Source organism: Oncorhynchus kisutch, unplaced genomic scaffold (assembly GCF_002021735.2).
Source record: "Oncorhynchus kisutch isolate 150728-3 unplaced genomic scaffold, Okis_V2 Okis06b-Okis10b_hom, whole genome shotgun sequence".
Taxonomy (NCBI): Eukaryota; Metazoa; Chordata; class Actinopteri; order Salmoniformes; family Salmonidae; genus Oncorhynchus; species Oncorhynchus kisutch.
Window position 1 is genome coordinate 10799335 of NW_022261983.1, and position 72089 is coordinate 10871423.

Sequence of the window (72089 nt, forward strand, 5' to 3'; positions counted from 1 at the left end):
CAACTATAATTTACAGAAGTTCACATGTATTGAATTATCCTCCTTACTTAAAAAGTTCTCACAAATTAATTCCATTCTGTGAGCTTTATTGTCTTGATTCAGTATATCTGACATGGCCATGAACACAGAGCAAACATATTATTTATAACAACAAGTGAATCACAATTCCATATTATAAATACAAATCCTAATTCGAATCCTCTCTCTTTTAGGTGATTGAGTCGTCAAATCGTTGGTGGAAGTGCCGCAATAACTTTGACCAGATTGGGTTTGTTCCCTTCAACATTCTGGAGCCTCTGTCTGCCCTCAACAACAACCATAGGGATAGCCCAGTGGCACTCAGACAGTCCAAGGTAGTGGACGCACGCTAGCTCGAACACACACAGACACACACACACACACACACACACATGCACACACACACACACACACACACACACACGGTTGACACCGTTTCCACACTAATGGTGCCTCTTTACAATGATGTGATACAACTTTGATACAAAGTCCCCACTTGTTGTAGCAAACAAATATTATGAAATAAACACTTTGTGACTTGTCAGATAAATATCAGCAAGCTAGCTAGTGGTCTGCTTGGTTAGCTAGCTAGTGGTCTGCTTGGTTAGCTAGCTAGTGGTCTGCTTGGTTAGTTAGCTAGTGGTCTGCTTGGTTAGCTAGCTAGTGGTCTGCTTGGTTAGCTAGCTAGTGGTCTGCTTGGTTTGCTAGCTAGTGGTCTGCTTGGTTAGCTAGCTAGTGGTCTGCTTGGTTAGCTAGCTAGTGGTCTGCTTGGTTAGCTAGCTAGCTGCTTGGCTAAACACAGAAGGTCAGCGCACTGTTTTCTGATTGGCTAAACGGATCCGTTTCATCTTTAGCTAAGATTTGAGGTGTTGAATCTTGGAAACTACAGCAGACAACATGAGACGTTCTAAAACTACAACAGATCAAGCTAATTTAGTTCTAAAATGGCATAAAACCGTCTCGGCTGTTGTATCTGAACTGGGCTTAATAGACACATACTCACCGACTCATCTGAGTTACCCTGTGTGTTCGTGTCTCTGTTTGACAGAAGGTGCCCTTCGCCCCTGCAAGGCACTTCTCCTACACCCCCTCCAGCAGAGAAGGGGCCAACTTCCCCGCCGTGCCCCGCCGTCCTCACAGCATGTCCCCCTCCACCATGACAGGGGGCGACAGAGACAAAGGTAAGCCTGTGGTTTGGTGGTCTATAGTGGTCAGTGTCACCACCCACCTCCAGGTACACATTCCTCCCTCTGACCGTTGACACACTTTCCTCCATGTATTTAAATAGTTTAGCCAATGAGGTTTCTGCATTATGATGCATTTACATGACACTATATCATTCTATGACAGCCATGTTAACTTTTCATTTACATGACAATACAACATTCTATGACAGCCATGTTAAGTCTTCATTTACATGACTCTACAACATTCTATGACAGCCATGTTAAGTCTTCATTTACATGACTCTACAACATTCTATGACAGCCATGTTAACTCTTCATTTACATGACACTACATGACACTACAACATTCTATGACAGCCTTGTTAACTCTTCATTTACATGACACTACAACATTCTATGACAGCCATGTTAACTCTTCATTTACATGACACTACAACATTCTATGACAGCCATGTTAAAACCTGTTAAAGATAGGGCTGATTACTGCCCCCTTTGGAGGAATTGCGTGCCCATAGTAAACAGAAAAAAAATCTGTCAAAAATTGCTAATATATGCATATAGAAATTATTATTGAATAGAAAACACTCTAAAGCTTCTAAAACCGTTTAAATTATGTATGTATGTAAAGCAGAACTCTCAGGGCACTCATTCTCCCAAACTCTCTCTTGTCATCATAAAAGTTGGCCCAACTTTGACGTCATCGCCCCCACCCTTCCCAAGCACCTACAGTCCTGGGAACAGTTTCTATGTCTGCTTTCAATGGGGCTTCTCATTGTGAGAATTGTGCGCTCACGAGAGTTTTGGCAGCCGAAACCTTTCGGTCACGCGAAAAAACAGGTTACTCTCATGCTCGCTCTGCTCCGGTGATGTCTTTCTTCCAAGATTGATTAAACGATGCGTGTGTTTCTGTTCGTCCTCAGGATTGCTGTGAACCTATATAACATGCTAAAGCTTGGTTCTGAACATAGTTTGACAAGTTTAGTCGACATATAATATGTAATTTCGACGTTTTGGTGCGCATCCACTTGACTTTTTGGCTGCATTTCAACCGAAATATGTCGTGTTTGATAACCGAAAGACACAGACTTCAAAACTAAAGCTGTTTTTGGTAAGTATAAACCCTTCTAGGTCTTCTGATGGAAGAACAGCAAAGGTAAGGGAATATTTATGTGGTAAATTTGGGTTTCTGTGGACTCCAAGATAGAGGAGCCATAATGCTAATTTCTGAGCGCCGACTCATATTATAGCCTAGTGAACGAAATCTGTAACGTTAAAAATAAATGTAACACAGCGATTGCATTTAGAAGAAGTGTATCTTTCTATATATATGTAGAACATGCATATTTAGTCAAAGTTTATGATGTGTATTCCTTGTTAGCTGACGGCATCTGCCGGAGCTATCGTCATTTCTCCGGACATTTGAGTAGCATTTTTTGAACAATGCGTCATTGTAAACAGAGATTTATGGATATATATAGCATATTATTGAAAAAAACATAAATGTACTGTGTAACATGTTATATTACTGTCATCTGATGAAGATTTCAAAAGGTTAGTGAAATTATTTTTCTTTTAATCCTGCGTTTGGTGATTGCATATTTTGTTCAATTTGGCTATGGAAATTAGCTGTGTCTTCGGTGGTGGTTTGACATAAATATGTGCTATGTTTTCGCCGTAAAACATTTTAGAAATCTGACTTGCTGGGTAGATAAACAAGTTGTTTATCTTTCATTTTAGCTATTGGACTTGTTAATGTGTGGAGGTTAAATACTTTTAAGAATATTTTTTGCGTTCCATGCGCCACATTCCAGCTGACGGTGGGAGGGCAAGTTCCCAATTGGGAATGATGATCCTCAACATTAACTCTTCATTTACATGACACTACAACATTCTATGACAGCCATGTTAACTCTTCATTTACATGACACTACAACATTCTATGACAGCCGTGTTAGCTCTTCATAGCTCACCAACCCAACTCAACATGCTATACATGACTAATAAGCTGCTGCAGTAGTGAGGAGGCTACTAAAGAGACATAAAGTAACCACTATAATAAAGATATGTCTGTCTTATAGACATAAAGTAACTACTATAACTAAGATATGTCTGTCTTATAGACATAAAGTAACTACTATAACTAATATATGTCTGTCTTATAGACGTAAAGTAACTACTATAACTAATATATGTCTGTCTTATAGACGTAAAGTAACCACTATAATAAAGATATGTCTGTCTTATAGACATAAAGTAACTACTATAACTAATATATGTCTGTCTTATAGACGTAAAGTAACTACTATAACTAAGATATGTCTGTCTTATAGACATAAAGTAACTACTATAATAAAGATATGTCTGTCTTATAGACATAAAGTAACTACTATAACTAAGATATGTCTGTCTTATAGACATAAAGTAACTACTATAACTAATATATGTCTGTCTTATAGACATAAAGTAACTACTATAACTAATATATGTCTGTCTTATAGACGTAAAGTAACTACTATAACTAATATATGACTGTCTTATAGACATAAAGTAACCACTATAATAAAGATACAGTGGGGCAAAAACGTATTTAGTCAGCCACCAATTGTGCAAGTTCTCCCACTTAAAAAGATGAGAGAGGCCTGTAATTTTCATCATAGGTACACTTCAACTATGACAGACAAAAGACCTGTAACTTCTTATTTAAGAGGCTCCTCTGTCCTCCACTCATTACCTGTATTAATGGCACCTGTTTGAACTTGTTATCAGTATAAAAGACACCTGTCCACAACCTCAAACAGTCACACTCCAAACTCCACTATGGCCAAGACCAAAGAGCTGTCAAAGGACACAAGAAACAAAATTGTAGACCTGCACCAGGCTGGGAAGACTGAATCTGCAATAGGCAAGCAGCTTGGTTTGAAGAAATCAACTGTGGGAGCAATTATTAGGAAATGGAAGACATACAAGACCACTGATAATCTCCCTCGATCTGGGGCTCCATGCAAGATCTCACCCCTTGGGGTCAAAATGATCACAATAACGGTGAGCAAAAATCCCAGAACCACACGGGGGGACCTAGTGAATGACCTGCAGAGAGCTGGGACCAAAGTAACAAAGCCTACCATCAGTAACACACTACGCCGCCAGGGACTCAAATCCTGCAGTGCCAGACGTGTTCCCCTGCTTAAGCCATTACATGTCCAGGCCCGTCTGAAGTTTGCTAGAGAGCATTTGGATGATCCAGAAGAAGATTGGGAGAATGTCATATGGTCAGATGAAACCAAAATATAACTTTTTGATAAAAACTCAACTTGTCGTGTTTGGAGGAGAAAGAATGCTGAGTTGCATCCAAAGAACACCATACCTACTGTGAAGCATGGGGGTGGAAACATCATGCTTTGGGGCTGTTTTTCTGCAAAGGGACCAGGACGACTGATCCGTGTAAAGGAAAGAATGAATGGGGCCATGTATCGTGAGATTTTGAGTGAAAACCTCCTTCCGTCAGCAAGGGCATTGAAGATGAAACGTGGCTGGGTCTTTCAGCATGACAATGATCCCAAACACACCGCCCGGGCAACGAAGGAGTGGCGTCGTAAGAAGCATTTCAAGGTCCTGAAGTGGCCTAGCCAGTCTCCAGATTTCAACCCCATAGAAAATCTTTGGAGGGAGTTGAAAGTCCGTGTTGCCCAGCAACAGCCCCAAAACCTCAATGCTCTAGAGGAGATCTGCATGGAGGAATGGGCCAAAATACCAGCAACAGTGTGTGAAAACCTTGTGAAGACTTACAGAAAACGTTTGACCTCTGTCATTGCCAACAAAGGGTATATAACAAAGTATTGAGATAAACTTTTGTTATTGACCAAATACTTATTTTCCACCATAATTTTCAAATAAATTCATTAAAAATCCTACAATGTGATTTTCTGGATTTTTTTTCTCATTTTGTCTGTCATAGTTGAAGTGTACCTATGATGAAAATTACAGGCCTCTCTCATATTTTTAAGTGGGAGAACTTGCACAATTGGTGGCTGACTAAATACTTGTTTGCCCCACTGTATGTCTGTCTTATAGACATAATGTAAACACTATAACTGTTACAAAGATATGACTGTCTTATAGACATAAAGTAACTGAAATACTCATGACACATAAAAATGTATCTAGTTAGCCTGGCTAGCTGTAGTCTATACTAACTGGCTACTTAGCTAGCAATGATGATTATCTCATACACACTACAAAGGTACCACATGACTTTATCCCCTGACAGACAGCATGTCATAGACACCATGTACTGGTAATCCTCACTTGTTTCTGCAGCACAAATACAGATAAACATGGTGCAACTTGGAACTTGTCTTGATACTTCTGAGGACTCACAAACTATCTGTTCTCTGTCTTCACTTCACTATTTATGTGCAGTTTGAATAACGATGAGTTATTTTTGAACGAGCACTTTTACTGACTCGAGAGTCACGATTTTTCTTTTTTGTGACTCTTTTCTTTTAGTCGTCTGTTTGGCCTGCTAGTACTGGCCTCAATGAGTCCTACAGCAGGATTAATACACGCCCCTCCAGCTCAGCGGCTCCAGAGATGTACTCCGACCACCAACTGTCTGTCATCATGTCCTCGGGGAAATAAATCATGAGCATAGAGAAGAAAAATACATGTTTAGAACTGATCATTGATCGCATGGTGCAAGAATGAAGCCAACTCATTGATTATTGAATGGTATGATGGACCTACCTTAGTTTAACCAAAACATACACAGCCTCTGCTCAACAAACCCGAACTGGAGAATTAATTGTTTAGGGGCTGCATTTCACGAACCACATTGTGCTGATCACCCTCATGGCAGTCAAGTCGTTCTCAATCTAGTCCAAGAGTCGTTCACAATCTAGTCCAAGAGTCGTTCACAATCTAGTCCAAGAGTCGTTCACAATCTAGTCCAAGAGTCGTTCACAATCTAGTCCAAGAGTCGTTCACAATCTAGTCCAAGAGTCGTTCACAATCTAGTCCAGTTGCGGCCACAAGTAGACCTCGTTTCAAATATATCAAGAATGTTTTTATTTGTATGTTTAGCAATCAATAAACAGATGTTTTAAACCTTTGACATGTCTCAGTCACACAGCTCCAATAAGCCCCTTATGGTGAACAACATGTGAATGAGAGGCTTATAGAATCATAACTTTTTTAGTTTTCAGTTCATTGTTCGCCGGTAGGGGGTCCTGCACTCTCTGGGCATTACTGACTCAAATGAACCTAATGAGTCGAAACATTTGTTCTTTTGACTGAACGAGTCTGAAAGATCCGAGTCAGTAAAAAGAGCCAAACTTTCCATCACTGCAACTCACTGCCTGGAGGCGGGACTTACAACCAACAGGTGGGAGAGAATGCCTCTGATTGGGTAGAAAGTTAGGGGTGATTGACTGATGAGCTGTCAGACATTCTAAATACAGGGACAAACTAGTGGTGTATAGAGAATAACTAAATCTGAATGGGTGGCTGTTTTAACAATCCTATTCCCTATATAGTGCACTACTCTTTTTTTACAATTCAATACCAGAAATAGTACACTATATAGGGAATAGGGTGCCATTTGGGATTCAGAATAGCACTACTCTTATCAGACACTCTGTGTTTTCTGTTCATAGCACTGCAGACCGGCTGGCTACTTCTAAAGGTTTAGTGGTTGTGTTATACCTGCATGTTCTGTATCATGTTGCTAAGCCTCCTGACAATATCCACCCACTCTAGATCCCTCTGGTAAAATGGGTTAAATGACTACAATATAGTCAATGTAATGTCTAGCCCTAAAGCTGTGTAGTCAATGTAATGTCTAACCCTAAAGCTGTGTAGTCCAAGTCAATGTTGTCAATGTAATATCTAACCCTAAAGCTGTGTAGTCAATGTGTAGTCAATGTGTAGTCAATGTGTAGTCAATGTGTGTGTGTGTGTGTGTGTGTGTGTGTGTGTGTGTGTGTGTGTGTGTGTGTGTGTGTGTGTGTGTGTGTGTGTGTGTGTGTGTGCGCACGTGCGTGTGCATGTGCGCGTGCGTGTGTGTGTGTAGTTGTGTGTGTGTGATAGAATACATGTTTATAAGTGAGAACATACTTGTAACAGTGTGTGTACACAGTATGTGCACATTCTTAACTGACATTAAATGTGTGTGTGACCCCTGTACACAGGCTTTACGGTGAACGATGAGCTCCTCCAGCGGCTGGCCAACGGCAGGGCGGGCTCCATCCGTCCCCTAGTGATCCCCCGCACCACAGATACCTCGGCCCCCCTGGACTACCACTCCCCTCCTGCGGAGGTAGAGGGCTGGCTGAGAGGGAAGGGCTTCACTGAGCCGTGAGTGGGTGTAGTGGAGCTAGTTCAATCTACTACAGTATACTTGATATACACTATACTTCTGTCTCACGTCTATCCTTTCTAGCATGGCCATAATGAAGACAACCTTACCTTACTCTGCCCTATCTCTCTCTCCATTCAGGACAGTAACACTTCTGACCACATTACTCTGCCCTATCTCTCTCTCCATTCAGGACAGTAACACTTCTGACCACATTACTCTGCCCTATCTCTCTCTCCATTCAGGACAGTAACACTTCTGACCCCCTTACTGTCCCTTATCTCTCTCCATTCAGTACAGTAACACTTCTGACCACCTTACTGTCCCTTATCTCTCTCCATTCAGGACAGTAACACTTCTGACCCCCTTACTGTCCCTTATCTCTCTCCATTCAGTACAGTAACACTTCTGACCACATTACTCTGCCCTATCTCTCTCTCCATTCAGGACAGTAACACTTCTGACCACATTACTCTGCCCTATCTCTCTCTCCATTCAGGACAATAACACTTCTGACCCCCTTACTGTCCCATATCTCTCTCTCCATTCAGTACAGTAACACTTCTGACCACCTTACTGTCCCTTATCTCTCTCTCCATTCAGGACAGTAACACTTCTGACCACATTACTCTGCCCTATCTCTCTCTCCATTCAGGACAGTAACACTTCTGACCACCTTACTGTCCCATATCTCTCTCTCTCCATTCAGTACAGTAACACTTCTGACCACATTACTCTGCCCTATCTCTCTCTCCATTCAGGACAGTAACACTTCTGACCCCCTTACTGTCCCTTATCTCTCTCCATTCAGGACAGTAACACTTCTGACCACATTACTCTGCCCCATCTCTCTCTCCATTCAGGACAATAACACTTCTAACCACCTTACTGTCCCATATCTCTCTCCATTCAGGACAGTAACACTGCTGGGGAGACTCACTGGTGCTGAGCTCTTCGCCCTGAGTAAAGAGGACCTGCGTATGTTTTCACCAGAGGAGGGTGCCAGAGTGTACAGCCAGATGATGGTGCAGAAGGCTTTACTGGAGGTACAAGCACCCCTATTAACTCGCAACCCCATTGACTGGTAACCCTATTGACTGGCAACCCTATTGACTGGCAACCCTATTGACTGGCAACCCCATTCACTGACAACCTCATTGACTGGCAACCCTATTGACTGGCAGCCTCATACACTGGCAGCCTCATACACTGGCAACCCCATTGACTGGCAACTCCATTGACTGGCAACCTCATTCACTGACAACCCCATTGACTGGCAACCCCATTGACTGACAACCGCATTGACTGACAACCCCATTGACTGACAACCCCATTGACTGACAACCCCATTGACTGACAACCCCATTGACTGGCAACCCTATTGACTGACAACCCTATTGACTGGCAGCCTCATACACTGGCAGCCTCATACACTGGCAGCCTCATACACTGGCAGCCTCATACACTGGCAACCCCATTCTCATCACAACTCTTATAGTGTTGTATCAAAACACATCACTTCCTCAGTAATCCTCTTATTTCTCCTTTCCCTCTGTTTCCTTCTCTTCTGGGTGACACAACTCTCTCATTATAGATTGATCCTTGGTTCCCATGCTTTTTTCCCTCTTCTCTTCTCTTCTCTCCCTCCTTCTCTCCCGCTCTCTTTTCTCTTCCCTCCCTCCTTCTCTCCCTCTCTCTCCTCTTCCCTCCCTCCTTCTCCCCTCTCTCCTCTTCCCTCCCTCCTTCTCTCCTGCTCTTTCTCCTCTTCTCTCCCTCCTTCTCTTCTCCCATCTCTCTCCTCTTCCCTCCCTCCTTCTCCTCTCTCCTCTCTCCTCTTCCCTCCCTCCTTCTCTCCCGCTCTCTCTCCTCTTCTCTCCCTCCTTCTCTCCTCTCTCTCCTCTTCCCTCCCTCCTTCTCCTCTCTCTCCTCTTCCCTCCCTCCTCTCTCCTTTTCCTATCTCTCTTCTTCCCTCCCTCCTTCTCCTCTCTCTCCTCTTCCCTCCCTGCTTCTCCTCTCTCTCCTCTTCCCTCCCTGCTTCTCCTCTCTCTCCTCTTCCCTCCCTCCTTCTCCTCTCACTCCTCTTCCCTCCCTCCTTCTCCTCTCACTCCTCTTCCCTCCCTCCTTCTCCTCTCACTCCTCTTCCCTCCCTCCTTCTCCCCTATCTCCTCTCCCCTCCCTCCTTCTCCTCTCTCTCCTCTTCCCTCCCTCCTTCTCTCTCCTCTTTCCTATTCAGTGTGACTGGGAGTCTCTGGGAGTTTCTGGGTGTAGATTAATTAATACTTCTAATGACGGACTGGTGTTAGATGTGTAACACATGAATCTCATACAATATATTGTTGGATGGACAAGGTTGTTTAAAATGTCAAGTTATGTTAAACGGACTATACTTTCTGTTTTATTTAATGAAGGGAGTGAAGTGAGTCATTTTCCATTTTGGAATCTAACCAATATATTGTAGAACCTTAATCCAACACCTAGAGACTTCCTCAAGAGGTTCAGACCTATTGGTGTAATGGTTAGGGTGTTAGCTTGACAGTCACTGGACCAGGGTTAGAGTCCCGGTTTGGGCTACCCCTGAATTTGCTACACTGTGGCCAGGACTACATGTCAGAAGGGGGATGACTCAAGGAAAGCACCTCCATCGGAGAGGTGTGTACACATGAGGGACTTGGTAAAGCGTGGGGATACACTCTCCAGAAGGAAGGGGGTAATGACCGTTACGCCAAGAGGTCTGAACCTCTTGACGAGGTTGCTAGGTGTTGGCTGGACTTGGGTTGGAGTCCCAGTCTGGGCTTCCCCCTGAGTTCACTACAATATCACAGCACATACTGTCTCACTGGAAGTGAGAGTAGTTCACTCACATTTTATAATCTGACCAACCAGTAGTGACTTGACCTTTCATTACTGTGCTTTGCTACAGACTAGCTTCTTAACGTCAGCAAAGTAACTACTAGCTCCTTAACGTCAGCAAAGTAACTCTACTAGCTTCTTAACGTTAGCAAAGTAACTCTACTAGCTTCTTAACGTTAGCAAAGTAACTACTAGCTCCTTAATGTTAGCAAAGTAACTACTAGCTCCTTAATGTTAGCAAAGTAACTACTAGCTCCTTAATGTTAGCAAAGTAACTACTAGCTCCTTAATGTTAGCAAAGTAACTACTAGTTCCTAATGTTAGCAAAGTAACTACTAGTTCCTTAATGTTAGCAAAGTAACTACTAGCTCCTTAATGTTAGCAAAGTAACTACTAGCGCCTTAACAGACTGTATTTCTTCCTTTCTTTCTCGGTCTCTCTCTCCATTTCTATTAGGATGTCCGCAAATCTACAGAGCTGGAGACAATGATGGAGAAACAGAAACAAAAAGCAGACTTCCAACTGGAGAGCAGGAGGCTGTGACCAAGAACAAGCTATACACATGTATATCACTGAAACACAGATATCACTGGTTGATGGATGCCAACACAATAACATTACTGTCACTGTTTAAGAGGACACACAAACTCACTAACATTTTCTGTATGGAGACTCTGATACAGAGATTTCACTTTTAAAGGGTAGTTCACCCAAACTATAAAATTACTTGCTTTCTTAAGGCGTCCGCATGCTTCCCAGCCAAAACAGTTCGGAACAGTTTGTGCTTATATTATGATGACATTTTGTGACGTTGTTTGTTTTGGACATTGGTGAAGGTTTTTTAGGCTGTTCAGGCACAACATTTTTCTGGATGCAAGGAGAAGTTTTGAGCCGAAGTCTACGCCCCTTCGTCCGTGATTGGTCAACAGTAGGGATTTTTCAATAAAGTCTTTGTTGTCATTCAACGAGAGATGACTCATTTTCATGCAAGAGTTTTCATTGAGAAATACTGCACCAAACATCTTTAGATGGACAATTGCATGACTAAGATCTCCTCTGAAAAAATTTCGAAATTAATGACAGATTTCTTGAGTTACAGTATCTTAGAACAAATCTGACAATTTTGAGAAGGTGTATACTGGTTACGGCATCTCAAAATGGACAAACAGTACTGTTGCCGATTTTTTTGTTCAGTTCGGCTAGCCGAGTTCAGCAAGGCGCCAGCCAAACTGAAGCCTGCTGACGCCTTTACCCTGTAAGCAGTCTATCACATTTTAGGAGAATACCCAGAAGCATACAGTGTCGAAGTAACACAAGTTTATTACTAGAACAGGGGGCAGGCAAAACGACAGATCAAGGGCAGGCAGGGGTCAGTAATCCAGATTAGAGTCCCTAAGGTAAAGAACAGCAGGCAGTCCCGGGGTCAGGTAAGGCAGAGGTTAATAATCCAATGTGGTGTGACAAGGTACAGAATGGCAGGGTCAGGGTCAGGGCAGGCAGAAAGGTAAAAAAACGGGAAAACTAGAAAACAGGAACTAGAACCAGACAGGAGCAAGGTGAAAATGCTGGTTAATTTGACAAACAAAATGAACTGGCAACAGACAAACAGAGAAAACAGGTATAAATACACTGAGGATAATGGGGAAGATGGGTGACACCTGAGGGGGTGGAGACAAGCACAAAGACAGGTGGAACAGATCAGGGTGTGACACGTATAGGTTATATGTTTAATGTTGCACATTTCCCCTGCTGCTGTTTGACCTGGTTACGGTTAGACAGGATGACTTCTAGGTTATATGTTAATGTTGCCATTTCCCTTCCTGCTGTTTGACCTGGTTACGGTTAGACAGGATGACTTCTAGGTTATATGTTAATGTTGCATATTTCTCCAAATTAGGAGGGAATAAGTAGGACACCCGGGAATCCTCCAAGTAGGATTTATGGAAAACCTGGGAATTTGGGTAAAGTTACCAGAATTCTGCAACCCTATTCGGCAGCAGGTAGCCTTCGCTGTTAAGTGCATTGGGCCAGTAACCGAAATATTGCTGGTTCAAATCCCGAGCTGGCAAGGTGGAAAAATATGACATTCTGCCCTTGAGTAAGGCAGTTAACCCCCCAACAACTGCTTCCAGGGTACCGATGACATGGATGTCGAATAAGGCAGCCCCCCGCACCTCTCCAATTCAGTGGATGCGATACATGTGGTAGGCATGCTTCGGTTCAACGTGTTCAGTTTTACAACTGACTAGGTAGCCCCCTTTCCCTCATATAGTAACTTCCATCAGGATATCCTTCCTCCTCACACAGAGTCATAACAACATGGTGTTGTTTCTTAGGGTTAGACAGGATGAGTCCTAGGTTATATAGTAACTTCCATCAGGACATCCTTCCTCCTCACACAGAGTCATAACAACATGGTGGTGTTCATTAGAGTTAGACAGGCTGAGTCCTAGGTTATATAGATTCTAGATAGTGTAGGAACGATCACCCTGGGGCACTCAGATGGGCACAGAACGAATTTACCCTCCGTATCTAACTTAAATCAACATTTTTTTTTAGGGAGAGTAGGCCTATTATAACACTGTCCACCAAAAATATTATCCACTATATGAATACACACACCGATATCATCAACTATATGAATACACACACCGATATCATCAACTATATGAATACACACACCGATATCATCAACTATATGAATACACACACCGATATCATCAACTATATGAATAAACATAACAATATGATCAACTATATGAATACACATAACAATATCATCAACTATATGAATACACACAACAATATCATCAACTATATGAATACACATAACAATATCATCAACTCTGTAAATACACATAACAATCATCATCTTACCTTTTATATTTTTCTCAACACAAGCAGAGTCTGGAATGATCATTACTTTCCTTTGCTCTGCTCATTTACATATCATGTTCTGCCTGTTCTTTTTCACACTCCCTCTCTCTTTATAGCTCTTACAATGTGCATTAGCATACTTTCCACAAGAGTCTGGAAGTCTAGGGATGTGACATCATTCTTCCACAAGATAATCCATCATTTGGTGTTTTATTGATGGTGGTGTTCAATTGTGTTGAGACCTGGTACAGCATTCAAAACATGAAAACACCACTCTGCATAACACCATTAAATACAGTTGGAATGTAGTTAGAACTCTCAAACTGTTTCCATCAAACAGAAAAACAACACGAAAGCTGGATAAATACATTTAGGTTTTAAGATACGCCACTTTGCTTTTGCATTACCCATATAGCTTTTTAAGGTCATACAAAGGCAGAGTGCAGTATCAGCATTTTAGGGGTCATAGGTCAGGTCAGTGGTCATGGTTGATAGGCAAGAAAAACAAACAACTTCAAAACCATTTTTCTCTGATTCACTGTGTGGACTGCTCTTTGTCTTTGTAGGGCAATATCCTCTTGCTTTTTTGCACCCCAGTATCTCTACTTGCACATCATCATCTGCACATCTATCACTTCAGTGTTAATGCTAAATTGTAATTATTTCACCTTTATGGCCTATTTATTGCCGCAATTTTTCTATTGTATTATTGACTGTACGTTTGTTTATGTGTAACTCTGTGTTGTTTGTGTCTCACACTGCTTTGCTTTATCTTGGGCAGGTCGCAGTTGTAAATGAGAACTTGTTCTCAACTGGCCTACCTGGTTGGTTAAATAAACGTGAAAAAAAAATATATTTATATATATATTTCAGGCGGATGACCTTGCCCTTAGTCTGCTTCCTGTCCCTCCTACCGCCATGGGTACACCTTCCTAGAAACTAAACAACACTGACATAAAACAATCTCTGACAAAGACATGAGGGGAAACAGAGTGTTAAATACACAACAGGTAATGAATAGGATTGAAACCAGGTGTGTAGGAAGACAAGACAAAACCAATGGAAAATGAAAAATGGATCAATGATGGCTAGAAGACCGGTGACGTCGACCGCCGAGCACCGCCCGAACAAGGAGAGGCAACGACTGCGGTAGAAGTCGTGACAGTGTTCATGATTCTTTATTAATCAAAACATTCGAACAAAATAACAAATAGAAAAATGAACAATTCTGTAAGGCAAATAAACTATACAGAAAACAACTACCCACAAAACACAGGTGGGGAAAAAGGCTACCTAAGTATGATTCCCAATCAGAGACAACGATAGACAGCTGCCTCTGATTGGGAACCACACTTGTCCAAAAACAAAGAAATAGAAAACATAGAAATAAAGTAACTAGAATGCCCACCCTAGTCACACCCTGGCCTAACCAAAATAGAGAATAAAAGCCTCTCTATGGCCAGGGCGTTACAGACTCCATACTTTGCTTAAACCTGTTCTGCCAGTTCATGTCCTTAAAGACTAGAATGTTCCAATGTGGTTAGCCAAAACGATGACAGGATAGTTCACACATTCATCCTTCAGGGTTAGTGTCAAACATTTCCATTATCCATATAGTTGTTTAAGGGCATACAAAGACAGTATCGTTATTTTAGGGGTCATGGGTCAGATCAGTGGTCATATCGTACTATATGTTAAAATAATTTTATTGTAATTTTACCGATATCTTATTGGGCTCATTTCTGGAGGTGGAAATTGTATTTTAGATGTGGTCAGCATAATTTTTGGGGGCCGTTTTGTCACCAGAACTGAGCTTCTCAAAAAGTATGATTATATGTCTCTCTGAAATGAAACCATCAAGTAATAGATTTTAAACAAATAAATGTCTGTCATTGAACAACCCCATGCCATGATTAGCTACACCTGGAAGGTGACCATTTGGACAGTTCTGCATTATTTCTTCAGCAGCTGAGTTCATTACATCATTATTATACGTTCTCTGCAGTCCGGGGATGGCACATGTGGAATGGATGTGTCCTACCAAATGAAGGATTGGAACAGTCCCCCATCTGAACTGTCCAAATGGCGATCGTCGGGGATACCTTCCAGGGGTAGCTGGCTATCAACAGGCAACAACTCTGGAAGAAATAATAATGAATAACGTTCTCTAATGCAGCAGTGGAATCCTTTTCAAGAGGCAGATGATCACCGTAGGTTTGAGGGGACAAGACAGGATCAAGGTCTGCAGCAGCCAGGAGGAAAGATTGTGTCACTAACCCGGGCCCGAGGACAAAGACAAAGAGGCTGAGCATGCAGGACAAACTGGCCATGGAATTTCATGAGCACAAACTAATGCATTTAAAAGAATAGCATGATATGAAGATGTGAATCCTTCATGTTGAGTTGTCTATGAAGGAGGAGGAGAGGAACATGAAGCAGTAGCAGTACCAATGTTCTTCATGTTGAGTTGTCTATGAAGGAGGAGGAGAGGAACATGAAGGAGTAGCAGTACCAATGTTCTTCATGTTGAGTTGTCTATGAAGGAGGAGGAGAGGAACATGAAGCAGTAGCAGTACCAATGTTCTTCATGTTGAGTTGTCTATGAAGGAGGAGAGGAACATGAAGCAGTAGCAGTACCAATGTTATTCATGTTGAGTTGTCTATGAAGGAGGAGGAGAGGAACATGAAGCAGTAGCAGTACCAATGTTCTTCATGTTGAGTTGTCTATGAAGGAGGAGGAGAGGAACATGAAGCAGTAGCAGTACCAATGTTCTTCATGTTGAGTTGTCTATGAAGGAGGAGGAGAGGAACATGAAGCAGTAGCAGTACCAATGTTCTTCATGTTGAGTTGTCTATGAAGGAGGAGGAGAGGAACATGAAGCAGTAGCAGTACCAATGTTATTCATGTTGAGTTGTCTATGAAGGAGGAGGAGAGGAACATGAAGCAGTAGCAGTACCAATGTTATTCATGTTGAGTTGTCTATGAAGGAGGAGGAGAGGAACATGAAGCAGTAGCAGTACCAATGTTCTTCTCAAACCAGCACCAGTTTCGGGGTCCCAATATTTCCATTTGTGAATTAAAAAGCTTTTTGTTACCAATCCATGGCTATTGCTTTCTTCAATCATTTGAGATCTCTGTTGTGAGAAGTGTTGCATAGCAAAAGAATCTCTGCAGGCTAGTCCATTTCTGTCATTGTCTGCCTCAACCATGAGAACATGGGGGTCATCCTCATCTCTAATGTGAGGATCTGGGCAGCCATGCTGTTTGAGGTCATGGATCTGGGCAGCCATGCTGTTTCAGGTCATGGATCTGGGCAGCCATGCTGTCTGAGGTCATGGATCTGGGCAGCCATGCTGTTTGAGGTCATAGATCTGGGTAGCCATGCTGTTTGAGGTCATGGATCTGGGCAGCCATGCTGTTTGAGGTCATGGATCTGGATCAGCCATGCTGTTTGAGGTCATGGATCTGGGCAGCCATGCTGTTTGAGGTCATGGATCTGGGCAGCCATGCTGTTTGAGGTCATTGTGGATCAGCCATGCTGTTTGAGGTCATTGTGGATCAGCCACGCTGTTTGAGGTCATTGTGGATCAGCCATGCTGTTTGAGGTCATTGTGGATCAGCCATGCTGTTTGAGGTCATTGTGGATCAGCCATGCTGTTTGAGGTCATTGTGGATCAGCCATCCTGTTTGAGGTCATTGTGGATCAGCCATGCTGTTTGAGGTCATTGTGGATCAGCCATGCTGTTTGAGGTCATTGTGGATCAGCCATGCTGTTTGAGGTCATTGTGGATCAGCCATGCTGTTTGAGGTCATTGTGGATCAGCCGTCCTGTTTGAGGTCATTGTGGATCAGCCATGCTGTTTGAGGTCATTGTGGATCAGCCATGCTGTTTGAGGTCATTGTGAAGCACTGCTATTACAATTATGACAATGCAGCATCTTTTTGGTTGAAAGCACAATGTGTTTCTGAGAAACTGGAAACTATTCTTTCATACACCAAACATGCGCTCCACTACACCTCTGGTGTAGATATGAACTTGGTAGTACCGTTGTTGCTCAGGTCCAATTGCGTGAAGATATGGGGTGAACAAGAAGTTAGTCTGTGCATAGCCACTGTCACCAAGTATGATTCTACTATGTTGTCCTCCTTCAAGCTGCGCATACAAAGAGGAGTTTTGGAAAATCCTTGAGTCATGAGTTGCACCTTTCAAACGTGCAACAATGTTGGAGAACTGCAAATTGGAAGTGTACGTTTATTGAGAACCAGTTTTTATGATTTCTGTGCTCTGCTGTCGAGGGACACTTACTGGGAATATGACATCAATCTATATAGTCAATGACTCCAGGGCAGATCCCATATCCATAGAACTCTACCTGGTAGTTGTCTTGGGCAGCAGCATCAGGGAACTTGATGTGATTGTGTTTCAGTTCACATATATCATTACAGACTTGTGGCCTATACAGTCGGTTCACTTACACTACACATCTCCTGTTTCACGATAGAAAGTTCCAGATGCCAAAAACCTCAAGGTGATGAATATTTGTAGGAAAGGAGGGATGGGCCGTCCCCTAAGAGAGTCAGGAGAAAGCCTTGGCTCAAGCAAACAAATTATGTCAGCTGCATTTTCTTTGTACATACAGAAACGGTCACGAAAACTGAATGAATCAAACTCATTCAGTGGATGATTCTGTCTATAATCGCCCTTCTGTCTGGCATTGGAGGTGCTCTTTGATCATCATTGAAATAGTCCAGATAACCCATTTACCTCCATTGCCAAGGTCAACCTTGGGGCTAACATCCATTATTATTATTATGAAGTTAAAGCTACTTCTGACCAGGTTTAGTTTAAGACTTCACTTAGATCTGGACTAATCGTCCTTCTGGAAATCAGACTTTTCAATCTAGTCTGAGACTATTTTAAAACATGTCCGAGGAATGCTATTTCAGTTAGTCCAGTTAAATAGTAGATTATAGGTGAACAAGACATTGAAAATACATAGACCCTTAAATTATGTGTCCTCAATGTAATCTACAAATCTCACATTAGCTGGTAGAACTGACAAAATGAAATGAATCATAGAGGTCTTATAACATTTTCCATTCTACAAGTCCATTGTTTTGGCTCATGTCTCTTTATATTCATATACCCTGGGGGCTATGTCGCTTCTGATCTGTCATGTCTCTTTATATTCATATGCCCTGGGGGCTATGTCGCTTCTGATCTGTCATGTCTCTTTATATTCATATACCCTGGGGGCTATGTCGCTTCTGATCTGTCATGTCTCTTTATATTCATATACCCTGGGGGCTATGTCGCTTCTGATCTGTCATGTCTCTTTATATTCATATACCCTGGGGGCTATGTCGCTTCTGATCTGTCATGTTTCTTTATATTCATATACCCTGGGGGCTATGTCGCTTCTGATCTGTCATGTCTCTTTATATTCATATACCCTGGGGGCTATGTCGCTTCTGATCTGTCATGTCTCTTTATATTCATATACCCTGGGGGCTATGTCGCTTCTGATCTGTCATGTCTCTTTATATTCATATACCCTGGGGGCTATGTCGCTTCTGATCTGTCATGTCTCTTTATATTCATATACCCTGGGGGCTATGTCGCTTCTGATCTGTCATGTCTCTTTATATTCATATACCCTGGGGGCTATGTCGCTTCTGATCTGTCATGTCTCTTTATATTCATATACCCTGGGGGCCATGTCGCTTCTGATCTGTCATGTCTCTTTATATTCATATACCCTGGGGGCTATGTCGCTTCTGATCTGTCATGTTTGGAGTTGTGTTGCTCTGTTATGTGGACACTTACATTTTTATTTCCAGTTGTGTTACCCTGGTCGTGTCAGTATACAGTCACTTTAAAGAGCAACCATTTCCACTCAAAACCAACTTCTCATTTATAAAACAGCCTATGTGGCATCAGTATGAGTCAGAAACTTTTATGCTACCATCAAAATTGACTCGAAAGTGTAAATAGGATAACTTTGGTCATAAAGTCAGTCTCGTCAAAAAATTCAGTTTTGTGAGACTTTTGACTGCATCACAAATCAAATCAAATCAAATCAAATTTTATTTGTCACATACACATGGTTAGCAGATGTTAATGCGAGTGTAGCGAAATGCTTGTGCTTCTAGTTCCGACAATGCAGTAATAACCAACAAGTAATCTAACTAACAATTCCAAAACTACTGTCTTATAAACAGTGTAAGGGGATAAAGAATATGTACATAAGGATATATGAATGAGTGATGGTACAGAGCAGCATAGGCAAGATACAGTAGATGATATCGAGTACAGTATATACATATGAGATGAGCATGTAAACAAAGTGGCATAGTTAAAGTAACGTAATTGAAGGATGCACAAATGCCCACAGCTGGCAGCACACAATACATAATACATTCAGAATACAGCTGCACACGACCCGATAATAATAATGTAATGCTTGTGGTAAATTTGGGTTGACTTTGGATATCCCTATGGGGCTAGTTAGGTCAAATACACAATGTACATGGGACAATATGTTACAATTCCAATAGCTCCAAATTTTGATTACAAAACTAAAGAGAAACACCAGACAAGACACAGAGACAGCATCAGAAGAGGGCAGATAAGAGACAGCAACAGAAGAGGGCAGATAAGAGACAGCATCAGAAGAGGGCAGATAAGAGACAGCAACAGAAGAGGGCAGATAAGAGACAGCAACAGAAGAGGGCAGATAAGAGACAGCATCAGAAGAGGGCAGATAAGAGACAGCAACAGAAGAGGGCAGATAAGAGACAGCAACAGAAGAGGGCAGATAAGAGACAGCAACAGAAGAGGGCAGATAAGAGACAGCATCAGAAGAGGGCAGATAAGAGACAGCATCAGAAGAGGGCAGATAAGAGACAGCAACAGAAGAGGGCAGATAAGAGACAGCAACAGACGACACAGAGAAAGTGATGGAGAGGCAGATAGAGCAAACAGTAGACTGTATCACTTAAAGCTGGTCTATGGATTCAAATTACTGCTGTGTGTGTGTGTGTATGTGTGTGTGTGTGTGTGTGTGTGTGTGTGTGTGTGTGTGTGTGTGTGTGTGTGTGTGTGTGTGTGTGTGTGTGTGTGTGTGTGTGTGTGTGTGTGTGTGTGTGTGTGTGTGTGTGTGTGAGTGAGTGAGAGAGAGAGAGACGTGTTTGGGTACTGTTGGATTCTTTAATCAGTTTGGCTCATTGGATAGATCAGAGTCTATGTTTAAAGTTCTTGAGTGGTTTTTTGGCAATACATTGTAGATGTATGTGTTCCAGAGTAGAGAGTGTTGCAGAGTAGAGAGTGTTGCAGAGTAGACAGTGTTCCAGAGTAGAGAGTGTTGCAGAGTAGAGAGTGTTCCAGAGTAGAGAGTGTTCCAGAGTAGTGTGTTCCAGAGTAGAGAGTGTTCCAGAGTAGAGAGTGTTCCAGAGTAGAGAGTGTTCCAGAGTAGAGAGTGTTGCAGAGTAGAGAGTGTTCCAGAGTAGAGAGTGTTCCAGAGTAGAGAGTGTTCCAGAGTAGAGAGTGTTGCAGAGTAGAGAGTGTTGCAGAGTAGTGTGTTGCAGAGTAGAGAGTGTTCCAGAGTAGAGAGTGTTCCAGAGTAGTGTGTTCCAGAGTAGTGTGTTCCAGAGTAGAGAGTGTTGCAGAGTAGAGAGTGTTCCAGAGTAGAGAGTGTTGCAGAGTAGAGAGTGTTCCAGAGTAGAGAGTGTTCCAGAGTAGAGAGTGTTCCAGAGTAGAGAGTGTTGCAGAGTAGAGAGTGTTGCAGAGTAGTGTGTTCCAGAGTAGAGAGTGTTCCAGAGTAGAGAGTGTTCCAGAGTAGAGAGTGTTCCAGAGTAGTGTGTTGCAGAGTAGAGAGTGTTCCAGAGTAGAGAGTGTTCCAGAGTAGAGAGTGTTGCAGAGTAGAGAGTGTTGCAGAGTAGAGAGTGTTGCAGAGTAGAGAGTGTTGCAGAGTAGAGAGTGTTCCAGAGTAGAGAGTGTTTCAGAGTAGAGAGTGTTCCAGAGTAGAGAGTGTTCCAGAGTAGAGAGTGTTGCAGAGTAGAGAGTGTTCCAGAGTAGAGAGTGTTGCAGAGTAGAGAGATCCACAGTAGCAACTAGAATTGAGTACTGACAGGGTCTGCTGTGGCAGGTGGGAAGGGTGCAAGTTACATGAAAAATATCTCATCTCTCAATGTTCAAATGTTTTATATTGAACCATTATTTAACTAGGCAAGTCAGTTAAGAACAAATTCTTAACCTCTAAATGTTATTCTCAAAGTCCACCAAATTCATGCATCTAGCTGTTAAAATAGTTTTTTTTTCGGGGGGAGGGAATGCCCCAGACCCCCCTACTGGCTTCGGCCTAAGCCCACAATGTCTTCAAATCCTAGAAATGCCCGGGGACAGGCCACACTCCAGCCACCGCTACAACCATCGCCACCGACTACCACTACTGCTATTGCAACCGCTGGGGAGAGAGGAGCTGCTATCCCTGGAGAGAGAGGAGCTGCTACCTCTGGGGAGAGAGGAGCTGCTACCCCTGGGGAGAGAGGAGCTGCTATCCCTGGAGAGAGAGGAGTTGCTACCTCTGGGGAGAGAGGAGCTGCTACCCCTGAGGAGAGAGGAGCTGCTATCCCTAGAGAGAGAGGAGCTGCTACCTCTGGGGAGAGAGGAGTTGCTACCTCTGGGGAGAGAGGAGCTGCTACCTCTGGGGAGAGAGGAGTTGCTACCTCTGGGGAGAGAGGAGTTGCTACCTCTGGGGAGAGAGGAGCTACTACCCCCATGGGGAGAGAGGAGCTGCAACCCCTGGGGAGAGAGGAGCTGCTACACCTGGAGAGAGAGGAGCTGCTACCTCTGGGGAGAGAGGAGCTGCTATCCCTGGAGAGAGAGGAGCTGCTACCTCTGGGGAGAGAGGAGCTGCTACCCCCATGGTGAGAGAGGAGTTGCTACCCCTGGGGAGAGAGGAGCTGCTATCCCTGGAGAGAGAGGAGCTGCTACCTCTGGGAGAGAGGAGCTGCTACCCCCATGGGGAGAGAGGAGTTGCTACCCCCATGGGGAGAGTGGAGCTGCAACCCCTGGGGAGAGAGGAGCTGCTACCCCTGGAGAGAGAGGAGCTGCTACCCCTGGAGAGAGAGGAGCTGCTACCCCCATGGGGAGAGAGGAGTTGCTACCCCCATGGGGAGAGTGGAGCTGAAACCCCTGGGGAGAGTGGAGCTGCAACCCCTGGGGAGAGAGGAGTGGAAGAATGTCACATCCTTCGAATAGAGTTCTAGACACTTGTAGAATGTATGCCAAGGAGCACTATAAAGAGAGAGGGAGTTGGAGAGCATAGCCTTGCTATTGAGAAAGGCCGCCGTAGGCAGACTTGGCTCTCAAGAGAAGACAGGCTATGTGCTCACTGCCCACAAAATGAGGTGGAAACTGAGCTGCACTTCCTAACCTCCTGCCCAATGTATGACCATATTAGAGAGACATATTTCCCTCAGATTACACAGATCCACAAAGAATTCGAAAACAAATCCAATTTTGAAAAACTCCCATATCTACTGGGTGAAATTCCACAGTGTGCCATCACAGCAGCAAGATTTGTGACCTGTTGCCACGAGAAAAGGGCAACCAGTGAAGAACAAACACCATTGTAAATACAACCCATATTTATGCTTATTTATTTTATCTTGTGTCCTTTAGCCATTTGTACATTGTTAGAACACTGTATATATATATAATATGACATTTGTAATGTCTTTACTGTTTTGAAACTTCTGTATGTGTAATGTTTACTGTTCATTTTTGTTGTTTTTCACTTTATATATTCACTTTGTATGTTGTCTACCTCACTTGCTTTGGCAATGTTAACACATGTTTCCCATGCCAATAAAGCCCTTGAATTGAAAAATTGAATTGAGAGAGGAGCTGCTACCCCCATGGGGAGAGAGGGAGTGGGAGAGAGAACAGGCAGAACCTGATATGTAAATGAGTAAAGCAAATGAAAGGAACTTACGACGACCAAATGATCATCCAGACTCTGCTTCTGTTGAGAGAGATTAAAGGTAAGATGATGATTGTTGTGTGTATTCATGTTGTTGATGATATTGTTATGTGTATTCATGTTGTTGATGATATTGTTATGTGTATTCATGTTGTTGATGATATTGTTATGTATATTCATATAGTTGATGATATTGTTGTGTTTATTTATATAGTTGACTAACAACAACGTACACTTCCTCAAAACATGTGGTGTGTGTTCATTAGTGTCCACCATAGCAAAACATTTGGCAACGGAGACTGTTTAGGTCACGTTGTACAGCATTTGGAATAAACCGTTTATTAAACATTTTAAAACGCTTGGCTGTGGTGTAAACTAATGAATACGACCCAGGTAGTAGCCTACGACTCGGCTGTTGATGTCTGCCTGATAAGGAAACTATCATGCAAGCTAGATGTACTGGTTTTCTGAAGCTAGCCAGCTTCAGTTAGCTTCACAATCCAGCTCAGGCCACATCCATAAGAATATACAGAGTGCTAGTCATCAGGAAGGTGCTCTCTCAGCAGAATGGAACATATCTCAATCACTTGACAAATTAAGATCCTACATCTGTACTAAGAATATTACTTGGTAACATGGTGCTACTAGTGATAGACAACATTTAGAGACAGAATACAGACAGAGGAGTTTACACAAAGTTTAGGTACAACCTTATACACAACTAGGTAGAGTGAGCATAGAGCTATAAGAGAATGAGCAGTGGATATACACATATACAGCACAGTGAGTATACAGTTGATATACATTGGCTATACAAATATACAGTACAGTGGGTATAGAGTTGATATACAGTGGATGTACACATTTACAGTATCAGTATAAATATATCTAAGATAGATGAACAGAGTGCAAATGAAGTATAGTGCAGTTATCTAGTGTACAGATCAGAGATGGCTTGATGTGGGGTGTAGCTTAGAGTGTATAGTCCTTTAGTCTCTATGGGCCAGATGGCCTGTTGGTGAGGGCCAGATGGCCTGTTGGTGAGGGCCAGATGGCCTGTTGGTGAGGGCCAGATGGTCTGTTGGTAAGGGCCAGATGGCCTGTGGGTGAGGGCCAGATGGCCTGTTGGTGAGGGCCAGATGGCCTGTTGGTGAGGGCCAGATGGTCTGTTGGTGAGGGCCAGATGGCCTGTTGGTGAGGGCCAGATGGCCTGTTGGTGAGGGCCAGATGGCCTGTTGGTGAGGGCCAGAGCACTGGGAAGGAATACTTTTAATGTACATGGCTATATCAGGAGGACAGGATTCTCTTTTGACCCTTCTTGTTGAACCATTTGACATATTTTATGCACTGTTGTTCAGGCTGGTTTAATGAGTTCCATATAACAGGCTACTTCATCTGCAAGAAAACAGGTGGCAGCACCAGTGATCATCAGAAGTTATGTGATTTCATGATATGAAATTAAAAGTATGTTTGTAGCCGATGCAGTTACAATACGGTTGTTGAAACTGTGGCACACATTTATTTGCAATATTAGAAGTCGGATAAATGTATTACATTTGAAGGAAAGACGGGCATAGAACTGTTATATAACTATCATAGAACTGTCATAGAACTGTTATAGAACTATTATAGAACTATTATAGAACTATCATAGAACTGTTATATAACTATCATAGAACTATTATATAACTATCATAGAACTGTTATAGAACTATCATAGAACTGTTATAGAACTATCATAGAACTGTTATAGAACTATCATAGAACTGTTATATAACTATCATAGAACTGTTATAGAACTATCATAGAACTGTTATAGAACTATCATAGAACTATTATAGAACTATCATAGAACTGTTATATAACTATCATAGAACTGTTATATAACTATCATAGAACTGTTATAGAACTATCATAGAACTGTTATAGAACTATCATAGAACTGTTATATAACTATCATAGAACTATTATATAACTATCATAGAACTATTATATAACTATCATAGAACTATTATAGAACTATCATAGAACTGTTATATAACTATCATAGAACTGTTATAGAACTATCATAGAACTGTTATAGAACTATCATAGAATTATTATAGAACTATCATAGAACTGTTATAGAACTATCATAGAACTGTTATAGAACTATCATAGAACTATTATAGAACTATCATAGAACTGTTATAGAACTATCATAGAACTGTTATAGAACTATCATAGAACTATTATAGAACTATCATAGAACTGTTATAGAACTATCATAGAACTATTATAGAACTGTTATAGAACTGTTATAGAACTATCATAGAACTATTATAGAACTGTTATAGAACTATCATAGAACTATTATAGAACTGTTATAGAACTATCATAGACCTATTATATAACTATCATAGAACTGTTATATAACTATCATAGAACTATTATAGAACTGGTATATAACTATCATATAACTATCATAGAACTATTATAGAACTATCATAGAACTGTTATAGAACTATCATATAACTATTATAGAACTGGTATATAACTATCATATAACTATCATAGAACTGTTATATAACTATCATAGAACTGTTATATAACTATCATAGAACTATCATAGAACTATCATAGAACTATCATAGAACTGTTATATAACTATCATAGAACTGTTATATTTAATAGTCGAGTTAGTTTGATATAGTGCATTCGGAAAGTATTCAGACCTCTTAACTTTTTCCACATGTTGTTAAGTTATTCTAAAATTGATTAAATAGTTTTCCCCCTCATCAATATACACACAATACCGCATAATGACGCAGTAAAAATGGATTTCTATACATTTTTGCTTCACCATACGGATGGTGCAGGTTTCCTCCAGATGTGCGCTTTGCATTCAGCCCAATAGTTCAATCTTGGTTTCATCAGAGCAGATCATCTTGTTTCTCATGGTCTGAGAATCCTTTAGGTGCCTTTTGGCAAACTCCAAGCGGGCTGTCATGTGCCTTTTACTGAGGAGTGGCTTCCATCTGGCCACTCTACCATAAAGGCCTGATTGGGGGAGTGCTGCATCTCCACAGAAGTTGTCTGGACCTCATGGCCTGGTTTTTGCTCTGACTTGCACTGTCAACTGTGGTGTCAGGATTTGGCCAGGGTTGTTCCAGTCTTTGGTCACTAGATGCCCCCATTGTGCTTTTTGACCCTTTTGTTCTCCCTTGTTCCCTGTTATTATTTGCACCTGTGCCTCGTTTCCCCTGATTGTATTTAACCCTTAGTTTTCCTCAGTTCTTTGCTCTGTGTTTGTATGTTAGCACCCAGCCCTAGTATGCTGTGAACTTTTGTGGCTCCCGTTGGACTCTCTTGTGGAATTCTGTTTTTGTTCTTGTTCATACATTTTTGAGTATCCTTTGAGGTTTTTTCATTCTATACCTACCACCCTGTGGATTTACCTTTTTGTCTTGGAGGATTACCTTTGTTCTCGTGGAATTACTTTTGACGTTGTGGAGTTATATGTTTGCCTGAAGGACTTTCCTTTTTTACTTTATTAAATACTCCAATCAAGTATTGCTGTGTCTGCCTCATCTTCTGGGTTCTGCCGACTACTCGTGGTTCAGTTGGTTAAGTGACTGTTTCTCACTCCGGAGACCCGGGTTCGTTACCGGGTCCTGACATGTGGAACCTTATATAGACAGGTGTGTGGCTTTCCAAAGCATGTCCAGTAAATAGAATTTACCCCAGCTGGACTCCAATCAAGTTGTAGAAACATCTCAAGGATGATCAATGGAAACAGGATGTCAATTTCGAGTGTAATAGCAAACGGTCAAACGACCACCCCTCATCACTGTCAAACGCTCCCTAAAACACTTCAGCGAGCAGGCCTTTCTAATCGACCTGGCCCAGGTATCCTGGAAGGACATTGACCTCATCCCGTCAGTAGAGGTTGCCTGGTTATTCTTTAAAGTGATTTCCTCACAATCATAAATAAGCATGCCCCATTCAAAAAAATGTAGAACCAGGAACAGATATAGCCCGTGGTTCACTCCAGACCTGACTGCCCTTGACCAGCACAAAAACATACTGTGGCGTACTGAATTAGAATTGAATAGCCCCCGCAATATGCAACTTTTCAGGGAAGTTAGGGGACAATACACACAGGCAGTTAGGAAAGCAAAGGCTAGCTTTTTCAAACAGATATTTGCATCCTGCAGCACAAACTCCAAAAAGCTCTGGGACACTGTAAAGTCCATGGAGAATAAGAACACCTCCTCCCAGCTTCCCTCTGCACTGAGGCTAGGAAACACTGTCACCACTGATAAATTCATGACAATTGAGAATTTCAATAAGCATTTTTCTACGGCTGGCGATGCTTTACACCTGGCCACCCCTACCCCGGTCAACAGCCTTGCACACCCCACAGCAACTTGCCCAAGCCTTCACCATTTCTCCTTCACCTAAATCCAGACAGCTGATGTTCTGAAAGAGCTGCAAAATCTGGACCCCTACAACTCAGCAGGATGCGACAATCTGGATCCTCTCTTTCTAAAATGATCAGCCGAAATTGTTATAACCCCTATTACCTATTACTAGCCTGTTCAACCTCTCTTTTGTATCGTCGCGGTCATCCCCCTCTTCAAAGGGGGAGACACTAGACCCAAACTGCTGCAGACCTATATCTATCCTGCCCTGCCTATCTAAGGTATTCGAAAGCCAAGTTAACAAACAGATCACCGACCATTTAGAATCCCACCGTACCTTCTCCGCTATGCAATCTGGTTTCCGAGCTGGTCATGGGTGCACCTCAGCCACGCTCAAGGTCGTAAACGATATCATAACCTCCATTGATAAGAGACAATACTGTGCAGCCGTCTTCATCGACCTGGCCAAGGCTATGGACTCTGTCAATCACCACATTCTTATTGGCAGACTCAACAGCCTTGGTTTCTCAAATGACTGCCTCGCCTGGTTCACCACCTGCTTCTCAGACAGAGTTCAGTGTGTCAAATCGGAGGGCCTGTTGTCCGGACCTCTGGCAGTCTCTATGGGGGTGCCACTGGGTTCAATTCTCGGGTCGACTCTTTTCTCTGTATTAATCAAATATGTCGTTCTTGCTGCTGGTGATTCTCTGATCCACCTCTACGCAGACGATACCAATCTATATACTTCTGGCCTTTCTTTGGATACTGTGTTAATTAACCTCCAGACGAGCTTCAATGCCATACAACCCTCCTTCCGTGGCCTCCAACTGCTCTTAAATGCATGTAAAACTAAATGCATGCTCTTCAACCGATCGCTACCAGCACCTGCCCGCCCGTCCAACATCACTACTCTCGACGGTTCTGATTTAGAATATGTGGACATCTACAAATACCTAGGTGTCTGGTTAGATTTTAAACTCTCCTTCCAGACTCACATTATGCATCCAAAATGAAAATCTAGAATCGGCTTCCTATTTCGCAACAAAGTCCCCTTCACTCATGATGCCAAACATACCCTTGTAAAACCGACTATCCTACCGATCCCTGACTTCGGCGATGTCATTTACAAAATATCCTCCAATACTCTACTCAGCAAATTGGATGCAGTCTATCACAGTGCCATCCGTTTTGTCACCAAAGCCCAATATACTACCCACCACTGCGACCTGTATGCTCTCGTTTTTTATTCAGATTCGTTTAGAAAATAACAGATTGATAGATAATAGCCTACTTTTAATGAATAAAAATAAGTGAGACATGACCTTGTGTTGCTGCACTGTCTAGAACTACCTTAACAAACTGTGACTTATTATTATTATTATTGACAGTTACCATGGAGAAGTGATGTCACAACTACATGTGATTGCATTAAATCACCAGACTGTTTGGATATGTCTGATAGTAAATGTTTTATTTCCAAGATATAATGAATAGTAGAGATCATTTGACATACAATAATTAGTTGTCACTGTGTTCACCACAACCAACATGCTGGATCTCTGTTTAGGGGTCAGTGCTCTAAAATGAGTCTCTCATTGGAACATGACACCACAGCTAAGAGGTGAGATGACACACATTTTAAATCATTTATGAACATTTTATTTCCAAAACCCTATTTCCACAAAAAAGGTGATCATAAATGATTGCTGTTTGCTGTTTGTTATCTTACATGTTTTGATGAGTATGAAAATGCTAGTGTTTTTGTAAAATGCTATATATCCATTGTTTAGCTGTAATTGAATGTTTATATTCTGTATATTTGACTGTGATATGTGGTTGTCTCACTTAGCAATCTTAAAATGAATGCACAAATCGAAACATTTGACCCATTTTCTCACAGCAGGAAAATAATCCTACAGCATCAGGAAATGTAAATTATTATGGGTTTTATAATGAATGGACAGGGGTTGATACACTTTTTTCAATCAAGTCTGAAATTGAAATTGGAAATTACGAACTTTAAAAGACTTTTTAAACCTCGGAAAACACTACAAGTTTGCATTGCCTGTTGTGTAGGACAATTTGTGCAACAACAGGATTATCAAACTAAAATACGGCAACTGTACTGTATGAATGAAAGCAATTTTTCGTGTCAAATCGACAGTTGGCAAGCCATCCCTTATTGGAATAATTGACACATAAACTAATATAACAGTAATTCAGTGTGGTAATTCAGTGATAATTCTACTTCCCGTGCTCTCTGCATTGCACATAGCATAAAGAGGGAAAACATTACAGATACAAATCAATACATAATAAATATGGTTGTCGAAACAATAATTATATCGCTAGAGCAGTAAAAAGTATACATACATACATATACACAAACATAAATATATACACACTGCATATACACATACAAACATACATAACATATACAGATAAATAAATCCAGAAAAATTAAACAGAAGGAATTTGAACCCGGTCTGGCACAAGAGAAGATTCATATGGGAGACAAGCCTATACACAATCTATATACACACGTACCATTTACCACATAGAAGATTCATATGGGAGACAAGCCTATACACAATCTATATACACACGTACCATTTACCACATAGAAGATTCATATGGGAGACAAGCCTATACACAATCTATAAACACACGTACCATTTACCACATAGAAGATTCATATGGGAGACAAGCCTATACACAATCTATATACACACGTACCATTTACCACATAGAAACGAAATATCTTTATCATTTAATTATAGCTATCCCGTTTTCTTTTATTCCAGGATTTATCTAAATATTCCGAAAACGGAAATACACAACAGGGAGAAAAACCTTTCAGTCTCTCCTCATGGCTCAGCCACATAAGTCCAGTGTATATCTGGTGTGCTTTCTGGAATAAGAGCATACATATGTGGTGGTAGAAAGGGCAACAGAGGATGAAATGAGTATCATTCTCTATTTCTTCGAGGTCACAATAGTTACATAATCTTTCCTCATTCCAGTTTCACCACAATACCTACCTGTTTCAATACATGGAGGCAATATCCCTGATGTTACCTGTGCACATAAAGATCTCCTGCTTTTAGGTAGTTTATACTTAATGTCTCTCTCACACAAATTCACCCTTAATCAAACAAAACGTTTTCACTTTGGGTTCATGATTAATCTTCTTTTGCCAAATAATTTATAAACATAGCAAACAAAGTTGATGATAAGGCGTCTCCTTGTTCTCCTTGTTTTACACCCGAGGATGTGGGAAACCTATCTGTACGATATTCATTAACACCCACACAAGCAATTGGTACTTTGTAAAGAGACTGGATTGCGTGATACAATTTCCCATCAACGCCTGTATTTAACAAACTATAGGCTAAAATATCCTTAAACAATTTAAAGGAAATGCTACCAAATACTAATTGAGTGTATGAAACTTCTGACCTATTGGTAATGTGATGAAAGAAATAAAAGCTGAAATAAATCATTCTCTCTACTATTATTCTGACATTTAACATTCTTAAAATAAAGTGGTGATCCTAACTGACGTAAGACAGGGAATTTTTACGAGGATTAAATGTCAGGAATTGTGAAAAAATGTGTTTAAATGTATTTGGCTGAAGGTGGATGTAAACTTCCGGCTTCAACTGTATAAGAATGTTCTACAACTGTATTGTCCAGTTTAGTTCTCAGGGAACATATATCTTTATAAAGTTATTCTTCAAAATATGCCGCATTTTTGTTACCTGAGAACAAACTAGCAAACCCCTTCTCCCACTCCTTAAGAACCTGTGTAATATCAGAGTTCAGCCCCCCTGCTCTTCCCTGACTTCCATTGGAATTTTCTTACTTCGTTTTGGTCCTAACTTGTTTATTTCGCTTCAAAACTGTTGAGGATTTCTTGTCTGTATCTCCTTAAAGTGTAGTAACTGCTCTCTCTGATATCTCCATTTGAATAGGCGCAGTCTTTTATCAAACATATGCTGTTGTTTCTTAAATTCATTCCTAAAATGTTCTCTTATATTCCTATCTTTACACTGTAATAAGTACTCAGCCTTGCGCAATACTGACCATAGACCCCTAACTCATCATTCCAGTAAGGCGTGTTCAGCTTGTAAACTTTCCTGGACTTCGGGGTGTATTCTTTATTCGCATCGTTGTTCCCCATTTCAGAATATATGATATCACAAAATGTTTCATATCACACATATACATTTAGAGGCGGCAGGTAGCCTAACTGTTAGAGCGTTGGGCCAGTAACCGAAAGGTTGCTGTTTCGAATACCCGAGACGACAATGTGAAAAAACCTGTTGAGGTGTCCTTGAGCAAGGCACTTAACCATCAATTTCTCCAGGGGCGCCGTACTACTATGTCTGACCTGTAGGTAGGCTGTCAATGTAAATAAGAATTTGTTCTTATCTGACTTGCCTCTGTAAATAAAAGTTAAAAAAAATCAAATGTATCTTTGCAGAGTTTCGATGTGTTCCACCAGAGCTCTACATGCCATTTCAGAACATAGAAAGTAATTTGGCATATTTATGTTCTTACATGTAGTTTTTTCTCCAATTAAGTCAAAACATCGGCATTCTTCAACCATCTGGTTAGGGGGTAACACCTTACATTCCAAAAAAGTTTCTATACAGTCGTGGAGGGTAACTATATAGTCCACTACAGCTTTTCCTTTGCCAAATATGGATGTAAAGTTATCGCTTAAGGGGCATATCCTTCCATTAATAATAGACATTTTAGAATCGCTGAAAGAATTCTAACAGGGTTTCCCCATGATGATTAACACAGTCATCCAAAGCAACACGCGATGGAATATCATCAATGTCTATCATTTTTATAGTCATCTAACCTCCCAATTCCACTGTTAAGATCCCCACATATGTAAATAGCACCTGATTCTGTATATAGGTATACTTGACTATGACTATAGAAGACTATATGACTATAGAAGGGGGATGCATCTCTACCCCATGTGGACTGTTCAGGTGGCAAAAAGAATGAAAACACAACAAAACAATAATCTGACACCCTATGTTCAAAGCGCAAAACCATAATTCCTTCTATGGCTGTTTTGATCATTTAAATGTAATACGTAACATGCGGTTCCTACGTACACGTGCACCACGCAGAGAGAACGGTCGCTATGTATGTCCTTCGGAGTATGTGTTGATAGGATCGAAAGAAAGGGATCGCTGCTCTCAGCTTTCTACATTCAAATCTTTCCTTAACATTATGATTATTTCACAAAACTGACAACGGATCAGCTCCTAGAGAGATATTACCACCTACGGCTGCAAACATTGAGGCGGCATATTCTATCTAATGCGACCTCATAAAAATGCATTAAATCACGGATTTGGCACGTCATTGTGCACGTGTTAGGCTACACATCATGAAATATATTGAGACAAATTAGAGACCGTAGTCAACAAGTAGCAAAATAGAACTCAATTGATAGAACATGCAATGTATTTCAATATGATTGAAATAGGCCTAGCCTACTGTCTATATTTTAATACATTAATGCAGTCATCTCTGTTTAAATTTGAATAACATTTTTCTACGTCACTTGTTTATATCAATTGCAAAGACATTGGCAACTTTGTATTTGTAGTCAACTTTGTTCTAAAGTTATAGGTGGTCACAGATAGACAGATAAACAATGTGATTTTATGTTTAGCAGAAATCTTCTGCGTTTACATTGGCACAGGAGGGCAAAACAAGTATCTAACGACTCACTTAGCTCTTCTGATTGGTCTGAGGCAAGCGTTAGATTATAAACGTGTTCAAGTGCAACGTTAATATTGATGGTTTGGGGAATTAACTTTGAGAATCTTTGCGAAACTGGGCCCTGGTTAAGAACATCTGCTAAATGACTCAAATGTAAATTGTAAATATTTACATACAGATCTCATATTTCTTTATTTAATTGTATATATTAAATATATATATATATATTGATGTCACTAATTAATAATTTGTACAGTTCTTTATTAAACATTCAGTTATTTGTTACATTTGACTGTGTTAAACATAGCAGTACCACTTATTTCTCTGAGAGTGAGGCAGATATTTAGCAAAAAAATGATTGTTTTTATAATTTCTTTAAACAATGACAGCTAATTTACCAACATTTCTGAAATTGGATATATAGCATTTTGGAATTAAACTTTTCTTATGTTTCACCATCTGAGCTCAGAGAGATGTAATGTTTGTCTCTGTTGTGTTGAAGCCCAATCAAGCAGGAGGGACCAGCCTCCCCTGTACCCAGCTGTGTGTCTATGAAGAGTGACCGGTCTATGGAACCTCCTATATATTTTAGACAGGGAGACTTTTCTACTGAACAAAGGTAAGAATAACTAATGGGTCAGTGAGTTAAACAACACTGTCTCTAGTCATTTCTCCTCTCAAATGTTCCAATTACATTTGTTGTTTTCATTACATTCAGGCTAATCTTTTTTTCCATTTCTTAGTCCTAAAACTATGTTAAACAAACACAACATTCCCTCAGTGTGTGTGTGTGAGTGTGTGAGTGTGTTTGTGTGTGTGTGTGCGCTCCCTGGAAAATCTCATGTTTTGTCCACAGAAACCAACAGGAGAGATCAGAGTCAGAGATTCTCAGTGGTCAGTCTTCCCAGAGTCAGCAAACAGACCTGACCTCCATATTCAGTGTATGTGGTCCTGTTATGTACATTTACTTTTGTTTACATCAAGTAAAGTTGATCTGTCAATCATTCATTAATGAGTGTTAATGAGAAAGCATTTCTTCTCTTGCTTAACTTATGAACTTAATTTATTTCAGTTGCTTGAAGAGAATATTATGACATTTGTGAAGAATGAGCTGAAGATGTTCAAGAGGATTCTTAATCCAGAACTCCCAGAAGGCTTTGAGAGTCAGAAGCACGATGAGGAAGTGGTGGATGCTGAAGATGAGAAGCAGGAGAGCAGTGCCAGAGAGGGGGCTCTGAAGATCGCACTGCACGTCCTGAGGAAAATGAACCAGAAGGAGCTTGCTGACACACTGGAGAAAAGTAAGACCTGTCTGCCTCATGTTGAATGTTGTTTTATAACAAACATATAAAAACTGTAGATAAAGTACAGCTAAAGTAGCTGTGTAACTCAATGATATTGTAGCAGCCTTAACACAACACCTAGTGGCCTCATCAAGTTGCAATGGAATGTGTTGTGTTGATGTATTTAGACAGAGAGAGGAGAGACAGAGAGGAGAGAGAGAGACAAAATATTAATGACATCATCAATAATAATAATAATAAGTCACACCAGTGTGTAATTCATTATAAAAAAACATTTACACATTTATACAGGCAGTTAAGAAAATAAATTATTATAAGGTACAACTTTATAACACATTCCTACAAAACTGTAAGCATTAAAACAGACGTAATATTAATATCCTCTGTGTTCTTTCTTCATTCAGATGAGCTTGCTATGATTTGCCAATGTGAACTCAAATCTCATCTAAAGAAGAAGTTTCAATGTGTATTTGAGGGGATCGCTAAACAAGGAAACCCAACACTTCTCAATAAGATCTACACAGAGCTCTACATCACAGAGGGTGGAACAGGAAAGGTCAATAATGAACATGAGCTGAGACAGATTGAGACAACAACCAGGAAACAAGCAAGACCAGAGACTGCAATCAAATGTAACGACATCTTCAAACCCTTAACTGGACAAGACAAACCTATCAGAACTGTGCTGACAAAGGGAGTCGCTGGCATTGGAAAAACAGTCTCTGTGCAGAAGTTCATTCTGGACTGGGCTGAAGGAAAAGCAAATCAGGATGTTCAATTTGTATTTTCATTCCCTTTTCGGGAGCTGAATTTAATGAAAGGGGAAAACCACACTTTAATTGAACTTCTCAATCACTTCTCAATGGAAACCAAAGAATCAAGAATCTCCAACTACAACAAGTACAACGTTCTGTTCATCTTTGATGGTCTGGATGAGTGCCGACTGCCCCTAGACTTCAAGAAGAACAAAATATGTTGTGACATCACAATGTCAACTTCAGTGGATGTTCTGCTGACAAATCTCATCAAGGGAAATCTGCTTCCCTCTGCTCTCCTCTGGATAACCTCCCGACCTACAGCAGCCAATAAGATCCCTTCAGGGTGTGTTGACCAGGTGACAGAGGTACGAGGGTTCAATGACCCACAGAAGGAGGAGTACTTCAGGAAGAGATTCAGTGATGATGACCTGGCCAGCAGAATCATCTCACACATAAAGACATCAAGGAGCCTCCACATCATGTGCCACATTCCAGTGTTCTGTTGGATTTCTGCAATAGTCCTTGAAGACATGCTGAAACATAAGAGAGAAGAGATGCCCAAGACTCTGACTGAGATGTACACACACCTTGTGGTGTTTTATACCAGACAGAAGAATGAAAAGTATCTTGGGAAAGAAGAGACAGGTCCAGATTTGAATAAAGAGAGCATTCTGTCACTGGGAAAACTGGCTTTTCAACAGCTTGTGAATGGCAATCTGATTTTCTATGAAGAAGACCTGAAAGAGGCTGGCATCGATATCAATGAAGCCTCAGTGTACTCAGGATTGTGCACACAGCTCTTTAAAGAGGAATGTGGGCTGTACCAGGACAAGGTGTACTGCTTCGTGCATCTGAGCATTCAGGAGTTTCTGGCTGCTGTATATGTGCTCCTCTCATTCATCAACAACAATGAGAATCTAATGGTCAAACTGCATTCAACGAGTAGTAACTTTTCTTCGCTATTCAGAGACCAGCTTGAAGTTGCTTTCTACAAGAGTGCTGTGGATAAAGCCTTACAAAGTGAGAGGGGAAACCTGGACCTTTTCCTCCGCTTCCTTCTGGGCCTCTCTATGGAGTCCAATCAGAAGCACTTACGAGGTCTACCAACAGAGACAAGAAGCAGCTCACAGAGCCATGAAGAAACAGTCAAGTATATCAAGGAGAAGATCAGGGAGAATCCCTCTCCAGAGATGTGCATCAATCTGTTCCACTGTCTGAATGAACTGAATGACCATTCTCTAGTGGAGGAGATTCAAAGCTACCTGAGCTCAGGAAGTCTCTCTAGAGCCAACCTGTCACATGCACAGTGGTCAGCTCTGGTCTTTGTGTTGCTGACTTCAGAGAAGGAGGTGGAAGTGTTTGACCTGAAGAAATACTCCAGATCAGAGGAAGGTCTTCTGAGGCTGCTGCCAGTGGTCAAATCCTCCATAGCTGCTCTGTGAGTCCATAGAATGACATTTAAGTACTAATTATCAGGAAGATTATTCCGTTTAGAGAACAATCTGTATTATTGAACATCCTATTGAATCAATACATCGATGTTCACATTAGTATAACAATATGAACATACAATTATAGGAGATGGATGATTAATCTATATCTTGTTTTAAAGAATAAACCAAAAGAATCCACCGTTGTCCTTCTACACTACTGGTGTTAAATTAACACTGTGTTTGTGAAATCACTTTGTTAGGCTGTCAGGCTGTGGAGTCAAAGAGAAAGGTTGTGCTTCTCTGGTCTCAGCTCTGAAGTCAAACCCCTCACACCTGAGAGAGCTGGATCTGAGTAACAATGACCTGAAGGATTCAGGAGTGAAGCTGCTCTCTGCTGGACTGGGGAATCCACACTGTAAACTGGAGACTCTGAGGTCAGTATTCCTGTAGTTGGTCAACAAGTGGTAACTGTTCACCAGATCCACATGTGTTTACCAGGCACACATAGTCCACACCATATGTGTTTGGACAGTGAAGCTTACAGTTTTAAATGTTGCGGTATCGTCCAGCATTTTGGATTTGATATAGAATGTTTTAGGTGACAGTACAGTGTGTTACCTTTTATTTCAGGGTAAAGGGTAAAGGTGAAAGGTGAAAGGTTAGCATGTTTTGCTGTAGTCTCTGTAAAGCTCTCACTCATTATTATTCATGATTCATACATGATTTTCTTAATCATGGCATCATCAAATTATTTTAGTATTGTTTAGAAACATGTTATCTACTCACTTAGACAGATGATTAATCCAGTCATCATCCACCATTCAGCTACTATTGGGCAAAACACAACCCAAAACCCAACCACAACAAACTGCAAATGCAAACCACGAGTTTGGGACCAAATACTAAACTTGCGACAGTGGAGAATGTCACCTTTTTTCAGTGTTCATACATACCTGTTATACTGTTTAGAAATTTAAGCACTTTATGTATCTAGTTCTGCCATTTGAATAATTCCTAATGATTCACTTATATTATATTAAAGTTGTCATAAGTTAAGTTTTTGGTCTCATATTCCTTGCCTGCTGTGATTACATCAAGCATGTGACTCCACACTTATTGGATGCATTTGCCGTTTGATTTGGATGGGTTTTAGAATGTGTTTTTCCCAATAGAAACGGAATAATAAATACTGTCCTGTCATTTTGGAGTCACTTCACTTGTATTGTCAGTAAGAACAGAAGATGTTTCTGAACACTTCTACATTAATGTGGATACAACTGTGATTAGGAATAATCATTGATGACTCATGAATGATGATGAATGACAAAGTTATAGAGGTGCAAAGCTCAGAAAAAAATGCTATCCTCCCCTGTTATTGGTAGCGCTTAGAGCTTAGCATGTTTTGTTGTAGCCTCTGTAACTTCCTCAATTAAAATGATTATTCATGAATCATTCCTGCTTTCCCTTAATCATGGCCCCATCAGGATTAGTTTGGTAGTTTTTAGAAACATGTTATATACCCACTTAGGAATGAAAATGACTCCAGTCATCATCACAACCAAAACAAACTGCAAATGTAACCAATGAGTTTGAGTCACAAGCTTGATTTAGTCATTGCATGCAAGAAATATGGGACCAAATACTACGTTTTTAACCACTTTAATACACTGTGAGTGAATTTGTCTAAATACTTAAGACTTCTTCAAATGGGGGGGACTAGATACACAAAGTGCTTTAATTTCTAAGCTGTGAAACATACCCTTTAATAAAAGGTGACATTATATACTGTCACCTCATATGAAACAATTGATCTCAAATCCCAAATGCTGGAGTATAGAGCCCAATTTAAAAATGTTATCTTCACTGTCAAAATAGATATGGTGTGGACTGTATACTTAATACAATCTAAATCTGATACCTCACTGTCAAAATAGATATGGTGTGGACTGTATACTTAATACAATCTAAATCTGATACCTCACTGTCAAAATAGATATGGTGTGGACTGTATACTTAATACAATCTAAATCTGATACCTCACTGTCAAAATAGATATGGTGTGGACTGTATACTTAATACAATCTAAATCTGACACCTCACTGTCAATATATATATGGTCCAAACACACCAAGAAAGTTGTGAAGAGGGCACGACAACACCTATTCCCCATCAGGAGACTGAAAAGATTTGGCATGGGTCCTCAGATCCTCAAAAAGTTCTACAGCTGCACCATCAAGAGCATCATGACTGGTTGCATCAACCACTGGTATGGCAACTGCTCATCCTCCAACCGCAAGGCGCTACAGAGGGCAGTACGAACGGCCCAGTACATCACTGGGGCCAAGCGTCCTGCCATCCAGGGCCTCTATAACAGGCGATGTCAGAAGATGGCCCTTAAAATTCATAGACTGTTGTCTTTGCTACTGCATGGCAAGCGGTACTGGAGCGCCAAGTCTTCTTAAGGCTTCTTAACAGCTTCTACCCCCGAGCCATAGGACCACTGAACAGCTAATCAAATGGCCGCCCGGACTATTTGCATTTTTTTTAAATTACGCTGCTGCTACTCGCTGTTTATTATCTATGCATAGTCACTTAACCCCTACCTACATTTACATATTACCTCAAATACCTCAACTAACCTGTAGCCCTGCACATTGACTATTTAGTAAATATTTTCTTAACTCTTAATTTTCTTAAAACTGCATTTTTGGATAAGGGCTTGAAAGTAAGTATTTCACGGTAAGCTCTACACCTGTTGTATTCAGCACATGTGACACATACAATTTGATTCGATCTTCAACACCAAAGAATAGCAGAGTGATTTTAAAATTATTTTACTCTTTGCAGGCTGTCAGGCTGTGGAGTCACAGAGGAAGGCTGTGCTTCCCTGGTTTCAGCTCTGAAATCAAACCCCTCACACCTGAGAGAGCTGGATCTGAGTAACAATGACCTGAAGGATTCAGGAGTGGATCTGCTCTCTGCTGGACTGGGGAATCCCCACTGTAAACTGGAGACTCTGAGGTCAGTATTCCTGTAGTTGGTCAACAAGTGATAACTGTTCACCAGATCCACATGTGTTTACTAGGCACACATAGTGAACACTATATGTGTTTGGACAGTGAAGCTTACAGTTTTAAATTTGCCCCTATGCTTCAACATTTTGGAATTCAGATAGAATGTTTCACATTAGGTGAGACTAAAGAATGTCACCTTTTATTTGATGGTATTCATGCATATCTGTTTTTACCGTTTAGAAATTAAATCACTTTATGTATCTAGTTCTCCCATTTAAAGGGGGATTTTATTTGGACAAATTCACTTATAGTGTATTAAAGTTGTCAAAAGTGTAGTATTTAGTTCTGTAGGGCAGCCCCGCGAAGTGAGTCTTCCTATCAACTGTATGTGTCATGTTGTCTTAAGAATTCAGCATTCTCTGTGTTGGTCTTGCCAACCACTATTGTGACACTTCTGAGAAGCAGAGGTTACATCATGTAGGTCTGATATCTTATTGGAGGTTAACTGTACAGTAATATGATTGGTCAACAACTCAGGTTTTGAATCCAAACTACTCAGGCATAAAGGGGTCTAAGAGTCATTCTCTTATTCGTTCATGACCTGCTGTGGTGAGATACTCTTTCTCTATCTCTCTCTCTCTACCCCATGCACTTTTGAGGCATGGCCTTTCAGGCTAGAGGTTTCTTTATCTCTCTCTCCACCCCATAGACTTTTGCGGTATTTCAGGCTAGAGGTTTCTCTCTCTCTCTCTGACCATGCTTAGAATAATGACTTGTATAATGCTTGTTAATGCCTTGTAACTTAATTTTATGTCTTGTATTTGAATCCATTCATTTTACGAAGTGATTAAATACACTTTTCTTTAGAATCCATTCTCATACATTTATTCATTGTCTATTAGTGTAACTCAACCGTAGCATCTTGCATATTGCTAATTATTTTTATGGAGTCAGATAAACATTTTAATGGGCTAATTGCTTAGTCTTTTCACGAGTCACATGAGATATTTACAGTTCATTGGGAAAGTATTTAGATCCCTTCTTCCACATTTTGTTACGTTACAGCCTTATTCTAAAAAAAATATGTCATCCTCATCGATCTACACACAACACCCCATAAGGACATCACAACACCCCATAATGACATCACAACACCCCATAATGACATCACAACACCCCATAAGGACAAAGTGAAAACAGATTTTTTTGAACATTTTGCTATTTATTGGACATGATTTGGAAAGGCACACACCTGTCTAAATAAGGTCCCACAGTTGACAGTGCATGTCAGAGCAAAAACCAAGCAATGAGGTCGAAGGAATTGTCCGTTCAGTTCCATGACAGGATTGTGTGGAGGCACAGATCTGGGGAAGGCTACCAAAACATTTCTGCAGCATTGAAGGTCTCCCAAAAAGACAGTGGCCTCAATTATTCTTAAATGGAACAAGTTTGGAACCACCAACACTCTTCCTAGAGCTGACCACCCGGCAAAACTGAGCATTCAGGGGAGAAGGGACTTGGTCAGGGAGGTGACCAAGAACCTGGTGGTCACGCTGGAAGAGCTCTGGAGTTCCTATGTGGAGATGGGAGAACTTTCCAGAAGGGCAACCATCTCTGCAGCACTCCACCAATTTACATATTTTTTTTTCACCTTTATTTAACCAGGTAGGCCAGTTGAGAACAAGTTCTCAATTATAACTACGACCTGACCAAGATAAAGCAAAGCAGTGCGACACAAACAACACTGAGTTACACATGGGATAAACAAACATACAGTCAATAACACAATAGAAAAGTCTACATACAGTGTATGCAAATGTAGTAAGATTAGGGAGGTAAGGCAATAAATAGGCCATGGTGGCGAATAATTCAAATTTAGCAATTAAACACTGGAGTGATAGATGTGTGGAAGATGAATGCGCAAGTAAAGATACTGGGGTGCAAAGGAGCAAAGAATAAATAACAATATGGGGATGAGGTAGTTGGATGGGCTATTTACAGTTTGGCTGTGTACAGGTGCAATGATCGGTAAGCTGCTCTGACAGCTGATGCTTAAAGTTAGTGAGGGAAATATAAGACTACAGCTTCAGTGATTTTTGCAATTCATTCAAGTCATTGGCAGCAGAGAACTGGAATGAAAGGCGGCCAAAGGAGAAGTTAGCTTTGGGGATGACCAGTGAAATATACCTGCTGGAGTGCATGCTACGGGTGTTTGCTGCTATGGTGACCAGTGAGCTGAGATATGGTGGGGCTTTACCTAGCAGAGACTTGTAGATGACCTGGAGCCAGAGCATACAGGTCGCAGTGTTGGGTAGTATATGGGGCTTTGGTGACAAAACGGATGGCACTGTGATAGACTGTATCCATTTTTCTGAGTAGAGTGTTGGAGGATATTTTGTAAATGACATCGCCGAAGTCAAGGATTGGTAGGATAGTCAGTTTTACGAGGGTATGTTTGGCAGCATATGTGAAGGATGCTTTGTTGCAAAATAGGAAGCCGATTCTAGATGTAATTTTGGATTGGAGATGCTTAATGTAAGTCTGGAAGGAGAGTTTAAAGTCTAACCAGACACCTAGGTATTTGTAGTTGTCCACATATTCTAAGTCAGAACCGTCCAGAGTAGTGATGCTAGACGGGCGGGAGGGTGCGGGCAGCGATCGGTTGAAGAGTATGCATTTAGTTTTACTTGCATTTAAGAGCAGTTGGAGGCCATGGAAGGAGTGGTGTATGGCATTGAAGCTCATCTGGAGGTTTGTTAACACAGTGTCCAAAGAAGGGCCAGAAGTATACAGAATGGTGTCGTCTGCATAGAGGTGGATCAGAGACTCACCAGCAGCAAGAGCGACATCCTTGATGTGTACAGAGAAAAGAGTCGGCCCGAGAATTGAACCCTGTGGCACCCCCATAGAGACTGCCAGAGGTCCAGACAACAGGCCCTCTGATTTGATACACTGAACTCTGTCTGAGAAGTAGTTGGTGAACCAGGTGAGGCAGTCATTTGAGAAACCAAGGCTGTTGAGTCTGCCAATAAGAATGCGATGATTGACAGAGTCGAAAGTCTTGGCCAGGTCGATGAAGACGGCTGCACAGTATTGTCTTTTATTGATGGCGGTTATAATATTGTTTAGGACCTTGAGCGTGGCTGAGGTGAACCCATGACCAACTCGGAAACCAGATTGCATAGCGGAGAAGGTACGTTGGGATTCGAAATGGTCGGTGATCTGTTTGTTAACTTGGCTTTTAAAGACTTAAGAAAGGCAGGGAAGGATAGATATAGGTCTGTAACATTTTGGGTCTAGAGTGTCTCCCCCTCTGAAGAGGGGGATGACCGCGGCAGCTTTCCAATCTTTGGGGATCTCAGGTGATACGAAAGAGAGATTGAACAGGTTCGTAATAGGGGTTGCAACAATTGCGGCGGATAATTTAAAAAAGAGATGGTCCAGATTGTCTAGCCCAGCTGATTTGTAGGGGTCCAGAATTTGCTCTTTCAGAACATCAGCTATCTGGATTTGGGTAAAGGAGAAATGGGGGATTATGTTGAAAAAATACACTGCCACTATTTTCAACAACAAATAATAGCAGTTTGGTTTTAATATGATTTTACTCTTTGCAGGCTGTCACGCTGTCTAGTCACAGAGAAAAGCTGTGCTTCTCTGGTCTCTGCTCTGAAGTCAAACCCCTCACACCTGAGTGAGCTGGATCTGAGTAACAATGACCTGAAAGATTCAGGAGTGATGCTCCTCTCTGCTGGACTGGGGAATGCCCACTGTAAACTGGAGACTCTGAGGTCAGTATTCCTGTAATTGGTCAACAAGTGATAACTGTTCACCAGATCCACATGTGTTTACCAGGCACACATAGTCGACACCATATGTGTTTGGACAGTGAAGCTTACAGTTTTTAATTTGGTGCTATGCTCAGCATTTTGGATTTGAGATAGAATGTTTCATATTAGGTGACAGTACAGTGTGTTACCTTTTATATGAGTTTATCCATACATACAGTGCCTTGTGAAAGTATTCGGCCCCCTTGAACTTTGCGACCTTTTGCCACATTTCAGGCTTCAAACATAAAGATATAAAACTGTATTTTTTTGTGAAGAATCAACAACAAGTGGGACACAATCATGAAGTGGAACGACATTTATTGGATATTTCAAACTGAAAAATTGGGCGTGCAAAATTATTCAGCCCCTTTACTTTCAGTGCAGCAAACTCTCTCCAGAAGTTCAGTGAGGATCTCTGAATGATCCAATGTTGACCTAAATGACTAATGATGATAAATACAATCCACCTGTGTGTAATCAAGTCTCCGTATAAATGCACCTGCACTGTGATAGTCTCAGAGGTCCGTTAAAAGCGCAGAGAGCATCATGAAGAACAAGGAACACACCAGGCAGGTCCAAGATACTGTTGTGAAGAAGTTTAAAGCCGGATTTGGATACAAAAAGATTTCCCAAGCTTTAAACATCCCAAGGAGCACTGTGCAAGCGATAATATTGAAATGGAAGGAGTATCAGACCACTGCAAATCTACCAAGACCTGGCCGTCCCTCTAAACTTTCAGCTCATACAAGGAGAAGACTGATCAGAGATGCAGCCAAGAGGCCCATGATCACTCTGGATGAACTGCAGAGATCTACAGCTGAGGTGGGAGACTCTGTCCATAGGACAACAATCAGTCGTATATTGCACAAATCTGGCCTTTATGGAAGAGTGGCAAGAAGAAAGCCATTTCTTAAGGATATCCATAAAAATATTCGTTTAAAGTTTGCCACAAGCCACCTGGGAGACACACCAAAGATGTGGAAGAAGGTGCTCTGGTCAGATGAAACCAAAATTGGCAACAATGCAAAACGTTATGTTTGGCTTAAAAGCAACACAGCTCATCACCCTGAACACACCATCCCCACTGTCAAACATGGTGGTGGCAGCATCATGGTTTGGGCCTGATTTTATTCAGCAGGGACAGGGAAGATGGTTAAAATTGATGGGAAGATGGATGGAGCCAAATACAGGACCATTCTGGAAGAAAACCTGATGGAGTCTGCAAAAGACCTGAGACTGGGACGGAGATTTGTCTACCAACAAGACAATGATCCAAAACATAAAGCAAAATCTACAATTGAATGGTTCAAAAATAAACATATCCAGGTGTTAGAATGGCCAAGTCAAAGTCCAGACCTGAATCCAATCGAGAATCTGTGGAAAGAACTGAAAACTGCTGTTCACAAATGCTCTCCATCCAACCTCACTGAGCTCGAGCTGTTTTGCAAGGAGGAATGGGAAAAAATGTCAGTCTCTCGATGTGCAAAACTGATAGAGACATACCCCAAGCGACTTACAGCTGTAATCGCAGCAAAAGGTGGCGCTACAAAGTATTAACTTAAGGGGGCTGAATAATTTTGCACGCCCAATTTTTCAGTTTTTGATTTGTTAAAAAAGTTTGAACTATCCAATAAATGTCGTTCCACTTCATGATTGTGTCCCACTTGTTGTTGATTCTTCACAAAAAAATACAGTTTTATATCTTTATGTTTGAAGCCTGAAATGTGGCAAAAGGTCGCAAAGTTCAAGGGGGCCGAATACTTTCGCAAGGCACTGTATCTGTTTTCCCCTTTAGAAATGAAAGCACTTTATGTATCTAGTTCTTCTCTTTGAAGAAGTCGTAATTATTTGGACAAATTCACTTATGTTGTATTAATGTAGTCATAACTGTCGTATTTGGTCACACATTCCTTGCCTGCAGTGATTACATCAAGCGTATGACTACAAACTTGTTGAATGCATTTGCTGTTTGTTTTGGATGTGTTTTGGATTATGTTTTTCTCAATAGAAACTGAATGGTTAATAATGTCCTCTGTCATTTTGGGGTCACTTCCCTTCTGTTGTAAGTAAGAATAGAATATCATGAATAATCATTAATGAATTGTGAATGATGATTAATGAGAAAGTTACAGAGGCACAAAGATCATGCCTCCTCTGTTATTGGTAATGGTGAGAGGTTCGCTGTTTTGTTGTAGGCTCTGTAACTTTATCACTCATCAATATTCATGATTGGCATCCTCAGGATTAATTTAGTAGTGTTTGTAAACATGTTATCTACTCACTTAGACAAAAGATTAATCACATCTTCATCCACCATTCAGTTACTATTGGGCAAAACATAACCCAAAACATAACCAAATCCAACCGGTCCTGGTTAGTCCCTGGATGGCAAACCAAATGCTTCTGGAAGTGGTGTTGGAGGGCCAGTAGGAGGCACTCTTTCCTCTGGTCTAAAAAATATCCCAATGCCCCAGGGCTGTGATTGGGGACACTGCCCTGTGTAGGGTGCCGTCTTTCGGATGGGACATCCCATGGCACTTATCTTAAGAGTAGGGGTGTTAACCCCGGTGTCCTGGCTAAATTCCAAAGCTGTCCCTCATACCATCATGGTCACCTAATCATCCCCAGCTTACAATTGGCTCATTCATCCCCCTCCTCTCCCCTGTAACTATTCCCCAGGTCGTTGCTGTAAATGAGAACCTGTTCTCAGTCAACTTACCTGGTAATATAATGGTAAAATAAATAAATAAAAAATGCAAATGCAGCCAACAGGTGTGGGACCAAATACTAAACTTTTGACTACTTTAATACACTATAAGTGAATTGATCAGAATACTTATGACTTCTTCAAATGAGGGGACTAGAAACATAACGTGCTTTTATTTCTAAACTATGAAACAGATATATATGAAAATACCCTAAAATAAAAGGTGACATTATGTGCTGTCACCTCATATGAAACATTTGATCTCAAATCCAAAATGCTGAAGTCCCAAATTGAAGATGTTAGCTTTACTGTCAAAATAAATATAATGTGGACAGTATATTCAATTTCTTGCTCTTACAAGAAAATGTTCAGAGTATGTAACAGCTAGCACTCTGAATCAGGTGATTCAACCCTTGGTCCCATCACACTTAGAGTACTGTCTGGTTGTATGGCCAATCCCTGGTCCTATCACACTTAGAGTACTGTCCAGTTATATGGTCAATCCCTGGTCCTATCACACTTAGAGTACTGTCTGGTTATATGGTCAATCCTTGGTCCTATCACACTTAGAGTACTGTCTGGTTATATGGTCAATCCCTGGTCCTATCACACTTAGAGTACTGTCCAGTTATATGGTCAATCGTTGGTCCTATCACACTTAGAGTACTGTCTGATTATATTTTCAATCCCTGGTCCTATCACACCTAGAGAACTGTCCATTTATATGGTCAATCCCTGGTCTTATCACACCTAGAGAACTGTCCATTTATATGGTCAATCCCTGGTCCTATCACACTTAGAGTACTGTCCAGTTATATGGTCAATCCCTGGTCCTATCACACTTAGAGTACTGTCTGGTTATATGGTCAATCCTTGGTCCTATCACACTTATAGTACTGTCTGGTTATATGGTCAATCCCTGGTCCTATCACACTTAGAGTACTGTCCAGTTATATGGTCAATCGTTGGTCCTATCACACTTAGAGTACTGTCTGATTATATTTTCAATCCCTGGTCCTATCACACCTAGAGAACTGTCCATTTATATGGTCAATCCCTGGTCTTATCACACCTAGAGAACTGTCCATTTATATGGTCAATCCCTGGTCCTATCACACTTAGAGTACTGTCCAGTTATATGGTCAATCCCTGGTCCTATCACACTTAGAGTACTGTCCAGTTATATGGTCAATCCCTGGTCCTATCACACTTAGAGTACTGTCCGGTTATATGGTCAATCCTTGGTCCTATCACACTTAGAGTACTGTCTGGTCATATGGTCAATCCCTGGTCCTATCACACTTAGAGTACTGTCCAGTTGTATGGTCAATCCCTGGTCCTATCATACTTAGAGTACTGTCTGGTTATATGGTCAATCCCTGGTCCTATCACACTTAGAGTACTGTCCAGTTGTATGGTCAATCCCTGGTCCTATCACACTTAGAGTACTGTCTGGTTATATGGTCAATCCCTGGTCCTATCACACTTAGAGTACTGTCCGGTTATATGGTCAATCCCTGGTCCTATCACACTTAGAGTACTGTCTGGTTATATGGTCAATCCCTGGTCCTATCACACTTAGAGTACTGTCCAGTTGTATGGTAAATCCCTGGTCCTATCACACTTAGAGTACTGTCTGGTTATATGGTCAATCCTTGGTCCTATCACACTTAGAGTACTGTCCGGTTATATGGTCAATCCCTGGTTCTATCACACTTAGAGTACTGTCCAGTTATATGGTCAATCCCTGGTCCTATCACACTTAGAGTACTGTCTGGTTATATGGTCAATCCCTGGTCCTATCACACTTAGAGTACTGTCCGGTTATATGGTCAATCCCTGGTCCTATCACACTTAGAGTACTGTCTGGTCATATGGTCAATCCCTGGTCCTATCACACTTAGAGTACTGTCCAGTTATATGGTCAATCCCTGGTCCTATCACACTTAGAGTACTGTCCAGTTGTATGGTCAATCCCTGGTCCTATCACACTTAGAGTACTGTCCAGTTGTATGGTCAATCCCTGGTCCTATCACACTTAGAGTACTGTCCAGTTATATGGTCAATCCCTGGTCCTATCACACTTAGAGTACTGTCCAGTTATATGGTCAATCCCTGGTCCTATCACACTTAGAGTACTGTCCAGTTGTATGGTCAATCCCTGGTCCTATCACACTTAGAGTACTGTCCAGTTATATGGTCAATCCCTGGTCCTATCACACTTAGAGTACTGTCCAGTTGTATGGTCAATCCCTGGTCCTATCACACTTAGAGTACTGTCTGGTTATATGGTCAATCCCTGGTCCTATCACACTTAGAGTACTGTCTGGTCATATGGTCAATCCATGGTCCTATCACACTTAGAGTACTGTCTGGTCATATGGTCAATCCATGGTCCTATCACACTTAGAGTACTGTCTGGTCATATGGTCAATCCCTGGTCCTATCACACTTAGAGTACTGTCTGGTTATATGGTCAATCCCTGGTCCTATCACACTTAGAGTACTGTCCAGTTATATGGTCAATCCCTGGTCCTATCACACTTAGAGTACTGTCCAGTTATATGGTCAATCCCTGGTCCTATCACACTTAGAGTACTGTCTGGTTATATGGTCAATCCCTGGTCCTATCACACTTAGAGTACTGTCCGGTTATATGGTCAATCCCTGGTCCTATCACACTTAGAGTACTGTCCAGTTGTATGGTCAATCCCTGGTCCTATCACACTTAGAGTACTGTCCAGTTATATGGTCAATCCCTGGTCCTATCACACTTAGAGTACTGTCCAGTTATATGGTCAATCCCTGGTCCTATCACACTTAGAGTACTGTCCAGTTATATGGTCAATCCCTGGTCCTATCACACTTAGAGTACTGTCCAGTTATATGGTCAATCCCTGGTCCTATCACACTTAGAGTACTGTCCAGTTATATGGTCAATCCCTGGTCCTATCACACTTAGAGTACTGTCCAGTTATATGGTCAATCCCTGGTCCTATCACACTTAGAGTACTGTCTGGTTATATGGTCAATCCCTGGTCCTATCACACTTAGAGTACTGTCCAGTTATATGGTCAATCCCTGGTCCTATCACACTTAGAGTACTGTCCAGTTGTATGGTCAATCCCTGGTCCTATCACACTTAGAGTACTGTCCAGTTATATGGTCAATCCCTGGTCCTATCACACTTAGAGTACTGTCCAGTTGTATGGTCAATCCCTGGTCCTATCACACTTAGAGTACTGTCTGGTTATATGGTCAATCCCTGGTCCTATCACACTTAGAGTACTGTCTGGTCATATGGTCAATCCATGGTCCTATCACACTTAGAGTACTGTCTGGTTATATGGTCAATCCCTGGTCCTATCACACTTAGAGTACTGTCTGGTCATATGGTCAATCCATGGTCCTATCACACTTAGAGTACTGTCTGGTCATATGGTCAATCCCTGGTCCTATCACACTTAGAGTACTGTCTGGTTATATGGTCAATCCCTGGTCCTATCACACTTAGAGTACTGTCCAGTTATATGGTCAATCCCTGGTCCTATCACACTTAGAGTACTGTCCAGTTATATGGTCAATCCCTGGTCCTATCACACTTAGAGTACTGTCTGGTTATATGGTCAATCCCTGGTCCTATCACACTTAGAGTACTGTCCGGTTATATGGTCAATCCCTGGTCCTATCACACTTAGAGTACTGTCCAGTTGTATGGTCAATCCCTGGTCCTATCACACTTAGAGTACTGTCCAGTTATATGGTCAATCCCTGGTCCTATCACACTTAGAGTACTGTCCAGTTATATGGTCAATCCCTGGTCCTATCACACTTAGAGTACTGTCCAGTTATATGGTCAATCCCTGGTCCTATCACACTTAGAGTACTGTCCAGTTATATGGTCAATCCCTGGTCCTATCACACTTAGAGTACTGTCCAGTTATATGGTCAATCCCTGGTCCTATCACACTTAGAGTACTGTCCAGTTATATGGTCAATCCCTGGTCCTATCACACTTAGAGTACTGTCCAGTTATATGGTCAATCCCTGGTCCTATCACACTTAGAGTACTGTCCAGTTGTATGGTCAATCCCTGGTCCTATCACACTTAGAGTACTGTCTGGTTATATGGTCAATCCCTGGTCCTATCACACTTAGAGTACTGTCCAGTTATATGGTCAATCCCTGGTCCTATCACACTTAGAGTACTGTCCAGTTATATGGTCAATCCCTGGTCCTATCACACTTAGAGTACTGTCTGGTTATATTGTCAATCCCTGGTCCTATCACACTTAGAGTACTGTCTGGTTATATGGTCAATCCCTGGTCCTATCACACTTAGAGTACTGTCCAGTTATATGGTCAATCCCTGGTCCTATCACACTTAGAGTACTGTCTGGTTATATTGTCAATCCCTGGTCCTATCACACTTAGAGTACTGTCCAGTTATATGGTCAATCCCTGGTCCTATCACACTTAGAGTACTGTCCAGTTATATGGTCAATCCCTGGTCCTATCACACTTAGAGTACTGTCCAGTTATATGGTCAATCCCTGGTCCTATCACACTTAGAGTACTGTCTGGTTATATGGTCAATCCCTGGTCCTATCACACTTAGAGTACTGTCCAGTTATATGGTCAATCCGTGGTCCTATCACACTTAGAGTACTGTCCAGTTATATGGTCAATCCCTGGTCCTATCACACTTAGAGTACTGTCCAGTTATATGGTCAATCCCTGGTCCTATCACACTTAGAGTACTGTCCAGTTATATGGTCAATCCCTGGTCCTATCACACTTAGAGTACTGTCTGGTTATATGGTCAATCCCTGGTCCTATCACACTTAGAGTACTGTCCAGTTATATGGTCAATCCCTGGTCCTATCACACTTAGAGTACTGTCCAGTTATATGGTCAATCCCTGGTCCTATCACACTTAGAGTACTGTCTGGTTATATTGTCAATCCCTGGTCCTATCACACTTAGAGTACTGTCTGGTTATATGGTCAATCCCTGGTCCTATCACACTTAGAGTACTGTCCAGTTTTATGGTCAATCCCTGGTCCTATCACACTTAGAGTACTGTCTGGTTATATTGTCAATCCCTGGTCCTATCACACTTAGAGTACTGTCCAGTTATATGGTCAATCCCTGGTCCTATCACACTTAGAGTACTGTCCAGTTATATGGTCAATCCCTGGTCCTATCACACTTAGAGTACTGTCCAGTTATATGGTCAATCCCTGGTCCTATCATACTTAGAGTACTGTCTGGTTATATGGTCAATCCCTGGTCCTATCACACTTAGAGTACTGTCCAGTTATATGGTCAATCCCTGGTCCTATCACACTTAGAGTACTGTCCAGTTATATGGTCAATCCCTGGTCCTATCACACTTAGAGTACTGTCCAGTTATATGGTCAATCCCTGGTCCTATCACACTTAGAGTACTGTCCAGTTATATGGTCAATCCCTGGTCCTATCACACTTAGAGTACTGTCTGGTTATATGGTCAATCCCTGGTCCTATCACACTTAGAGTACTGTCCAGTTATATGGTCAATCCCTGGTCCTATCACACTTAGAGTACTGTCCAGTTATATGGTCATCTGCAGCAAAGAAAGATATAAAAAAGCTTCAAATGGCTCAAAACAGGGCTGCCAGATTAGCTCTTCATTGCTCTAAACAGGGCTGCCAGATTAGCTCTTCATTGCTCTAAACAGGGCTGCCAGATTAGCTCTTCATTGCTCTAAACAGGGCTGCCAGATTAGCTCTTCATTGCTCTAAACAGGGCTGCCAGATTAGCTCTTCATTGCTCTAAACAGGGCTGCCAGATTAGCTCTTCATTGCTCATTCCGTAGTAATATTATGCAAATGCTTCAGAATCTCTCATGGCTTCAGGGTTGAAAACAAATTACTATCCCGTCTTTAGATTTTCTTTAGGAATGTTAAATATTAAAAAACACAGTATTTTTAAGACGAGTTAGTACATACTAGCAACACGCATTATCACCAACCAAACAGGTAAATTCAGAGCATCTAAGACAACACAAGCCAAGGACAAATCGCCTTAAATCTACATGTTTTATATAGAGCCATAGCTGAATTGAACTCTTTACCAATCCATATTTCTCAGGCAAAAAGTAAATCCACCTTCAAGAAATAAATAAAATAACATCTAATGCGATAGACCATATGACTGGACAGGAAATAGAAAGCATCAACTGATTGTTAAATGTGTACCTGTCACGTATTTTAATTGTCTGTGTTGTCTACTTGTTAAATGTTTGTAAAGTCTTAATTTGTAATTGTTTGTAATGTCTTATTAATTTGTGTTGGACCCCAGGAAGATTAGCTAACTTTACTGCTTTACAGCTAATGGGGATGCTAATAAAATTCACAATCTAAATCTGATACCTCACTGTCTGTCTTTTGACTGGTACTGCTTTTTAAACTAGTCTGGTCAGTCTACTCAAATATTTGTACTATACATGTTTCTATCGACAAGCAGTACTTCGATCATTTGCCATTTCTAATAATGATACATCCCTTTATGAATATACTCTACCATTCAAAAGTTTGGGGTCACTTAGAAATGTCCTTGTTTTTGAAAGAAAAGCAAATTTGTTGTCCATTAAAATAACATCAAATTGATCAGAAATACAGTGTAGACATTGTTAATGTTGTAAATGACTATTGTAGTTGGAAACGGCAGATTTTTAATGTAATATCTACATAGGCGTACAGAGGCCCTTTCTGCCTAGAAGGCCGACATCCTGGAGTCGCCTCTTCACTGTTGACGTTGAGACTAGTGTTTTGGAGGGGACTTTTTAATGAAGCTGCCAGTTGAGGACTTGTGAGGCGTCTGTTTCTCAAACTAGACTCTCTAATGTACTTGTCCTCTTGCTCAGTTGTGCACCGGGGCCTCCCACTCCTCTATCTATTCTGGTTAGTGCCAGTTTGCACTGTTCTTTACAACAATACAGTGTTGTACGAGATCTTCAGTTTCTTGGCAATTCCTCACATGGAATAGCCTTCATTTTCTCAGAACAAAATAGACTGACGAGATACAGAAGAAAGTACTTTGTTTCTGGACATTTTGAGCCTGTAATCAAACCCACAAATGCTGATGCTCCAGATACTCATCTAGTCTAAAGAAGGCCAGTTTTATTGCTTCTTTAATCAGAACAACCGTTTTCAGCTGTACTAGCATAATTGCAAAAGGGTTTTTTCATGATCAATTTGCCTTTTAAAAATATAAACTTGGATTAACTAAAAACTGTGGTTTCCAGCTACAATAGTCATTTACAACATTAACAAAAACAAGGACATTTCTAAGTGACCCCAAACTTTTGAACGGTAGTGTATTTGGCAGGTTTCAGGACACTGATGTATCTGAAAATGTTGAAAAATTATATTTTCAACACCAAAGAAAAGCAGAGTGATTTTAAAATGATTTTAATCTTTGCAGGCTGTCAGGCTGTCTAGTCACAGAGGAAGGCTGTTCTTCCCTGGTCTCAGCTCTGAGGTCAAACCGGTCACAACTGAGAGAACTGGACCTGAGCTATAATCACCCAGGAGACTCAGGAGTCAGACTGCTCTCTGCTGGACTGGAGGATCCACACTGCAGACTGGAGAAACTCAAGTATGTAGAGGGTCAATGTCAATGTTCATATCCGACATGTTTGAGTTATTAGGCTCTTTAAAACAAACATTCTTAACATCACTTGAACAAAGTTATATGCTGTTTGTGTGTGTTTGTTTGTGTGTGTGTGTTTGTTTGTGTGTGTGTTTGTTTGTGTGTGTGTGTTTGTTTGTGTGTGTGTGTGCGGGTATTTGTGTGAATATGTGAGGTCACGTGTATCACTCAATGACCGTCTGTTCTTCTGCTTACCGCTACAGTGTGGAACATGGTGGAGAGAACACAATGAAACCTGGGCTTAGAAAATGTGAGTGTTGAATGCTGTGAAGAATATGACTAAGAATAAGTCTTAAATCAAGTTAAGTCAAAGTCAAAGACCACCATCATTACTTACTTGGTCATGTTAAATATCAGCTGTAGTTCTACAGAAGCAGAAATCAGGGACACTAAAGTTTAGAAAGAGTTGCTTTGACAATGTGTGTGTCTGTGTTTGTGTGTGGTGCATTCGTGTTACATAAGAAATGTGTGTGTGTGTATGTAATTAATCAGAATAAGTGTGTTTTATGTTGCCCTACAGTATAACATATGATCATTCAACAAGTCTCAAATTACCATAACTTCTCATTTTGATACCTAGAAACATCTACATTAAATGAATTAGTGAAAAGTGAGTTAACATTCTAATGTGAATGATGATGACTCCTAATATTGTGTCCGGTTTCATCCATCAGATGCCTGTGACTTCACGCTGGACCCAAACACAGTAAACAAACTCCTCTCTCTGTCCAAGGAGAACAGAAAGGTGACATGGAGGACAGAGGAGCAGCCGTATCCTGATCACCCAGAGAGATTTGAGGACTGGCAGCAGGTGTTGTGTAGAGAGGGTCTGACTGGGCGCTGTTACTGGGAGGTAAAGTGGAGTGGGAAAGAGGCTGTTATAGGAATGACGTATAAAGGAATCAGCAGAAGAGTAGGGGGTAAGGACTGTATTATTGGATTAAAGTCCTGGAGTCTGGACTGCTCTGACAACAGTTACACGGCCTGGCACAATTATAATCCCACTACCATAGACGTCCCCCCCTCCAGCTCCCACAGAGTAGCAGTGTATCTGGACTGGCCAGCCGGCACTCTGTCCTTCTACAGAGTCTCCTCTGACACACTGACCCACCTGTACACATTCCACACCACATTCACTGAGCCCCTCTATCCAGGGTTTCATGTTTGGTTTGATGACTCCGCAGTTCCCCTGTGTCAGGTGGTCCCTGTGTCAAACACAACATGATGTTTCAATCTAATCCTGGTCATGTTCAGTAAGACACACTGGAGCAACAATTGATATGAACTCTCTAGTCATGAGTTAACAGTTGATTATTAAATCTAAATATGAATGATTGTAAACTGGGTGGTGTGAGCCCTGGATGCTGATTGGCTGACAGCCATGGAGTATCAGACTGTATACAACGGGTGTGACAAAACACACATTTTTACTGCTCTAATTTAGTTGGCAAACTGTTTATAATAGCAATTTGGCACCTATGGGGTTTGTGAAATATGGCCAATATACCATGGCTAAAGGCTGTATCTAGGCACTCCCCATTGCTTCAGAAGAATTTAGACATGGCACACCCCCTCGGACCTCCTTGTTGCTTAATGAAACACCACTGAAGTTGCCAGACAGAGTCATTCATATAATGAAATACCACTGAAGTTGCCAGACAGAGTCATTCATATAATGAAACACCACACTGTGTTGTAAAATCTGTTTTCATTTAGAAATCATTGATCTTATTGTTATTGGGCTTCTTGGTGTTTGTAAATATTGTTGTCTGTAGACTGTAAATTTGTCAAATTCTTGACACAACAATCTTGTTTCTGTATAAACTAAATTCCACTGAATGAAATGTACATGTGACTAATTAAGTTAATCAACCAGATGAAATGTTTTAATACTGATCAGAATATGACAGGACAGTAATAGATGGAAGAAGAGAGGTGTAAATGTTTTAATACTGATCAGAATATGACAGGACAGTAATAGATGGAAGAAGAGAGGTAGAAATGTTTTAATACTGATCAGAATATGACAGGACAGTAATAGATGGAAGAAGAGAGGTGGAAATGTTTTAATACTGATCACAATATGACAGGACAGTAATAGATGGAAGAAGAGAGGTGGAAATGTTTTAATACTGATCACAATATGACAGGACAGTAATAGATGGAAGAAGAGAGGTGGAAATGTTTTAATACTGATCACAATATGACAGTACAGTAATAGATGGAAGAAGAGAGGTGTAAATGTTTTAATACTGATCACAATATGACAGTACAGTAATAGATGGAAGAAGAGAGGTGGAAATGTTTTAATACTGATCAGAATATGACATTAGAGAGATTAAAGTAGATGTCACGTGTCAAAATTTTGATTGATGACCCTATGTGAACCTATGTGAACTCTATGTGAACCCTATGTAGTGATGACGTGTGCATGTCTTCTGGTCAGGCAAGCCTGGTTAGGTGGGGGCTATGGGGTGAGTAAGGGTCCATTTGACAGGCCGTTAATGATTGATGACCCAAGCCTGATTTATGACCCTATGTAATGATTTATGACCCTATGTCATGTAGAAGGGTGCATGCCCTGGGTTGAGTAAGTGACCATGTGTCAGGTCAACCTGTTACTGTTTCTCACGGTTTGGGTTGGTTAAGGCCCCTTATAAAGCCGCTGAACAATACCTGTTTAAGAGTGCACAAGATCTTAAGAATAACCATGGAATTTGGGATCGGTACCAAAGCAGTGATGACTGTAACAACTGAAACAGGCCTTCGGGTTGCCCATAGAGCAAGGGCAAAGTATCAACCAGCAATATATGATGCGCCAAAAAAACGTTTTTTAAATGTGTATAGAACCCAAATACCGCCAGCAAATGCTCTGACAGATCAAGTGTTGATGTCTAATGGCCAGCAGTGGGGGTATCGGTTTGATTACCTGGCCTGTAGAGTGACCCTCTATACGGTAGATGAAGGAGAAGAATATACAGACCAGACTGTAGGCTTGGAATATGGTGTTGAAGACTGGTCGGTTTTTCGCAAGGTTGTGTGTCCTGAACTGAGCCTTATCACCAAGGGGTATAGTGTGTTCACGGGCCACGAGACCCGTTGGGAAGGTACCCCGGACTCCTCAGGACAAATATTTCACAGGGTGAAAATACAAAGAAAGAATGGCCGACCGTGCGGCAGCGTGGAGTTCTATATCGGCACCGAGGCAATCCGAAACCACAAACTTAGGGGTGGTGGCCTGACTGGGGATACCCGACTGCGTCTGCTTATTCCTTTTAACAGTTGGGATGTACTGGAATTGAAAATGTTGCAACCGTTGGATGCTCTCTTTGTACAGAGCCAACAGCGTCAGAGCCTTGTTCATTTAAAGAAGTGCATAATATATACGAATCGTAAAGATTACGATGCAAAAGAGCCTCAAGAAGATACAGCGTCAGAAGAAAACTAAGTAAGCGGATGCTTTAACCCCGCCCCCCCAGATACCCAATGGCCTTGTTCTACAATAAAAAGAAAAAAAGCAGCCAGTTCTTCATTTCAGCATACACCATGGATCTCCAGACCATCTACGAGGAAGCCACTACGTCATGGGGGCCCGACACTAAAGACTCTATGCCACGAAGCCCTACACTCTACGCACCCCTGGCAAGACCCGTGACACCCCCGACATTTACCCAGCCTGAGGATGTGTTTGATGGGGTGGCCAGTACTATTTTTGTGGATACAATCAAGGCCTCTGTAGCTACACTTTTAAACGTGGTGATTGGCGAATATATACGAGAAAAATGCATCGGCTGTGAGATCAATCATCCCAGCCAGCGTCGTCATCCTTGCCTCTACGACCCTCCTAGATACTACTTTTTCAATCATTTTGAGGAGCTGGTGAAAAGACTGTGGTCCTGCCGTTTTATACCAGCGCTGGTCATCGCCCTGGAGTCTATGGGTATTGCGCCGTCTATCCCTAGAGTTTACGGGGTAACCGAAGCCTTCCTACATGAACTGAAGGAGGCCCTCTTCATCCATGAGAAACTCAAAGAAATCCGACACACCCTGGTGGACGACAACAAATACAGGGAAGCTGTGATGGCTGATGTGATGCTTTTCTGGCTCAATAAATCCCAAGAGACCGAGTGACATTTTGTTTATTTAGAGCTATGGGTAACTATGTGTCTACGATGTTTGAGCGAATAAATACATTTTTTCTTTTGAGAGACCTTACAAATGTTATGCATCAGATTATTGAAAATAAAGTGAACAATGTAAAGTTCTACACAACCCACAATACAGGGGTTATTGTAGAGCGTGTGTTAAAAATGGAGCAAATCATGAAACATGTCCGACATACGGGCGAGAGTTTACAATGGTCACATATGGTATCAAGGCTTGTTGAGGATTCTGAAGAACTAGAAATAACTTTGGCTAAGATTTTACATTATTTGTTTGAACCACCCTTTAATGTGAATGTGTATCATATTTGTTGTTTATATACTTATATATCAGACGTGTGTGTTTTAAAAATTCAGCGAAACAAACCTGTAAATCTAAACAATATATACAGGGTGTTGCATGCTGTGATTGTTGAGAAAACGGGGACTTGTATCTTGCAACAAATCCTGAATTGTCTGTATACGTAATAATTGTTGCATTCTTAAAATAAAAATTCACAAACTGAAATGTTGTCGTTATATGAAAGTGGCTCATTACAGTTATTGTACCTCAGAGAGGCAAGAAGGATGGCTGAGCAGCTGTTGAAAAACATATATTATAATCCCTCTAACCCCGGGTCTTATGGGGGTAAAGAGCGTTTACAGAGAGCTATAGTCGAAGAAACAGGGAGTCTGTTAAGCGATGCTAAAGTGAATGAATGGTTATCAGAGCAAGATGCCTACACTCTACATAAACCTGTAAGAAAACATTTTCCAAGAAATAGAGTTTTTTCTACGCATCCATTATCCCAATTTCAGGCGGATCTATGTGACATGCAGTCCCTTGCCGATAAAAATGATGGAAATCGCTACATGCTAACGGTTATAGATATTTTCTCTAAATTAGCCTATGTAAGGGTGTTAAAAAATAAGAGCGGGGCAGAGGTGACCAGGGCCTTTGAATCGATCTTGAAGGCAGGAGGCGCCCCCAAGAAAGTGCAGACGGATGGCGGAAAAGAATTTTTTAATAAAACATTTCAGAAGCTAATGAATAAGTATAATATAGTACATTTTGCTACAGGCTCTGATTTGAAAGCTTCGGTTGTGGAACGCTTTAATAGGACTTTGAAAGAGCGGATGTGGCGCTATTTTACAGCTCACAACACCAACCGATATACAGACATAGTTCAGGATTTAGTAAACGGTTACAACCACAGCTACCATAAGACTATACGTATGAAGCCCTCGGAGGTCTCTTCGGAAAACTCTTTTCAAGTCTTTAAAAATATGTATGGTTTGTTCCCACTTCGCCGTAAGAAAAAAATGACTTTTAAATTCCTAGTGGGTGACTTGGTGCGTATATCAAAGTTGAGGGGTGTTTTCGACAAAAAATACGAACAAGGCTTTAGCTCGGAGTTGTTTACCGTTACCGAATGTCTGCCACGCATTCCGCCGGTCTACAAATTAAAAGATTATGACGGGGATCTTATAGAGGGATCTTTTTATGAGAAGGAATTACAGAAGGTCCAGTTGGGTAAAGACAAAGTCTTTCACGTGGAGGAGATTCTAGATCAGAAGAGAGAAAAGGGTAAAAAATGGTTGCTGGTCCGCTGGAAAAACTGGCCTCAAAAGTTCAACAGTTGGGTATTGGAGCAGGATGTGGTGGAGGCAACGGGGGTTAATTTAAACCCCTAGTCATGATAACTAGCGCATCATTCGCGTGTACACAGTGGGGCATCATGGAACACAGCGGCTTCTACCTGACTCTCCCCAGTAATGCGTCGGCACAGATATATCGTAATAATCAGAGTTCGAAGTATACAACCAATTTTCCAAAGCCTATAGAGTTATCAGAGGCTTGGGAAGTAGGTCTCAGCGAGATTACATACCCCCATAGTTGGTATAATATCAAAGCTAAGGACCGTGATTTTTATTGCAAAAGGTTCTCGGAACCTGCGAAACTTATTAAGCTTAAAAAAGGTTTCTATAGAACCGTCGACAGGATCGTCTCAGAGTTGAATGAACACCTAACCCTGAACAAGATGGAAATATTCCTATTCTACAATCCAATCCATAAAAGGATACAAATCTCAGGGCCTGCTAACGGAGGTATAAAGACCAGCGGTAATTTATCCTACATGTTGGGGATGGACGTATGTGATAATAAATGGACGTATGTGAACGATAAATTATTCCCATTCCCTGCGGATATACATGCAGGCTTTTACAACATATTTGTCTATACCGACATCATAACCTATCAAAGGGTCGGAGACAGCTGTGTGCCCCTCCTGCGAACAGTTCATATAGACGGCAAGGATGGGGACATCGTCACTGTCAATTATGACAAGCCGCACTACGTACATGTCAGCAAGAACTATATTGAAAACATTCTGGTTGAGCTTAAAACGGATCAGAACGAAAACATTGAATTTACTTATGGTAAAACGATTGTAAAACTCCACTTTAGACCCACCAAAACCTCTCTACATATATAATAGCTGTATTATATTTATAAACATAATACAAATAAAAGGGTTATGGAGCACCATCAGCTCGACCCTAACCGTTATGTTTCATACTATGTGGATCAAGTGGGTAATGGACTACCAGGATATCATGGAGCGCCGACAATGTATGGTTCGGGGATAGGAGGTATATTCCGTAACCTCTTCAGGATGGTTTTACCGTTTATGAAGAGAGGCTTCAGCATAGCCAAACCACATTTAAAATCAGCGGCTAAAAATATAGTAAGTGAGGTTGTAGCCAATGCTATGACCCGAAGGGCGTCACCAGAGGTGGAGCATCAAGAAGGCTCGGGGCTTATGATATTGTCTCGAAGGCCAAAAAAGAGACCCCCTGGTTTAAGGCGTAGACCTGCACCTAAAAAGCGGCGGTTAACTGTTAAAAGAACCTCAGTAAGTCAAAGACGGGGTAAAGTGAGGAGGTCTGTACCAAAACAGGCTAAAAGAATACTAGGAAGTATTTTCTAAAAGAATAAGTGACATGGCTCTTTTACATCGAATGTCCTCTGAAGCTATAAAGACAGAACTTGATCTTTTCACGGCACCGTTAACGCAGCATTCAATAGATAGATCCAGTTATGTGGAGATAGCCCCTCTCTCTGCTATTACCGATAACGGGCCTATCGAATTTTTCATACCAGGCCATGGTGACAACTATCTGGACCTCAACAACACCTTGGTGCATTTACGTCTAAAAGTGACCAAAAGAGATGGGTCTAATATTGCAGACGATGCCAAAGTGAGTCTCATTAATTACCCCTTGGCCACCATTTTCTCCCAAGTTGATGTGACTTTGGGTGAACGCCTAATCAGTCAAAGCAGCGCTACATACCCTTATAGAGCCATCATGGAGTGTTTACTAAACTACTCCGAAGACACTCTCAAAACCCAATTTAGCGCCGGGCTGTTTAGCAAGGATACTGCAGGAGCCTCTATGGAATCGACAGACCCTTCCACCGGTGCAAACAAAGGACTAGCGGCACGAGCTCGCTACTGCGCCGAATCTCGAGAGTTTCATTTGCTAGGCCCTATACACTCTGACATTTTCTTTCAAGAACGGTTACTCTTAAATTCGGTTGATTTAAGATTAAAATTAACCAGGGCCAAGGATGATTTTTGCCTGATGTCTCCCCAAGACGGGGATTTTAGTTTGAAAGTGTTGGGGGCAACCCTTTTTATTAAAAAAGTATCTGTATCTCCGGCCGTGCGCCTGGGTCACTCACATGCTTTGATGAAAGGAAATGCCCTTTACCCTCTCCAAAGAATTACCATGAAAACCTTTAGCATACCTGTGGGCAGTAGAATCTGCAGTCAAGAAAACCTATTTCTAGGCCCTTTACCTAGATATGTGGTTATAGGTCTGGTTGATCACGCCTCTAATACGGGCAGTTTAGATAAAAAACCCTTTAATTTTCAGCACTTCAATGCAGAGTATGTAGCGCTCTGTCAGGACGGACGTCAGGTTCCGGCGAAGGCTTTCCAACCACAATTTAATAACAACATATCTGTGCGAGAATTTTACAATCTATTCCTGGCTACAGGGCGACATCTAAAAGATCTCTCTTTACCTATTGACAGAAATGATTTTGCAGAGGGTTACACATTGTATGCTTTCAATTTATCACCTGATGATGACACCTCAGGAAATCTGTCTGTGGTGTCCCAAGGTAACCTCAGGCTGGAAATGCGTTTCCGTACACCTTTAGCCTGTACAGTTAGCATGATTGTTTACGCATGCTCTGATTCAATCTTGGAAGTGAATGCCCGAAGACAGGTCTTAGTGGATTATTATTAAGGACCTTTGAACAAAGACATGAATACCCAAGAGTTGGACGGGCTCATGAGCCGCTTGATTGGAAAACAATTTTGTGGAGTGTTGGCTTGTGATGAATTACCTATGGAGATATGGTCTGAGAGGCCTGCAATGTTTATTGTCAATACCCATCCTAAACACATGCCTGGTGAACATTGGCTAGCTATGACATTAGAACAGGAAGGTGGACGAAAAATCTCAACTTTTTTTGATTCCTATGGCTTTCCCCCCGGTTTTTCACATTTCCCTAAATCTATTAAAGATTTTTTGACCCTAAACGGTACAAAGATCTACTACAACATCAAACAAGTGCAAGATAACCTTTCCACTACATGCGGTCACCACTGTGTATTTTACCTGTGCCAAAGAGCCCGGGGAGTTTCTTTTGAAGATGTTATGTCTCTTTATAAGGATGATTTAAGAAGTAATGATAACCTTGTATCTTGTTTTGTTAGAAAATATCAAAAGTGTTCAAATGTGTGTCCTTTAAGAACGCGTAATCAAGGCGTATGCTCACGTCATATGTTTCAAGAATGCCACAAATGTTAACTTGCTTATTTTTCAAATAAAACATTTATTGAATTTAATCATAGTCATTCAAAAGTCATTTTCAAAAGTCTAACCACGCCGAGAGATCGGGTTTAGGAAAAGGTCCTGAGACGTTCATGGGAGTAAATGAGTTAGCATCATCGCTTTCATATGGGGCCGGTGTCGTTGGGGCATCTTTAGGGGTGCTGTATCTCGTTGAAGGCTTTTGTTTTAAAGCTTGAATCTGTTGACGAAGCTTATGGTTGGGTACACCGGAGAGGGGGATGTTGAGGATTGCCAGGGCCTTAAGAAACTGACGCCAGCCGGGAGGCCTTCGGTCATCAGCAACCTTGTGGGCAGCCGTGGTACTTTTAAGCAAGTCCTGCATATGGGACCCCCTAACCACAGAGCCCTGAAGGATAAACTCTCCAGAGTCGTTCCAAGCAGCTATCCCCTTTGAGTCTTTTATCTTGTTCATAATGTATTTAACATTCTTCCTGTTACGTAAAGGCACATGTGTCAGTAGGTCATGCATAACTTTATCTTCAAATGGCATTTGAGCTTCACCCGACATATTATCTCCACTAGGTAAGATCGACGGTACAGGCCTTACAGGGGCATGGCTATCGTTAGGTTCGACATCTGTTAAAGGGTCCGGTAGGGAAAGGGTTAAATGGTTAGTCTCTCTCTCCCCTTGCTTTACCCGAGTCAAATACCTTTGCATTAGGTTTGTGTATTTTTGAATCTTATCATAGGGGTTCAATCCTTTTCGGTTCAAAACATCCTTCATGGCCGTATCCAAATCATTTTCCGCTGTTTGTCTGATATCTTCAGGACCCTGCATTTGTTTTTTAAGTCTATCCAACTCTTGTTGAGGCACCAAGTACATTTTAGTGGCCATCACACCCACGTGTTCAACCACCACGTCTGGCCGCAATAAGGCTGGTGATGAAGGGCACGGCTATACTGAGTAAAGGTAGAAGAAAACCCCCAGACTGTTGTATACTATGTCTTTTCTTTTGAAGACTGGCCCTTTTATTGGCAAAGAGTTTGATCGCTGTCTTTTGTCTCCTTAATTTTTTCAATTGGTTCAGGGTGAGTGGAATGCGTCCTTTGAGAAGATTCAAAGCAATCTCACATAGGGCTAATATGAGATCTGAAGAACAGCGACCCAAGATGGCCTTCCGTTCTTTAGCTGTAGAACCTACTAGCCTTCTCAAGAGGGGGAGGTTTCTTTTTAAACGCAGAGACATAGCGTTTACTTTTTAGGAAGGTATGCAGCAGGCCTCTCCCCCGGAAACAGCCCTGTACGTAGCCTAAGGTGTTCTGGAGTATTTGCTTTTAAATCCACGATTAAATAAGAAAATGGCTCTTTGGTAGCGTCCTCATAGCTCTCCATAAAGTATGATTTCCGTCCAGGGTACATCTGCTGAGCTAGAGTGCTAATTTGCAGTTTGTCTCTAGGATTTTTAAACAATACCATGTAGTTGGCATTCAAGCTAATGGTCCGACTATTTTTACCTTGGTGAAACACATTCTGGACCAAGTAAAGCACGGACAGGTTTCTATGATGAGTATATTGGGTAAAAGCTCGTGCAATTTCAGGGTGTTCGCTACCAGCAAATAGCATATCGTCCAAAACCAGCAGATTATTTACATGTGGGGGGAGAAGTTCATCATCAGACAGAGAATCGGGTATTCCTTCAACAAACTTGATTTTTATTGTCTTCAATAATTCATCATACAGAGGTTGGTAACATGAATAACACCATACAATATTGTCAGGCTTTTGAGATAACACATGTTCAGAATTCTCTAAAATACTTTTTACAAAAAAAGTTTTGCCACTGTTTGAAGGGCCTGCAATTAATGCTGAAAAAGGCAATTGTAGCCGGGGGTCAAAACCCTCGACAGCAGTCATAATATCTTAAGCTTTAAGACACACTGGGGCTTGTAGCATAAGTCAGTAGCCAAAGGGCAATGTGGTACCGTCAGGCAATAGCTGTCTCTTGTCATAGACTACCCTGAATCTTTTAGTGAGTGGTGCGTTTCTTAGATGGAACCCCTTTTTATCCCTCACTATTTTGTTGTAGGAGCTCAAAATCTCCAAGTCACTATTCTTGTCCTTTACGAACCCCTCGACCAAGCGCGTGATTGATTCCAAGTTTACACGCGGTGCATTTTCATAGTTTTGAGTCACGCCTTTGGCTTTCAACACCACGTGATTGGCTTTAGTCCTAAAAGCATAGCTTTTTGGACCACATGAGGACCATTCTGTAATATGGTCACCCTCTTCGAGTTCACTCGTTAAACCCCCAAGATAGTTGCTAAGTGGGGGGGTCCAATCCCCCGGTTTGCTTACATAGACCACAGAGTCTGTGTCGTGGTAAAGAACCCGCCTCTGAAGCTGTTCCATGAGGGTGTACAGTTCAAGGCGGCCATAGGCTGTGGTAAATGCTGCAAGAAACACATTTACATTACCCGGGGGTAGAACCCACTTTTGGTGGCGCCTCCATTGCACCAAGGCAATGTCTTGACTCAAGAAGGAAAAATGTGAAATTTCGTATTGGTCCGAAAAAACAAATTCCAAAAATTCTTCGGGGTCTTTAATGATCGAAGTTGTTAGCATATTGCATCTCTGCGCTAATTTCCCCCAAAGGGAGTTCAAGTACAATTTCGACACATTTCTTTTGGTTTTGTTGACCTCTATTCTGTCAGGGTCAAGAAGTATGCCTTCTCTGTCATGGTAGTCTTGAATGTACTGGTCTTTACTTTCTTGATCTGTGACCGATGCAGGATAGCCTGAAGCCATCTGCTTGCATCTCAAGAAGGTTTTGATGTACTCTTTAAAAAGTGTGTCTGATTTCCTGGAAAAGTTCCACACTTCAAAGATTTTGGCCACACGATACCCCTTCTCTAAAGCCTTAGAGAATTCTACAGTGACCCATACACCGGTCAGGGCTCTTTCTTGATCTGTGTGATCACAGGGGTTTTCCTGGTTGTGGTTTTCACAGCATGTGCGACAAAGGGGAAAGAAAAGTTTTCCTTTAGGACCCTTGTAAGGCAACACAGGTATAAACAGCCCCCTAGGAGGGTAGACAGTCGCTTTGATTAAACCAAAATAATTTTGGGGTTCGTCAAAGTCGCTGTGAATAATTTCAGGATGCCCTATAGGATAGAATGAGGAACTCATTACATGAGGATATAGGGATGTAAAATCTACATAGCCTATTGTCTCGTCGGGTTGAGCTACATAACGCAATGTCAAAGCATTGGTCCGGCCTCCAAACAAGGCCTGTCGCGGTTCCAGGGGCTCTGGAGGGTCATAATGGGTAAGGAAGGCCTTAACACTAGGATCTACCTTTTTGAGGGCTGTCCATTCGTGCTCCCACAAAACCACAACTTTTAACCCGTAAGTAGCCTTTAAAGAATTCAGTTTGTCTTGAAACTCTTGGTACATTTCCCCAAAAGTCTTTTGGGTTAGGACACACAAGGTGTGGGGGACAAAGCATAATTTACAACCGTGGAAGAAACAACCGTTGTACTCATACACTGTCTCAACCCCGTCAATCTGTGTGTATCCATCTACATGGTAAGGCCCAAAAGCCTTCTCCCCCCGATTCAAAGCATGTTGGATAAAAATATCTTTATCCTGGGCCAAGTACTCCAACCATTGAATGGAACCACTAGAGTAGGCCTTGAATTGGCGTCGGTAGTTGTCTGGCGATGGGATAGCTATAGATTCAGGAGTTAGATAGTGTGTACGATAGGTTTTCATGCACGCTGATGCAATAGTTGTACAGCTCCAGGGGTCAATGCCCGCATCTTTGATTACCTCTTCTCTGAATCTGAGGCATCCTTCACGAAGTATAACAACGTCATTGTCACAGTATGATTCCATCTCTTTATGGAAATCAAAAGTGCCATGTCTTACGGTCTCGTACCATGTCATGAATCTCTCACGCTCTTTGGGAGACATTTGATCACACCCGTACATTTCGGGGGCTGGATAAGATCCTATATAATGTAGATTCTCCTCAGATGTGAAGAAATGAGGGAAATAGCCTTTGACAGAGTTTTCAAAACCCAAGGCCTCTGGCATTTGAGCCAATCTCATGGGTAAGAAGCTTAAGCTGTCAATGTATCTCTGTTTGAAGGCGGGGTCAACAAAGCATAATATTTTACTCCCTTGAGCTATGACACTGGGTGCCACGCCTTGCTGTATCAAAGGGTTCAGAAGCAGATAGGAGTCATAGGCCCTAGCATTGTGAGCTATAAACGTGAAGTTTCTGTACTGGGCTTTTCTAAAATGTTTTAGAAAGAGCCGTGCACAATTGGGTCCCTCGGCCGACCATTTTTCACCCTTGAAAGTCATGGTTGACACAAAAATAGGCAAATGAACCCCTGATTGCTGATTTGTCTCAAAATCATAAAACACATATTTCTCTGTATGTTCATCTTCAGCCAAGGGCTGAATGTAACACTCATGTGTTACTTCTTGAACCGCTTCCGCGTCTCTGCTTTTCAAAGGACCTTTACAGATTGGGCAGTGTATAATTCCACAAACATGAGGTTTAGGGCTATCTATTTTAAGGTTGTAATTGCAATGACATTTTGGACATTTCTTGTTAATGTCACAACTGCTTACAGATTTACATGCCTTGGGATGCCATGTTTCAGTTTTGTGTTTTTCGTAACAGTAGGCCGAACGACATGTGCGGTGACAATCCGCACAGGGGGTCAAGTTTAGCGGCTGCATAGGGCAATGTTTATCCAGACATACTGAACAGTTGTAACGGCACGAGTGCCCCCCCATGCGTGTGTAGCCGGTATGACAGGCTGGACAGACATATGGCGCGCCTAAAAAGGCTGTGATGTTAGTTACGGCATAGTAATGCTCATTTTGCACATAAAAGTACATAGTCTTAGGATGTGGTTTGGGTATATTTTGGAACTTGAGGAGAGCGTCATTAGCCCTACTGTGGTACAAAACCACAATCTTGATGTTCAGAAAGTTTTCAAATTTGACTATGTCTGAGAAAGCCACAGCATCCTGTATACCGAGACCCACCGCAGTTTGTAGCTCTCGAGCTTTATGTAACGCGGCTTGATCAGTACATCCTGGGCTGAGTAAGTGGGCCAAACCTATGGCAAAACATAGCTTATTACCTGGATTGTGAACGTTTATGAGATAGGCCCTTTTATTGCTTATGATTTCGGACTGCATTAAACTCTCGAGCTTTCGTCTCTGACCCCCGCCCCCTTGTGGTTGGCGTACTAATTGTACTACAAGTTCGAGGGTCCTATCTGCTAGCACGTTTAAATTTGACTGAACAAGGCGTTCTAGCAGTTTAACAAATTGTTCAAGCTCTGCTTCACCATTCTGTAAAATAAGCGATACCTTGCTCTGTAGACTGTCTCCACAAATTTCCAACTGTAAGAGATCCCTAGGTTCGCTATAATCTCTAATCCTCGCTAACAGTTCATTCAAAGTGTCCATAAGCATTACGTAAAACACAGCATATTCCCGAATCTGACCCCCCCATGCGAAATTGAAAAACTGGCGAACCTCAATATTGTTGAATTTATTTCGACGCAAAACATGTACACTTCGATCAAGACCTCCCCCCTCCAGATTTGCTAGGCAATTGTCCAACTGTTCAAAAACATCGTATTGGGTTTCAGACTCTTCGGACATTGGTGTTAAAGGCTGATTTATAGGTGTCTGGGGTGCCGAATTAAACCTAGCGCTCTCGTTCTGTACACTGATCTCAAGACCACCCCCCTCCAGATTTGCTAGACATTTGTCCAACTGTTCAAAAACATCATATTGACTTTCAGACTCTTCGGACAATGTTGTTAAAGGCTGTCTTAGAGGTGTCTGTGGGGCCGAATTAAACCTAGGGCTCGCGTTAAGCTGGGTAATTAGAGATATGATGGTTTCGGGAATCTGTGTTAACATGTTTTCCTCGGAAGGCCCTGACTCATTCATACGTGTAATAATGTCTATGAGTTCGGAGGGAATCTGGGATAATAGATTTTCATCTATTGTCATTATGTCAATTACCCCCGAATCATTCATATGGTTAACTATATCTTGGAGCTCTGTAGGGATCCTGGCTAAGAGGGTTTCAATTGTCTCACTTTGGTCTATAGGGGGCGCCATCTGTCTAATTAAGGATGTGTGTGTGTGTGTGTGTTTACATGTGTGTTTTTTAACGGCGGTATTTGCTTGTTTTAGCCCTAATGTTTTTTAACATACGGGGTAGCTCGCTACGCCAGAATGACACATCCTGATTGTATTGATGCTCGAGTAGAATACACATGCGCCTCTGGAGTAGAGCCTTTCGTGATTTTAAACCCAGGGTAAACGCTTTGAAAAAACGTTCTTGGTCTATTTCAGAATCTGCTGTTTCCCCCACAGAATTGGCCGATTCAAGAAGGTTGGCAGCTTCACAGAACATCAAATCGTCTACCTCAGAAATGTCATTTAAATCTTTGACATCATCAGGTTTCGCTGGTGTCTTTGGAGCCTCCTCGGGGATGCTTGTCTGGGCATCCTCCGATGTTTGTGCGTTGTGTTCATAAGCCGGTGAGGAGTCTGAAATAAAAATAATACATACACAAATAGGTTATTAACCCTCAAATATGTTAAAAATGCCAAATACATTTCAGATATAAGCCTATATATTAACAATACATTAATTAAATACCTCGGCTTTTTTGACGAGGGCTGTTCTGAAGAAGCTCTGAAACCAGGGGCTGATGTCTTTGTTCAACCTGTATTACAGCATCTGCAGGTTCGGTAGATGGTGAGCCTGAAAAAAACAAACAAACAAACAAAAACAGCATTAGGCCTTGTTTTAACATATTCCGGCATAAAAAAAATATATAAATATTAAAATAATAATATATATAAATAATAATATATAATTGATTCATACCTAGTCCTTGGAACGACGTCTCGTGAATATCGGCCAAGTAGAATTGTTCGGGTGAAGCGGAACTGTGGATCTGAGCACTAATTATCCTTTGGTGTTTAGAAATATGGGGGACAACGTTGTCCTGGCCAAGGGGAGTTGACCTGCCGTTTAAAGTCTCTGTTCGCTGCTTTTGTGTAAATACATCCTGGGAGTAGGGCAGAATTGTCTCGTAGTCATATGCTTCGCAGAAACCGTTCAGGCTCCATAGGGCATCGTTTAACCTTCTAGGCTTTAGGTCCTCTGTAAACATATAAATAACTTTTAATATAAGATGCCCACACTTTTTGTTTTTAAGGTATAAATATTTTTATGTATGGAATTCTTGGAGCTTACTTACGTTGACAATTCAGGGCAGGCGTTTGTTTGTCGGCACTTTGTTTCGGAGCCCCATTGGATGGTTCGAGCTCAGTTATACCTCGGAGTATCTGCGTGAATGCTTCAGAATCTATAAAACATTCGACAATATTAAAGCTATAATCACTTTAGCTAATATTGCCTTGTTATACGGTAAGCATACTGATCCTAATGATTGTTTAATATTTCTATAACATCCCACGCTTTTCAAACAATTCCCCAACAACAACCAAATCTAATAAAGATTTATTTCAAGAACTCACCTTGCGATAGATCCATTAGACTTTTTTCCCCGATTATCTTTTTTAACGCTTCAGTCCGATAACGATTCTTGGAGTTTCTGGAGGTGCTGTTTGCATCGGAACTAAAACGCTGCTAACATTGCCCATGGTTTCTAGCGCTTTTGTACCCTACGACCTAGAGAAAAACCCCTGAATGATTTTTTACATAGCATTTGGGGTTTGTCGTTTTTTCGGGCTATACCCCCGCCCATGGTATATTTGACACATTTCAAACACATGGTATTGGGTGTGTCTAAACATTAGGATCCTTTTGGAGCTTCTAAAATCTCCGGGGTGCTAGCACCTAGATGCATGGGGTGTGTTGTTCTCGACATCGCTGGGATGAATGACTTTTTAGCCCACCTAAAAAAATAGTTTTATGAAAGGCCTTTAAGATTAGGAGTCGTAAGACACAATATTATTGTTGGGGGGTAGGCATCTGTTTTGCAGGCTAGTGTAAACCTTGGTTTCAAACGACCCACCAGGCATGCAAGGGTATTTTTTTAACAAACAACCCGCCCCCCTTTTTCTGTTTTGAAACACACACACACACACACACACACACACACACACACACACACACACACAGCCACTACAGAAAACTCCCTCACGCACATGCGCGCGCACATGGCTTTTTCCGCAAGATTTTTCTCAGGGACAGACTGCGCTAAGAGTGAACAACGCGAGAGTTCATAACGTGGTGAGATTCTGATTTTAAAACCATTTATTTCATTCAAAATATTTAGTCCATACATTTTATATCGCTTACATTCTTAAGGTATTTTACGATGCCTTTCTTACAGATCCTGGGAGCTTATGCAACCAACCGCCATTGTCCGTGTCGAGTTCACCCTCAAAAGGCAAGGCTCTCTTGCTAGGTCCATCAACACATGGTAAGTTTTCACTCCAGGGGTAGATCCTCCGTCGGGCCTTTTGGTCTTGACTCTGTCTCAAGGAAAGCCTCGCCCAGCGCTTTAACTGTTCCCATTTTGGAAGAGTAATGTCCAGCCTTATTCATAAGTGTTTATGAAAATTGGATAATCCACCCATTTAAAACTAAACACAGGAATAAAAAAGTTACATGTTTGCGTGCTCTGGAAGCTACCGGAGAATTGACAGACTTTGTAGCATTAGCCTTATCATAAAGGTCACAGGCTAAAATTGTCACTTTGTTGTCAGGGCTATAGTCCATTGAAGCAATTCTTAGAGCCTTGAGATCACTGCGGCCGCAGACCTGTTCTTCCAACGCATATCCTGGCACATTTGTAACACTTAGGACCTGTTCAATTTTACA

General features: G+C 41.4%; 2 protein-coding genes across 4 annotated transcripts in view; both read left to right on the forward strand.

Annotated features, from left to right (window-relative positions):
- eps8l1a (EPS8 signaling adaptor L1a) overlaps positions 1-11392 on the forward strand; it is a 27255-nt gene extending 15863 nt beyond the window's left edge. The window contains exons 11-15 of one of the 3 annotated variants that reach the window (XM_031814204.1): positions 213-353; positions 1067-1199; positions 7391-7556; positions 8471-8603; positions 10864-11392. In XM_031814204.1, coding sequence (XP_031670064.1) covers positions 213-353; positions 1067-1199; positions 7391-7556; positions 8471-8603; positions 10864-10950 — 660 coding nt within the window. In that variant the 3' untranslated portion in view covers positions 10951-11392. Of the gene's footprint in view, positions 1-212; positions 354-1066; positions 1200-7390; positions 7557-7698; positions 8450-8470; positions 8604-10863 lie in introns of those variants that run through there. The other 2 variants (XM_031814205.1, XM_031814206.1) reach the window with 2 other exon arrangements.
- An 11886-nt stretch (positions 11393-23278) lies between these two features.
- Positions 23279-56017, forward strand: LOC109876723 (NLR family CARD domain-containing protein 3-like). Its single transcript, XM_031813741.1, has 12 exons — positions 23279-23332; positions 29242-29295; positions 33931-34047; positions 34285-34369; positions 34501-34729; positions 35137-36928; positions 37184-37226; positions 37554-37561; positions 43552-43725; positions 53942-54115; positions 54373-54419; positions 54844-56017. Exons 2-12 carry the CDS (start codon positions 29258-29260, stop codon positions 55392-55394), a joined length of 3258 nt encoding a protein of 1085 aa, XP_031669601.1. The 5' UTR covers positions 23279-23332; positions 29242-29257; the 3' UTR covers positions 55395-56017.
- The last annotated feature ends 16072 nt before the right edge of the window (positions 56018-72089 follow it).

Coding starts and splice junctions, on each gene's coding strand:
- LOC109876723 (XM_031813741.1), top strand. CDS start 29,258: ATGAGTCTCTCATTGGAACATGACACCACAGCTAAGAG. Junction 34,048..34,284: donor GACTTTTCTACTGAACAAAG/GTAAGAATAACT, acceptor TTTTGTCCACAG/AAACCAACAGGAGAGATCAG. Junction 43,726..53,941: donor TGTAAACTGGAGACTCTGAG/GTCAGTATTCCT, acceptor TAATCTTTGCAG/GCTGTCAGGCTGTCTAGTCA.